Consider the following 71,547-nt stretch of genomic DNA (forward strand, 5'->3'; position numbering starts at 1 on the left):
GGCGGCCAGGATCAGCAGGTGGCAGCTGAGGAGCTGAGCTCCAAGGCCTTCCCTTGGTGGTTCTCTCTGTGCATGGGGAACACTTGGCCCTCTCTTTAGCTTGGTTCCTATCTCTCTGCCCTTCCCAGGTCACTCACAGTTCCCAGCCACTCTGTTCTCTTCACTGGCTTCAGGTGCTCTGTGAACACTGAGGCACAGCTACTTGGAGAGGGTCTGGTATCACCTCTTGTTGATCATTTTGGTGAGGGCCTCCTTGCCCTCATGAGTGTTTCTCAGCCAGCACTATAGTCCCACCCCCCAAATCTCCACTGAATCTCAGATTCTAGCATTTCGTTCCAATCTTCTTGGCCCGACTCTTAGCCATCCTTCTGGGAAATTTCACTATGACACCAAACTACCTAGGATGCCCACCAACCCCACTCACCCTGTGACTTCCAAAGACCTTCAGCATCACCCCATAACCTGCTACCTAAGGGTCAAGCTTCTTGCAAGAGCAATACTATGGTTTGGGTGTGAAATGTCTCCAACAGGCACAAGTGTTTAAACACTTAATCTTCGGCTTTCTTTGGAGGTGGCAGAATCTTTGGGAGGTGGAGCCTACCTGGAAGGGAAGTGGGGGGATTACACCAAAAGTTCCAGACATACTCCTTTCTCATCTCTCTGCTCCGTCCCTCCCTCCCTCTCAGGAGTGAGCAAGCCCCTTTAATATTCCTCCTCTCCTCCCCTGCCGCCCCCAACACACACACACACACACCTGAGTCTTGTGTTCAGTATTAGGATGACATTCTCCCCGAGGCCCTGGCCCCTTAAGGTCTTCCCAGAAGAGTCGTTAACCCACTAAAAAATCACAACAGGAGATCCGAGCTGAGGAAAAAGAAAACCCTTCCTTTTAGAACTCTTTAAGGCAGGAATTATGGGTGTTCTAGAGAGGACCCCAAAGCTTTATCTTTCTCCACAAAATGTTACTACACACCGAACATGTGCTGATACACTGCCAGCTCTCAGGAAAGCAGAAGCCGAGATCTGCAGAAACTACTAGTTTCTGTGGTGAACACAGACCTACTGGAGCAGATTGCAGAGGTCCAGCCTAATGTCTCTGCACAGGAAAAGATGCAGCGTGAGCACCGGTGAGCCAGGCCCAAGCACCGTAGTCACCTCAGGCTGGGATGGCCGTCCAGGAGATAAAGAGGTTCTGCACTGCATGTAACTTCCATAGCAACCTCCTCCACTGCCATCCTGGAGAATGGGGACTAAAGTGTGTCAATAAGAAAGTCCCTTATCTTGCCTTTTGGTGGTAGGGACTGAAGCCAGAATCTCCCGTGCGTGTTAGGCAAACACTCTGCCACTCAGCCTAACTTAGTCCCCTTTAAACATTAAAAATTATTTTAATTATTTCCCATTATGTGTATTACACCTAAGTGCCAAAATCAATGGAGGTCAGAAGCATTAGACTCCCTGAAGCTAGGGTTGTCAGTCACCCACAGTGTTGGGAACTGAACGCAGGTCCTCACCAAGAATAGGCACTTTAGCTGGCCTTGAGTTTGTCAGCTCCTGGCTCCTAGGTAGCTGGGATGACAGGCCTGGCTGTCTTTGCAGTCTGGGTTTCAGGGTCTTTGAGGGTAGGACATCTTTCACATCCGTCCTACAGCTCCAGCGTGGATTCTGTTATCAGCAGTTACTGCATATTTGCTGGCTCAGTTTATCCAGGCACGGAGAAGAATGGGTTGAACCCACTCCACCACACCCCGTATCAAAACGCACCAGCTACAAGCTTGCCATGAGGTAATTTTGAGGAGTTCAGAGTTGGCTGTGGGCAAAGACAGAAAGTTGCTACCCACGCATTTTGCCCAGCACCTTTGCCCACCTGGCACCTGTGTCCACGGCTGGACCCCAGGCTCAGCCTCCATTCTAACGTTATACCTTTCGTAGGGACTCAGCAGTCATACTGACCTTGACTCTGTGGGCAGCGTCCAGGGTTCTCAAAGCAAACATTTTCCTTTCAGGCTTCTTCGCTTGCTCCTCTTGGGAAAGTTCCACTCTCTGGCTTTGGCTGTGGTTTGGGAGTGTGGACTCTGGCCAATTGGGGCTTTTTCTGAAAGAGGTTCCCAGCTGACTCTCCACGGAGGTATACGCAGAGAAAAGTCACAGTCCTCCAGGTGTTCAACGTAAGCAAGAGGGGCTGGAGAGATGGCTGGGCAGTTAGGAGGGAGCACTGACTATTCTTCAAGAGGACTCAGGTTCAGCTCCCAGCACCCACATGGCAACTCACAATTGTCTAAAACTCAAGTTCCAGGGCACTCAACACCCTCAAACAAACATATGTGCAGGCAAAACACCAATGCACATAAATTTAAAAAAAAAAAAGGGAAAAAGAATAAAGGCAGACCTCCAGCTAATGTGATCTATGTACAGGAGAACCCTCTGTTATGGTGATGTACAGGGGCGCCCTCTGCTGACAAGGTGGTGATCTGCAGTCCATTGGGCTAGTTCCCTGTCTAGCAGTCTCCTCTACGACCACTCTCCCGCCCCTGTGTTCACAAAGAGTCCACGACGCTTTCCAGAACAATGCTTTATTTTCTCCAGCTCCAGTGTTACAACGGTAGCAGCACAGCAGACACCCCCACATGGGAACACACTGCAGCTCCCCGTGCTCAGAAGTCACAAGGCGAAAACAATCTTGACCACAGGCATTTTAAAGACATTCAGAGAATAACACTGGGCCACTCTTATCCCACAGTGTGGGACTGGCGGCGGCACATCTGTTCTTTACAGACACAATCACCCATAAATAAAGTTAAATAGAACCTTACTGGCATAGCAGTGTGTTGGGAGATACAGCCTTGGGGTGACATTCGGAGGAGGATGGCTGTAAGACATAGTGGGGGGGGGACACACACAAGCACACATAAAAGTAATTATAGTTATTCCAATTAAAAAAATAGTCATGAATTAAGAACATTCCCATTTTTAAAGATCAATGTTTTACTCTATAATAAATTAACACTCATCTATTAAGTGGCTGACTGTCATGAGGCCTGATCATGAGAACACACACACAGCTAAAGTGTTAACAGTGCACCAGGTCACATGGTCCATCCTTGGGAGTCACTCCAAAGATGCCGATAACTCTATTAACCTGGCCACCGGACAGGGGAAGCATTTTCCTATTTAGATCTTTGCGATGTCAAAAATCACAATACGCAGGCCATTAATGCGCCCGGAGGGCGGACAATGCCAACCCTGGAGCAAAGGGTGAGAGGGGACAACGTAACCCCTAGAGGAGTGAGAAACACGTTTGTTTAGGGTTTCACAACTTTTAACCACCTTTCACTTGCTCAACCTGTGATGGCTTGGGTGGGCAGGGCTGGTTAAAAAGCTGTCTCCCTGTAAATCCGCCCATCACCACAAGGAGGCGACAGTGAGGACTGGACCCCTGGACCTTAAGCCCACACAGAGTTGCTAAGTCCGGGTCTTACTTCTCCATCTTACATGGCCCTGGCCACAGAGGCTATTCCAGAAGAAGGTAGCTGTAAAGAAAACCCAACAGGAATATTGTTTTTGCAGCAGGATTCGTCACCAGATGGACCACAGGGTGTGGTAGGAATGTTTCAGACTTGACTTCAATTTTACTCTAGATTCCCCCTTCCATTTATATTTAACACCACTCAACACTAGCAGGGGGACAGCAGAAACATCATCAGTGATAAAAGGGCTCCAGTTAGCCTCAGACACCAGCAAGCACAGAAACCTATCACCCTGTGGTATGACAGCTCAGCAGCCAGCCACCAAGCCCTCATGGAGAACTTGTAAGTACTCGAGGTGGCTCTCTCCTCCTTCTGATCAGAAAAAAAGAAGACAGATGACCATCATCTAACTTCTCAGTTAGTGGACAAAATCAAAACCTGTGCCCAAGGGCACTGGGTGATGTGTGGCCCCAAGACGAAAAGTCTCCAAGTTCAAGCTGAATTTTTCCCAGGCAGTGGCACCTAGCCACAGGAACTTAAGGTCCATGCTTCCCCAGTGAGAAGGGGCATGCTAGCCATGGCTTCCAAACGAGACCAGGGCCAAGGAAGTAAAAACGCCAGTGTGTCCCCTGCTCATTCATAGACAAGCTGGAAGAGGGACATTGAGACCATTCTGTCCTCTCCTGAGAGTGACAGACTAGAAGACACAGGCTTGTGTGTTCTCTCAGAGATGATCGACCAGAGCAGAGAGGACATAGGCTCTCAAGTGACACAGGAGGAGCCAAGGCCGCTGAGCGGCTCTGGAGAGGCAGAGAGAGAGGGTCCTAGCAGGCTCCAGCAGTGCAGTCCAGGCTGGAAGGCCGGCCTCAGTGCTGTGAGAGGCTGTGATGGGCAAGACCCGAGGCTACAACAGGGCAGGGGACAGATGAGTGCCAGAAATAGTTCAGCTGGGATTTTCAAAAATCCCTAGACTGCAGGGGAACTGGGTTAAGAGGTGACTTTGATAAAAACACATGACGACCCAATTAGCTGAAGTGCCTGAGACTGAGGTCGCTACAGAAATCAGTCCTAAGACCAAGGCGGGAGTCGGCCCACTAATTTGCTAGGCAAATGATGGCGAATCCAATGCTAAGTGCTGATGGGGGGGGCACACGCTCACATCACTCTCGGGAAAGGTGAAGGCCAGACATTCTTATGCTCCTGGGCCCCCTACCCTACAGAGTGGACAACCAGCATGCTTAGTACTGTACGGCTGTGTCCACAGACGGAGGCAAATGCTCCAGGGCCATAGCTTCGGTCCTGGAACTTTCAGGAAAGACAGAAAGGCACACACAGGTGACTTTTTGTTGTCTGTTTAAAAAGAATTTTTAAAAAAAAGCTCCAAGTGATAGATCATTATTTTGACTTGTTTTCAACGTACCTTTTTCCCCCATGAAAAGAGAAAATTCAAAATATAAACTTTGTATTTATTATTTTTACATTCAAGTTAAACTCCCTTGGGAGGGGTGACGCACACAACTCCAGGCCACAGCAAGCCGTTTATTACTTTGGTGCCTTTTTTCCTGTTTTGTTTTGTTCTGTTTTACTTCCTATGATGGAAGAATTCAACCCTCTTATTAGAAAAAAAAAAAAACAAAAACAGGTATATCATCCCAACTCTAATACTATTTATGGACACACACACAAGCACACACAATTTCAAAAATCTCTATGTAGAAAAATAAAGGATAAACATTATCCACCTATTTTAGACTGGGTAATGGTCCTTTTTATGTATATGAACTCTTCTTACTGGGTCATTGCGCTCCTCTGCGGCGTGATCGAAAGATCTAGGGAGGAGGCCACAGGGATGCAGAAAGGCTACATTCCTCTCGAGGAGGGAGGAGAAAGAGCAACTTCTCACTCTCCTTCCCAAGTTTTCCCCACCTACCACCACCCGGGGTGTCCCCACAGCCAGCCTTCTGAGCAGTGGAGGCTGGTCCTTCCCTTCCTAGGGCACCAGGGAATGAAGGGCCCGGCGCAAGCACCCTGTAGGACAGGGCCTGGGTGTGAAGACAAGGGGATGAGGCAGGAACAAAAGATGCTGGAACCACTTCCCACTGCCCGTTCCTTTAGTACAGAGTTCGATTCTCCAGCTGCCGCTTCGTAAGGAAATACTTGAAGAACTCATAGACGGACCAGGAGATGGCGGTGGAAGGCATCTGGTAGATGACTCGCGCGTAGAGACCTTTGAAATAGCCAGTGAGGCCGTTGAGCTGGTATACCATCCTGAAGGCGTTGGCCATGCCCGACAGCCGGCCATTGACATTGGCCAGGGAGAGCGCCATGTTCTCTTGCGTGTTGAGGAGGGTCTTGCAGACATCCAGCGGGGTGGTGGCAGCTGCAGCCAGCGCACCGGCCAGGCCTCCTGAGATGATGTGAGACTGGGGGTTATAGTTCCGGAGAGGGTTGACCTGCTCCTGCAGGAACTCGTAGGTGATGAAGTGGATGGACTGGAAGGGGATGTTCATGGTCAGCTGGGTGGTATAACTCCTGTAGAAGGCCCCCAACCCCTCGGTCCGCCACACCGTCCGGATACAACTGAGGGCTGACCGGTGCTGCGAGTTGTACATCTGTAAACGCTGCTTCACCACTGTGTCCGGGCCGGGAGGAGCAACCGACAGGCAGGTGGTTGGTTTGGCCCTCCAGTCCCAGATGGGAGTGGAATGGGAAACCGACCAATAAAGAGAAACAGCATGTTAGAACGCACACTGGTGACAGGGACCAAGACAGCACACATACAGCCCCAGCCAAGAAGCCGTGGAGGGCCAGCTCCAGGCAACCTGCCTCAACTTCATTTCATTGCTACCACCGGGACCCTGTGCCAGGAAGTGCATACATCTAAATAATTTCCTGTCTGACGTTCGAATGAGAGGTTACCCCCAAATCAGGCATTCACTTGAGGTTCAATCAGACAACCTGATCCCCAGGTCCTAGCCGCCTACACATTGGCCACGAATATCTCCATCTCCCTGACCTGTCTTTGGCCCATCTATTAAGAGTGTCCCTGAGCTGAGCCTGCTGGCACATGCCTTTAATTCCAGCACTTAGGGGGAACAAAACAGGTGGCTCTCTATGAGCTCAAGGCCAGCCTGGTCTACACAGGGTGTCCCAGGCCAGCCAGGACTACATAGTGAGATCTTGTCTCAAAACAAAAGTATCCCTGACTTCTCTGATTCTAATCTGTATCAGAGTTCACCTGGGACAACACTAGAATTACATCTGTCCAAGCTGAATGGCATCCCCTAGTGCAGATCCTGGCTTTAAGACAAAATAAGCAAATGGTTCATAGGACCAGAGAAAATGAAGTGCGTTCCCTAAAGTCTGGACGGCACCTGCACACGGCCTAGAGCATCCTCATGATGCGGTCCATCTTTAAACAGGGACCCAACTGAGTCAAGAGTAAAGCCAAGTGGGCAAGGGAGATGAGCCTCGTGCGCTCGAGCACGCGCATGCGTGCGTGCGTGTGTGTGCGTGTAGAGATGGTTCAAGTTAAGAGCACTTGCTGCTCTTCCAGAGGACTCACATTTGATCCCTAGCACCAACAAAGAGGCTCCCAACTGTCTGTAACTTCAGTTCCAGGGGATACCATACCCTTTTCTGGGTACCAGGCACACATAAATACATGCAAACAAAACACCCACAGACATAATTATTTCTTTAAAAAATACAAACATCCAGGTGTAGTAGCATTTACTTAGAATGAATCCCAGAAACCTGGAGGCTGGGATAGGGGGATAGAGATTTCAAGACCGGCCTGGGTTACAAAAACAAACAAAAGTACTGTTTAAGTAAACTCTGCTTACTTAACCTTGACCATGTAACTGTCGTTGTCGGGTCCCTGTGTGAGCAGCTTTTTAAAAAAAGAACAAATCCCAAGATATATACAGCTAGTCAATCTCTCTACACCATGATTCTGTATCCACAGATTCAAGTAACTGTACATCAAAAGAAGCAGGAAAGAAAAGTCTGCAGCAAACACATGAAGACCTTTTCCTTGGCATTATGCCCTAGGGGACATCATACAGCATCTCCTTACATAGTACTGAAACCTAGGAATCAGTCAGAGATGACGGAAGTATGTGTAAGGACAACAAGTGGGTTATAAGTACTGCCCTATTTTATGAGGACCCCCCAAATAAAAGAGTAAGAAAAGGTAGCCCCCCTCAAAATGGCCACATGTTAATTTTAGAGGTACATAGGGGGAATAATTCTATATTATTCACTTTTTCTTAAAATGTTCTATAATCATTACAAATCAAAGGTGTGGTGATGTATATATGCCAATAATCCCAGTGCTCAAAAGGCTAAGGCAGGAAGGTTTGGAGTTTGGGCAAGCCTGGGTTTCAGGGGAGTTCCGGGGCATCCTGGGTTGTACGATTAGATTCTGTATTGAAGTGGGTGGGTGATACAACCCACAGTGAATGAGATAGAAACAATTCCCCTACATCTGTGATTGGAAAGAACGAACAGTGTCTGATGTGTATATGTGCTTATTGATCACGCCCTTAAACATGCAAAGTGTCCGACGCGTATATGTGTTTGCTGAGCACGCCCTTGAACACATAGGTTGTGCTGTACTGAAAACCATGCAAAGCATCCCCAAGGATTCTGCCCCAGTGGGCCTGGGGCAGGGCCTGAAGAGTAGTTTCTAACTTCTCCGAGGATGCTGCCAAGTAGGCAAACAGCTCTGCTTAGCTGTTTCCATGGCAGGAAGCGCTTAGAACCCCAGGGCTCCCTGGCTTTCCTGAGACCTCCCAGTAATGTATAAAGAATGCAATCTTCCTGCAGGCCAATGAAGTGAGCCCCTGCCCACCTTCCTGCCCCCAGCTCCTCCGGCCTCTCCACCTGTCCCCCACTGTCCCTCCCTGGAGCCGTGGAACATTACCTTCTGCTGGATTCATTACTGCATCGTGGAGTAGGGTGGCCATACTCCCAGCTATCCCTGCAAAACAAACTCCAGAAAATCAACTGCTGACTCCAGGTGCCCCGGAAAGTTCCTTGAACTTACGGTCAGATGAACTTAGCTTTCTAAGGCTCAAAACTGATTAGCGAGAGGCTCAGCCCAAGGTGAGCAAACTTTAAAACCCCAAAGCGGAGGTAGGAATGCTGAGTTACACCAAGGACCAGGGCGTCTGTTCTACACATCTCGAAGACCTTTCCTTTCCTTGTAAGTCAACCGTGGGAAAGGTTGGAGCCCAGAAACCACACTTTGCCTAGACTTTGATTCTCTTGTCTTGAGCCTTTCGGTACAGAGAAATCTCTGAGGCTACTGATGGGGATAGCATCACGCATATGACTGGCTGCCTTAACTGAAGTCCAAGCACGCTTAGGACTGGACCTGTGAGTGATCTTCATCTAAGGTCTCTCCCGGCCTGGCTTTGAAAGCCTGAACCGGCCCTGCAATTTCTGCTTCTGGCTTCCTAGTGCCTCCCGCTGCTGCGCAGCTGCCTGCCAGTTACAATGACCAGGAAGGCACCTAGCGGCTCCTGCCAGCTGCACACACAGACCCCAGAAAGGGGCCAGTGACCATAGGATCTGGCACACTGCTACAGGGATAGCACTGGGCAGACAGTCTCCTTCAAAGAGCTGAGCCATTACGGAAGGCGGTTTGGGCCTGTAAGTACCGCCTCAGAGACGCACGAGGGCGTGGCGCTTGGTCATGATCAGCAGCTGAAAAGCCAAGTCACCAAAGTAGCCAAGGAAGCTTGTTTCTAAGGGTGGCTGATGGAAGGGATGCTATTCTGTTCTGGCGAGCTTTACTGATGGTCACATCCATTCCTCCAATGCCTCAAAATGGATGATGTCAAAGTAAACATACCTTATGTTGCCTGCTATCCACAGTCCTGTCTCACCCACTGAAAAGCCCATTAAAGTCCCGCCCCACGTACCACCCGACCTGGTTCCTGACTCACATGAGTTACCCTCAGACGCCCAGTTCCCAGCCACCCCCTCCCCTCTCCCAGATCAACCACAGGAAACTAGTTCGGCCCTGGCTTGCAGAAAGATGCGACTCAGACACACGGAGGAGGCTGGGGGGGTCAAAGGCCCGAATCTCCTGCAGCTTAAAGCGGGGAAGGCCTTCTGCTGTGGACAAGTCCTCTGTCGGCATAAACCGTCTTGACCTTTCCAAACTTAGTTAGATCCTGGGGCTGGAGAGACCTGTTGGACCAGTTCTTAAATAGTCTCAAAGAAGCTGTCCTTTTCTGTGTTTTGTTTGGTTTGCAATCCAGCATTCAAAAGATTTTTTTTCCTATGACTGATCATTAATTGTTTTGAGTGGTTTTTGTAAGAAAAAAAAAAAGCCCACACAACAATAAATACCAAAACACCTCTACCACCAGCTTCCCCCAGAGAAAGAGGGAATGAATAAAACATGTTTACGAGTGCGTGTGTATGTGTGTGCGCGTGTGCAATCACGTGACCCTAGAGTTCTCTGTTCCTGAGCAAGCTGCCGAAGAGACGAAGGCTGCTGGGTCCTGGGGAGGAAGAAGACCCAGGGAGCAAACATTGAAGAGAAGAGAGCTTCCTAGCTGCACACAAACGCTTTCAAAATACCATTAGCGAGGTGGCTGTTTCCTTGGTGGCTGAAAACGTCATTTAATGTCCTTTTCATGTTTTCGTAGCAGGCAAAATACATGGCATGTGCAGGCCCTGCGCCTGTCATCATCACGTTCAGGCCCCGCAGGGGCCTCCAGAAGCCTTCCGTTTGTATGATCTTCTTGAGGGCGCCATAGATGCTTGTATACTGGGCTCTGGGATCTGGATGCAAACTCTGCATTCGTGTCTGCGGGAGACAGAAAGTCGGTATGAATAGGAGAGCTAATATGGACAGACGCTTACCCCCAGTCTCTGTGGGGGACTTGACCCTGGAGTCCCCCACTAAGGACACCAACATTCATGAATGTTTAACCTTGTGTAAAATGCTACGGTGCTTTCGGCCTACGCGCCTGTCCCCAGATGATAGATAATGTAATAAAGATGCTATATGAAGGCTGTGGGATGTGACTCCACTGGGAGAACGCTTGCCTGTCGTGCACAAGGCCATATGGGTTGAGTCCCAGCACCATAAATATAAACCATGCACGGTGGGCATGCCTGCAATCTTAGCACCCCGGAGACAGGAGAAGAATCAGGAGTTCAAGGTCATACTCGTCTACAGCAAGGCCAAGGCCAGCTTCGGTTACACTTGTCTCCACGAAACCGAACAACCAACCAACAGTTAAAAAACCCACTGACAAAGTTGCCGCCACCACCAAAAGAAGTGCTATAGGAAGTTATCAGAGTGCCCTGTTCAGGCACTAAAGACACGATCTAACGGTCTGCATGTGTTTAATACGGGGGTGCACCTTTTTCTGACTTAGGATGCACAGTCTGGAGAAAACCAACTGAGTTATCTGCATCCTTCTGATCTACTTTGGTTCCCAGCATCCTCTATTCTACTCTGCTTCCCCACATCCTCTGGTCTACTCTGGTTCCCAAGTCTTGTGTACCCTTCTACCCCCGAACCTCTGTGTCCTGTCCATTTTTCCTCAGGCCCTACCAGGAAATCTCCCCAGACCCCCTGGGCCTCACTCACACTGTCACCTCTAAGTATCTTTTACACTGTGTTTTTATGAAGCAACCCTCAGTAAGTTAGGCTTCGCTCTGACCACTTCCTAAGCACAGAAAGGGCTCCCCCAGCTCTGTTGGCCTCAACACTCTCACAGGTATGAAAGGCATGTGAGGAGAGAGGGGTTAATTTCATTATTTCAACCTGGAGAGGCCGAGATGCACAAATTACCTGATCAAACATCAGCGTGCTCTAAACGGTTCTCTAAGATTTGTTTTGCTTTGTTTAGATAAGGCTAACAAAGTCAGTTGTTCCTGACTTTGTGTGACTTTGGTAGCTGTCTACCCTGCTGACCTGCAGGGTGCAGCCCCGACGACGGTGCTGTGAGCCAGTTCCTTAAAACAAATCCCTCAAGCCTCATTATCTCTCTATTTGAAAAGATCTGAAATCACTCAAAGTTTCAAGCAAAGGAGGTCTTGTCTTTCACCAGGCTGTGTCTCCTGTGGCTGTCAGAACGCCAAAATCTCAGCCTGACAGATGGCGCGATGCCTTGTTTGCGGCCCTGGGCCTTGGCAGCGTGGGGCTGGAGCGGATTCAGATCTTATGTATGGCTCTTGTTGCAACCCTGGTCAGCCAGTTCATCTCTCTAAGCGTGAGTTCATTCTCTGGGAGGATGTCGGGGAGGTGGAGGGGGGGATGATATGGCACTGTGTCTACTTCCATTTCTGTAGTTGGTGATAAAGGAGTCATGGGTGTGAGGGTCTCAGTAACTCTGTCTATTAAATGTAAACAAGAGAGCTGAAAGTCTCCGTCTCATGGGTCAGAAGTGGAGAAAAAGGTGGGTAAAAGGAACCCAAAAGAACGAGGGTTTACTCGACTGAAGAATGGATAAGGAAAATGTGGTACATTTACACAACGGAGTACTACACAACAAGGAAAAATAACAACATCTTGAAATTTGCAGGCAAAAGGACGGAACTAGAAAACATCATATTGAGTGAGGAAACCCAGACCCAGAAAGACAATTATCACATGGACTCACCCATAAGTGGCTTTTAGGAATAAAGCAAAGAAAAATCAGCCTATAAATCATAATCCCAGAGATCCTAGACAACCAAGAGGACCCTAAGAAAGATATACATGAATCTAATCTACATGGGAAGCAGAAAAAGCCAAGATCTCCTGAGTAAATTGGGAGCATGGGGATCATGGGAGAGGGTTGAAGGGGAGGGGAGAGGCAGGGAGGGGAGCAGAGAAAAATATATAGCTCAATAAAAACATTTTTTTTTAAAAAAAAGCACTTTAACAAGAGAAAACTTATTTTTTTACTATGTATTTTACTAGAATTCATTAAATGGCATACTGTATGTTATGTATTGCACTGGATGTAAAATAACTCTTACCAACAATGTATAAACAATAGTGAACTCCAGTTTCAATAATAAGTCTGATGACATACAGAAAGGTAAATATGTCGATATCTACAACATTGAAATGAGACAAAAGCAAAATGAGTTTCTGGGTTTGAAGGCACATGGGGAAAAGATACTATTTCATGGTTGGTTTATCACAAAACCAGTATTTGTCAGAAGTTGAAGCACATTAATAATCAATGTGTTGTTCACTGTTGATAAAGACAAGACATACCGATATTTAAAATATTAACATTGAAAAAAGAATGAGGGTTAGCAAAAATGTAGCTATCCACTTCCCAGAGTACTGCACTGACCGGCGGGACCCACCACAGTCAGATCCACACAGCCACAGCTGGGGGGTGGGGCAGGGGCTGAGGGTGGATGATGGAGACATGTCTAGTGGGCACAGGAGTCTGACTCTGCAATAGGAAGAGTTCTGTAGGTTGACAGGGGCGATGGCTACAGTACAACATGAATCTGGGAGATGATGCTGAGCTGTGTAGGTACTTAACAATGGTGAGATGGCAACATGTATGAAAGGTGCGTGTGTACATATGTGTGCGTGTGTACGTGTGTGCATGTGTGTGTGCGCGTGTGTACAAGTGTGTGTGTGTGTGTGTCTGAAATGTCACCTACTGTTCTCCACCTATTCCTCTGAGACAGGGTCTCTTCCTGAACCTGGGACGTATTTGCTCAGTTAGGCTGGAAGTCTTCGAGCCCCAGTCATCTCCAGTTCCCTGGGAGCAGGGGTCATAGACCTGCATAGGATGACTGCCTTGCTATGTGGATGCTGGAATCCAAATTCTAGACATGCTTGCAAGGCAAGTACTAGCTCTCTGGCCCCAGCTTGAAAATGGCATATATGTGTGCATATATATAATATGCATATTACATGTGCATTATGGTATATCATATATACAATCTATATATTATATATAACTACAATTTTTAAAAATAAAAAGACATGAGAAAAGTGAAGGAAATTAAAAAAAATGTGGCTACGCAAAGATGCAGAAAACACACGCTCGCACGCACAGGCACCAGAGAAAGGATCTGACGGAGTTTCATCTTCATCATTTTACATTCATTTGTGTGTATGTGTGTACGTATGTGAGCACGCATGTGCCACGGTGCACATGTGAAGGTAAGAGCAAACCTTTAGGGATGAAGTCTGTCCTTCCACCACATGGGTAAGGGGGCTCAAACTCAGGCCACAAGGCTCCGCAGCAAGTGCCTTTCTCCAGCAAAGCTCACCAGCCCATCGGGATTTCAGGTTCTGTGTTGGATCTAGCTGCCTTTCCTTACACTCAGTTTCCATGTTTGGGCTGTAACTCCTACCTCTTAGAAATCTATTCCACACATCAGCATGCGGTAGGCTCTGGGAAACCCTTCAGGAAAGAAACCTGTTTAGCTCGTTTTAACCAGGCACTTCCTAAACATGTGTCTTTGGCAGCACAAGCGGCTTTTCTCATTTAATAAGCAGTCACACTTGGCCAAGCACACTTGTGAAAACACAGCTGGAGCCAACAGACAAACCTCTGAGGCAGGAAATACAGGGAGTTTGTATGTGTCAAGAGACCCTGGGGCAGCCCCTCTAAAGGAAGGACAGAGGACAGGATGGTCAGCAGGGAGCAGTCAGGAGTAGCCAACAGCAGGTGCGCAGCCTCTTCTGCTTCTGAGCTTCCCCCGGCCTTCTTCTGCGCTACCGCCACTCACTCTCAAGGGGGCAGCAAAGAGCAAAGTGCTCTGGGGCTCAGCCTAGCTGTGTCACTCATGAGTGTGGCACTCATTCAGGCCCCCTTGGGCACTAGGCACTTGCGTTATAGGAGGGATTTCAGGCAATGACACATGCATAGGCCAGGCTCCTTCTATAAGCATCCAGAGAGACTAGGAGAGGGGTCATCTCTTTCTCATACCCTCCCCAGGACAAGACAGGTAGCCTGTTCTCTTACCTAGGGGAGGCGGGAGAGGGGAGGAGGGAGAGTGGAAAATGTGTGTGCTGTCCCAGGTGAGCTCGTGGATCATATAACCAGAGGCAACGAGCCCGTGGAGCTCAGCCCTGTCTTTAGATAGAAAACATAGGACCCCAGAAGCACCTTCCCCACCACCTGATACAAGGGGGGTATGGAAGCTGGGTCCAGCCCAAAAGAACAAAAGAAAACCTGGAAGGGAGGCCCCGGAGCTGCCAAAAGCGCTTGCTCAGGACGCTGCCCAGCCCAGGCTCCAGTGTGTCTTCACCAAAGCACTCCCTGCCCGAGAGCCGCTGGCGACTTTCAATCTCCCGTCTCACGTTTCTCAAAAGAGGGTGGAGAGCGGACCTTCCCGGGTTCAAAGTACATGTGGCATTTATTTCCAGGGTCAGAAGATAACGTGAAAGCCAAGAGCCACGGGGATCCAGCCAGGGTACGGGCTCCAAGGCCCTGGTGTGAATATGCACGTGCACATACACGCACACACACACACACACACACACACAAACACACGCTCAGCTCATGCGCTCCACTGAGTTCCCGCCACACTGGGAGCTGCGGCTGCCTTGCAGACACACAAGGCCATCTTCCACCAACAGCTACCCACAACATAGAGGATGGGGCCTAGGAGTTCATTCCCAAGTAGAGACCTCCCCATGATTCACCCCACCGTGGATCACAGCCCAAGGCCAGCAGGAAGAGGCTCCTCTGGCCAACTGTTCTATGGGAAGCAATGTCTTTTGGAATGAAGCTATAAATTCACCCAGGCCTTGTAGAGCCATGTCAGTTCTTCCGGAATCCTTGGGATGTCTACAAATAGTGGAATACTACAAATGTGGAACCCCAAAACACTAGAAGCAGCATGAGCAGTGAAGCCCTCAATACTCAATTTACCTATGCCCCTAACCCACCAACCCACAAGCACCCCTAATTCATCAGTACCCCAACCCAAAATCACTGCTAATTCGCCAGTACCCCTAACATACCAACACCCCTAATTCACCAGTACCCCTAACTCACCAGCATTGCTCAATTAGAACCTACACCCCTTTTCATTTTGCTCTACAGAAGACAGACTCACAATGGTCCCATCCTGGTCCTTTGAAATCCTGTATTAACAGCCAGCAGCCAGCATCATTCCCATACCCACTAACCAAGAATGACGCAATGGGCTAAGTCCTGGAGGAGAAACCACGACGTCAATGATGCGCTACACATACCTCAGCTCACCCATAAGCTCTGAATTCCAGCTCACGCTTTGCTTTTCGTAAAAAGTTAATCTTTAAAATTAGCATATAAAGTAAAGAATTTTATCACACTGCTTTCATAGGAGTGGATACGCTTTGCTCTAACTCACCCGCCGTGCTTTGAATTTACACCATCCGATTTAGAAACCACACCCAAGACATACTTCCCCATCCAGATGTATGAAAATAAAGACAGGCCTATGTGTCTATTTAATCAGGGGGAAATCCGCGTCCTGTGATGTTTAGAGAGCAGCAAGAGAAGATGACCACCCTAGTGGTCGCTGCTGTCTTCTGAAACGGTGGCGAAGCAGGAGTCCACACAGCACACACAGGGGGCGCTCCAGAACGTGTATTCTGATCAGAGACCTCTCATGCTGGCTGGACCGCCTCTGCTGAGAACTTCTAATTGGGAGCAAGCAGAAAGGCTGGTCCAGCTGCAATACCAGCTAGGAGGACGGAGTTAGAACAGAAGCGGGCCTGGAGGAGCCTGATACCACGCCGAAGTTCTGGAATTTCTTCAGGTGGCCCCAGTGTGAGGAGGCGGCCAAGAGAAAGTGTGTTCAGATGCAAATAGCAAAGTTCTGCCCTCCCTTCACTCCCGACCCTCGGGGATCCCCATCCTCTGAATGGCATTATGTCCATGTCCCGCAGTCCTGCCTTCCTGGCTACCTATGACAAGGAAGGATCCTCACACCTGCCACTCCCCGTGTCGGGACAGCACTGAAACCCGCAGGGTCCAGTAGGGTGTGCTTTCGGTGGTAATGCTAGTTTTGCTTGCTGTGCTAGCCATTAAACCAGGTCCTTGTGCATGTCAGGCAAACACTCTGCTGACTAAACTAGGCTCCAGCCAAGACACTTGCTGTTTCTGGGGGACAAACTGCATTGTGTGTTGAATGGAATTCCACCTTGGCCAGAGTAACAAAGTTCCTCAGGCTGTGTGAAGGAGTCATAGAACCAAGCCTGCTTCTCCCCCTATGGCCACACAGGGGCGCACCAGGGCACAAAGACTCTCACCTTCAAGGTGGCCAGGGAGGGGCCACTCAAGCTTCAGCTAGGAAAAGGGACAGAGCATCGAGCTGTCAGAACTTGTCACTACAGCTCTTTCTAGGCTATTTAATTTTCTAGACTCTCCGAGAAAAATATAAAGCAAGCCCATTCACAGAGGGTATGGAGACAATGAACCAGCTGGAGGAGCGCACAGGCATGGGGGAGGGTATTTGAGGAAAGAGGACCATGTGGACAAGCAGAGTTAACCGGCAGACAAGATCGTGTGACTGGGATATGATGTGCAGAAATATCCCTCAGGAAGGTATGGGGATAGGAGGAGCACTGACCAAGACTCAGAGGAAGAGCTGGAACATTACATGGGCATCTGAAGATGGCTCCAGGAAAGGCAGGTTAGGACCAGACAACGGAAAGGAGGGCCAGAATTGAGCCCGTGAATCAGCTGACTTCCCAGGCATGGCTATATGCTACTTAAAACAGCCAGCAGGAAATCTCAGACATTCGGCTCGACAGACAGAAACCCTCCCTTCGGGGTCTCCAGACAGACTGGCTGCCCTCTCCAAAGCTGTGGCCACTGTCACATACACCACTTGGGTGTCCCCTCTACCTAGGGCAGCAGATCATAGCATGCCTATGGCTCCAAGGATACGAGGCTATGGCTCCCGGGAGCTGGACTTGGGTTTAATCCTTTCTCCAGAAGGCCCGACAGCCAGCAGGGAGGGACAAAAGAATCCATGCCTGGCCAGTTTACTCAAGACACTCTTAGAACACCCCAAGTGAGACACACCCCAAGGATTAACTGATCTCTACCCTTCAGGTGGGGCAAATTCCCAGGATACCAGATAGCAGGCCTGGGATCTCCTGGGGGCAACTGTGACCTCATTAGGAGACAGAAGGGAAACCTGAGACACGGGTCACTCCTGCCCACTCAGAACAGAGCCTCTAGTCCTGTTTCTGTCATTGACAGACTGGCAGACTCTATGCCCTTATCCCTATTTACCGAAAATACTACAAGAGAAACAAGAAAAGAACGGCAAGCCATCCTCATTTTATAAATGAGGAAATCGTGGTAGAGAACCAAGTGACGCAACTCCGGGGATGCTCTAAGCCAAATTCCTGCCTGTCCCCAGCATGCACCGCTTCTATGATCACACAGAACAATCTCCTTTGTCTAAGTTCCCCCAGCTCCCCCAAGTTCAAGTCCAGGCAGCTCTTAGTGGGCTCTGTCTACGCATGGCCTACACCAGCGTCCTCACAGGCTAAGTCCTGAGCCACTTCCCCCAAAGACCTCATGGCCACTGTCTCCAGTCGAACTAGATATAGTGCTGAATCAACATATCACCATTTGGTCTCCGGAAAAGGAATCTGGGCCAGATACCCCCTGAGGTCATGGGCAGGAAGGGTATCTAGAGGGATAGAAACATAGAGCTGAACCAGTAATTGTCTCAGGCCATCTTCTGCTATAACAGAACATTTTTAACTAGCTGTAACAGCAGCCATGTTTGGGGATCACAGCCCGGGAAGTCCAAACGCAAATGCCAATATTTGGGGAGGGTCCCTGCACTTTGGAAGGCCAAAGGGCAAAGGCAAGCAACACAGTAAATCTAGCCAAACACTCTCATCAGGCCCTCCCCCACTCCCATGGTAACTGACCTCTTCCTGTATCAGGGCATCAATCCATTCAGTAGGTCAGAGCCCTGTCTCAGCCTCCCCCTTGAAGGACCTGTTTCTCAACTGTGCTATAATAGCAGTTCGTTTGTTTTTATTTTCAGAAAATGTAAATTTACTATTGTGTTTCCATTGTCAAAACGCATGCTCTCTCGGTGTTTCCTTCTTGCCTTTGAACAGGGTCAAAAGAGACACACTGGCTCCTTTAACAGCCTTAGAAAGTACTCTGGGAACATCACCTACGGCGTGACCATTTGGACCAAATCCAGCAACAAAAACTTCACGGTTTTCCTCAGTGAAGGTCAAGCAGCCATCACTGGGCACAGACGCTGTAATCTCCCTGCCATTCTAGATGAGGGCACCCTGACACACCTCCCGGCCGCAGAATTTAGCCGCTTGACTTCAACCCCTGCTTTTTCCAGCACAATTCCCTTGGCATGAGAAGTAGGTCTAAAAAGATTGGCATTCGGGGCTGTGCCCACGTGGGCTTTCTTATATTGTTCATCATGCCGCTCTGGACTCCGCTGAGGACTGCAGAACTTCCTGGCCGTCCAGAGACCACGACACTTGCCCGTCTTGCCAGGTGCCATGATCCAAACAGCAGCAGCTCAATTCCAACACTGTGTTTTAAACAGGATGTTCGAAACGTACCAGTATCCGAAGGCTAATGCGTCCAAGAGACACAGTTCAACTCCCTGCTAATAAAGCGCACTTCTGAGGCCTCCCACTGACTCAGCCAGTCTTGAGGACTTGAATGGCTTGTAAACACTCCATTCACAAGTAAGGACAAGATGTCAGGACAAACTGGAGAAACAGCATGTTATTTTCACAAAGCATAGGTAAGCTTGGCAGGTCACAAAAGAACAAATGTAACACAAGAGTCCCCATGCAGGCACCACAGAAGCCTATTGGCCTGTACTGGGGCAGGTTCACTCTGCGTGCCTGAGAGAACAAGGATCCAGGAAGATAAGCAAGGTCAGGCTGAGGCTCTGCCAGCAATGGTTGTCTGGCATGGTAGGGCTACCTTCAAAGTTTTCATTTGCCTTCTAAGTGTTACCCCCTCTACCCCCCCCCCCCCACCATGGACCTCCCACTTTGTTCTGCTCCAAAGGAAAAGTAAAACAGAGCTAGCTGGTCAGGGACCGCGCCCTCTGCCTGTCCTCCAACTATATTTTGCTGAAAAACCCAGTCTCGGGGTCCGGTGGAAGCCCACGTCAACCATCCACACAAGACGTCACAGAGACAGGGCTTTTACTCTCTGTCCAGGGACGCTAATTGATAGCTCAGTGCGATAAAGATGGAAAGGGATGGGATAAGACAGGATGGGACAGGATGGAATAGAGAGACGGGGTCAGAGGGTCAGAGACAGGTGAGAGGCCTCACGCCCGAGGATGGCCACTCTGGGGCAATGGGCAAAAGTCTGGGGACAGTGGGGCATGGAGAAGAACTGGCAGTTTATTACCCGAGTTAGGGTCAGTCCCAGCAACCTAAACTCAGGCACCTGTCTTAAATGGGTCAACTAAATACACAAGTCATTGTGGAAAGCAGAGGAAAGGGGATTTATTCAAGGTGCCCACACTGGGAAGAGAAACAGAGGCCCAGTGGCGCCCCCATTCCATTGTCAGGGTCCTGCTGTGAGGTTTTGGCTTACACAGAAGGAAGAGGAATGTAGAGTTAGTTAGGCAGTTTTAGGCCAAGTGCCAATCACTGCCTCAGCTCTGGTCTCTCCTACAAGGTGATCTGAAATGTTAACAACTGTTGTGAACTCCTCCCTGGAGATAAGCTCCCTCCGCTGCCACCTGGCTCCAGTCTCTTCCTTTCTCCAAGCGGGAAACTCCTGGGGGAAATCCCAATACCTCGGGCTGCGTTGTCTCAACAGTCTGATAGTCAAAGGAAGGGACAGCTCCTTAGGATATCTCCATGCTTGGCAGGGACAGTTACCAGTTACAAGTTCATCCTCCACCAAAGCATGCCTCCATCCATCAGGTGCACAGCGAAAGCTGATCTGAAGCCGGGTCACAAAGATGGCCCAATCCTCTACCACCTAGTCACTGAAGTCCTGATTCAACTTTGTAGCTTGGCAACTTACTTGACCTCTCTGACCTTCGGCTGCCTCACCTGCAGAGACCTCTTACCTTGTACGCTTCCCCCTGATGAAGGAATGAGGAAACGGAAGCACGTTGGTCAGCTAGTCCAGGGACCAAGGGATCGATAAGGGTTTGTCTCTGCTACAGTGATTTGTAGAAAGTCTGCAGTGTGTTCCCAACTTAGGAGGAGGAAGCCACCAGTGTGTTCCCTACGCGGGAGAGGGAAACCATCTCTATGAATATAGATGCCTGGACTCTCCCCAAGATCCACCTTGCAGACTAGCTTCACCCAGCCTGGAGGAGTGTTCTCCTAGCTGGCTGCTAAAGAACTAGATGTTTGGCACCCAGGACTTCAGGACAGGTATAAAAAGAATCCCATTAGACTACAAAATAGGATGACAATAAACCACACAACAGGCTCTGGGCTCCCGAGGGGAAGTTCCTAGCCACAGGGCCCTGGGTGGGGACTCCAGGCCACAGCATTAATTTCCTATCCTCTCTGACCAAAGGAGCTTGAGGCTAGGCCACCTCCACTTCCTGACGAGCACAGGGTAGACTCTGGAGAGGCATCTCAAGTGAAGGCTTCTTCCTCCACCAACCATGGTCTCAGACAATGATGTGTCTCCTCTTCTGGAAGGCATCATCTTCCAGAAAGGGTGTGAAGACAAAAGTCCTTCACTTTGGGTCTGGCAAGCAGTTACCTAATCCTGGTTTGGTTTTTGTTTTTGTTTTTGGTTTTTCGAGACAGGGTTTCTTTGTGGCTTTGGAGCCTGTCCTGGAACTAGCTCTGTAGACCAGGCTGGTCTCGAACTCACAGAGATCCGCCTGCCTCTGCCTCCCGAGTGCTGGGATTAAAGGCATGCGCCACCATCGCCCGGCTTTTGGTTTTGGTTTTTGGAGAAAAAAAACCCCAGAGTCCCAGGAACTGTTGTTTGTGCTAATTCCTTCCTTCAACACTCCTTGCTTGGAGAAGGACGCTCTTGAGATCTATCTGCCCCAGGTGGGAGCGAAACCACCCATCAAACACTGCCTATAGACTCCAGCACACCTGACGTACCCTTCCATTCTGCCATCCCACTCGACAGAATGAAAACAAAGACCCAGGAGGAAGGGAAGTTGCCTAGGATGTCCCACTGGGACACCAAGACTCCCACAGTCATTCCTCTTCCCTGCCATTTCTGAATGAAGGGATAGAGCTGCTTAAACTAATCCTGGTTATATAACAAAGGCAACTTGGACAGCTACCTAGTGTGGGGGATGGGGAGCTGCCACTAATATCAGTTTACATGGGCTAAAAGGGTGGCAAACAAAGTGCTCCAGGAAGCTTGCTCACCTGGCCTCCTGGCTCACCTTTACTGGGTACTAAAGTTCCAGCCCAGGGCTGGAGAGGGTCCTTGTGCAACAAGATACACTGAGACCACTGTGTGGTATGTGATGGCCAAGCTCCCCTCAAGGGCAAGCCTTTGGCCTCGTTGGATGCCTTCTGGAGTGCAGGGAAGTGTGGCTGCCGCGGGATGGCAGACAAGTGAGGGTCGAGATCAGCTGCAGGTCTGCACATAGGAGAGCCTCCCTCCCCTGCCCATGACCCCCACCCCCGTTGCGCTGGAGCACTTCAACCTCCCAACAGCCCAGAGATGGGATGCAGATGTTCTGGCCTGAGATTCTCTAGGAATGCACACCTGGTACAAATGCTGACATGGTGGTGAGACTCACTTTGCCAAACAGATGGTCCCTCAAAATGTTCTGGAAGTTAGGAGACCCAACTTCCTGTGCAGCTTGGCCACTACAGAGACACTGAGCGGTCGCGTCACCTCTCCGGGAGCCCACTGGCATGGAGGCTTGACAGGCAGACTCCTGGTGCTTTTGTTCACCATTGTGTACAACTGCAAACACAGGCTGAAGGAAGAAACGGAGCTAACTGTCTGTAAGGACACAGTCAGAATGTCAAGCCTCAGAATCTGCTTAACTGGCGGTACCATCGGTAAACAAAGGTGCGTCAGTGTGTAGGAATGTTTGGTTGAAGGAGGTAAGCCTCCAACATTAATGTACAGTAATTAATGTACAATGGACTTATCTGCAGCTTTAAAACACCTGTATTTAAAAATACGTTTTAAAACACACCTAGAAAGGCACGGTGGTGCACACCTAAAATCCCGGCACTTGGGAAGTGAAGGCAGGAAGCATATAAGCTCAAGCTCAGCCAAGGGCTGTACAGGGAGACGCTGTCAGAAAAAGAACCAAGGGTGTAGAGGCTGAAAACCAGGGAAAACGCGAACCCTCGTGCACTTGTCCTAGCTACTGTTCCATTGCTGTGAAGAGACAACATGACCAAGGAACTCATACAAAGAAGCATTTAACTGGGGGCTTGCTTACAGCTTCCGAGGGTAGATGGTCATGGTGGGGAGCAGGGCAGCACACAGGTAAGGATGCAGCTGGAGCACTAGCTGAAACCCTACATCTTAGCCTCAAGATAGAGGCAGGGAGGGAGGGAGGCAGGCAGGGAGGGAGGGAGGGAGGGAGGGAGGGAGGGAGGGAGGGAGGGAGGGAGAGAATCTGATAAGGGCCTTTGACACCTCAAATCCCACCCCTAGTGACACACCTCTTCTACAACAGGATCATACTTCCTGATCCTTATCCTTCCCAAACAGTTCCACCAACTGGAGACCTAGCATCCAAATACAGAAGCCTTTGGGAGCCATCCTCCTTCAGACACACTATTTACTACTGTAGGGATGTTTAAAGGACAGCCAGGCAGTTCTTCTAAAAGTTAAAAGCAGAGTTTCCAAGGATCCAGCAATTCCACTTGCGGGGATACACCAAGGAGAAATGAAAGCAGGATCTCGGGGTATTTGGATGGGCAGAAAGAGTCCGGCTGTCCATCACAGACCAAGATCAATGTGATCTGAGTCGTACAATGAAATACTGTCTAGCCTTAGAAAGGGTGAAAATTCTGACATGTTCCATTATGGGTGAACCTGGAAGACATGCTGACTGAAATAAGCAATTGCAAAAGGGCAGATTCTGGTTACATGGGCGCTAAAGAAACGACATTCAAAGAGAAGCAGAATGGAGACTGCTAGGGTCTGAAGGGCGGGGAAATAGGAGTTCGTTATTTTAAGAGTTGGGGTTTAGTTTTGCAAGATGAAAAGATGTCTCTGGCCACATCACAAAGAAAAAGCATTAAACACCAGTGACGGGTATGTGTGGAAAAGGCAAGAGATGGCTCTGTCAGTAATGTGTGCTTGCCAAACGAGCCCGAGGACCCAAACTCAATCCCCAGAACTATGCAGAAGCCAGGCACAGAAAGAGGCACTGGTGACGGAGGTAAGGATCCCTGGAGCTCTCTGGCCTGCCAGCCTAGCAGTTTTGGGTAAAAAGAGACCCTCTCTCAAAAGACATGATCAGGGGCTAGAGAGATGGCTCAGCAGTTAAGAGCACTTGCTGTTCTTATAGAAGACCTGAGCTCAGTTCCCAGTATCTGCATCATGGCTTACATCTATCTGTCATTCCAGTTCTAGGATAGCCAATGCCCTCTTCTGAACTCTGTGGGTACCAAGCACACATGTGGTACATAGACATACATATAGACAAAGCACATACACATGTGTGTGTGTGTGTGTGTGTGTGTGTGAATGTAATTTAAAAATTTACAAAAACATGGGCAGCTCCTGAGGAATAACATTCCAGGTTATCTCTGGCCTTCCCACACGTGAACATACCCACACATACACACAGAGTTTTAAAAAGGGCAAAACAACATATTTTATGTATATGTATATTTAGTCTCAATTTCAAAAAGATTTAATCTACAGTTTGCTCCAAGCATGTGTCTCAAGAGTCTGGACTCAGAATTCCCTGAGGTCTCCTGCAGGCCAGCCCTCCAGGAGCTAGCCTTTGTCTATCTGTCTGCCCAGGCTGTCTGTGGGGTCAGCCCTCCCCGCACTCCCCCCCCCCCCCACACACACACACAGCACTGTCCCTAGCCCAGAAGTGTATGGAGAAAGCATCTGAAAAGAAAGACAAAATGCTTAGGCCACAAAACCCGAGCCCTGCTCCTCCCGTAGGCCAACCTGCCTGGATGACACAGCACTTCTTCCCCAGCCTGTGCCAGCCGCTTGCCTCCCTAGGAGACACCCTCCCAGGACACATCCCAGCTGTTCAGGAGCAAGGGGATGGACGAAAACCAGCAATGTGTCTGTGTGAGAGACCAGGCGGGTGACAAGGCCGGTGGCCCTGAGACACAGCCCTTGGCATTGATACCAAGGAAGGGAGGAGGGCCGGGATTCAGGGGGTGCAGCTCAGCAGAAACCCACACCCCATCGGGAGACGGGCACCCTGAGCATGCCTCCAAACTGGGTGCGGCCCTGCCAGCTTCTACAAGGCCGGCTTCCACACCCTTCACAGAGCCACCACACCTTCTACGGTGTGCCCAGTGATTAGCCCAATAAACAGAGGAAGAAAGCAGCATTCAGGGCGGTCCTGTCGCCAGCCTTCGCTTGCTCATTCCTCTGCGTGTAATTATATCAGGCGAGGCATCTGTGCGGCTGCTTCTTGTAAGAATCATCCACTGTTGGTCACTGTGCCTCACCGAGACATTTTAACAATGGCCAAGGAGTCGGGGGCCAACAAGGTTTCACCCACATGCACACAGCAGGGTCTGAAGTGCTCCCCAGACTGACTACCATGTGTGCCTCCAGAGTCTGAGGCACAACACACAGGGAAACGGCCAAGGCCATGAACACCAGCAAAGCTAAGTCCCAGGGTCCAGGGGGTCCCAGAGGTCCAAGGTTTGGAGATAAGTTCCCGGGTTCATAACTGGCACAAACTCTACTATTAATCTCGACAGCACAAGGGGATACATGTGCGGTCAGGCCAGCCATGCTACCTGGACCAGTGTCCTTCCTTCACGGACCTTCTACCTCGTCTCCAGAAGGATGATACCAGGTAGGAAACCCTAAGCATCACACGCACAGGCCTCGGGAAAGGACACCCCAAAGGATCAATCACAAGATCCAGGCTTCAGTCTCTGGGGCCCGCTCGTTAAACCGACATTATGTGGCATGCACAATGTATTCCTGACACTTTGGAGTTAAGTTTTCTCTGGACACAAAGAAGGCAGAAAGCTTCCATTACGGGTGAGAGCCAAGGCGAACTAAAATCTTCTCCCTAGGAAGAAGGAACGAGGAGGGTGTGTGATTTAAACCAAAGCTGCCTAAGAGAAGAGCTCCCAGGGGTGACAGAAAGATGAGGGACTAGGGTGAGGGTGAGCCCAGGTTGCAGAATTCCCAGGAGGGAAAAATGGCTGTCCTGCCAGAGATCTTCCCACAGGCTACCCACTAGTATGCTCCTGGGGGCAAAGCCCAGCAAGGTGGGTGGGGTTCCGGCCTTTGAGGTATTTATGATCTAGCAGGGGAGAAATAGGAAACCCCAAACCCCAAACTCCGTCTTAAATAGGCAGTGCTATAAGATGAGGTGCAGGGGACCTAATTTAGATTAGGGAGTGATGGCAAGGTGGACACCAAGGCTGAGGATGGGAAAGTTGGGGATGTGTAGGACAAAGAGAAAGTTGCCTGTGGTTGGGAGATAGCTCAGTCATTGGTAAAGTACTTGCAAAAGGCCAGAGTCAGATGTCCAGAATCCACATTAAAAAAAAAAAAAAAAAGCCAGGCACATTGGCTCACTCTTGCGGGAAAGGAAGGTTAAACCTGGGGCTAGCTTGCCAAATAGCCTAGCCTGTCTCACAAAGGCAAGGTAATGCTAGGCATGGTAGCATCAGCCTTTAAATCCCAGCACTCGTGATGAAGAGACAAGCAGAGCTCTGTGAGTTCTAGGCCAGCCTGGGCTACGTAGGAGACCCTGACTCAAAGCAGTAACAATGCCAAGGCTGGGGAAGGTGAAGCTGGTGTGTATGAAACACACACAGGGTGAACAGTACCTGAGGAGTAATGACTAAGCATTGTCCTTTGGCCTCTATAAACACAGACGCGTGCACACACATACACACACAGGAAAGAAAAGAAAGGGACTCGGGCACGTGGGATTGTGGAACGGGAATGTGGATGAGTGACTTAGGGGACTGCTGGCCCCTAAACCTGGTCAGGGTGGGGAGATGAGCCTGGGAGCTGAACCCAAACATGAAACATAAGGAAGGCATTTTATCCTCTGCACTGTGTTTCTGTCTGGTTCTGACCTCGGCCTTGGATTCAGAGAAGGAAAGAATCTGAGCGAATGGAAGGAGATGGCTCTTTGCTGTTTACCCCAGGATGTGCAGCTGCCACCCCAATCCTCATCCCGAGAGAGGGGATGCTGTGGGAGGAGGAGCTTGAGCTCATCCACTTGGCCACTCCTACACGGCTCCCCCAAGTGCCCAGCCAACGCTATCTGTGCTGCTGGCAGCACTGGATGACTTTTGATCATGCCAGCTGACCCCTGGATGACTCAGCTTCCTGGTGATGAACTTGTGAAAGGTCGCCGGCGGGCAAGAGTCAGAGTGCTATAAACAGAGCCCTCCAGAAACATCTGGGACATTCTCCCCTAGGTTCCAGGGCGGGGCTGGAGTCAGTCAACATTCTGGAGCTGCCCGAATGAAGGGCCTGTGTTCTTGCTGGCGATTTTAAATCAACAAAATAAACTATAATTTTGAGGCGGGCACTTTGGAATTCTGGGACAAGGCAGGCCCAAAAAAAAAAAAAAAAGAACATGAGCAGTTGGCTCTTCTCCCAGAATGCACTGCAAACAATCCTCCATCCCAGAGTTCTTCTCAAGGCAGAATTGCTCTGGCTGAGAGTCTACATCAATATCCAAGTCTAAATAGAGCACCTAGAAGTCACACTGCCCCAAGGAACAGAGGCCATGAGTTCGAGTCACACTTGCTGTGCAGTCAATATACCCCTTGAACTGCAAGTAAAGATGAGCCTAACCTCTCTCCCTTGGAGTCCTGCCTCTGGGATGAAAAAAAAAAATCACTCCCCTATACTTCCTGGTCCCTTCTCTCTGGCTACTCTGAGATTAGACATCTACTCTCAATTGTGCAGAGGCTTCTGGGGACAGCCCATCTTTACAGTCACTTTGGATTTCCAAGGTCTGAAAGAGACTTTCAGGAACTTTCTTAGGATGTCATTGTCATAAAACACAAGGAGCAAGGTCTGGGACGTGTCGCCATACTGATGGAGGACCGCTCCCAAGCCTGACAGGAGAACCCTACATTTGAGGGTCCACAGAGCCCACTGCTATCTGTAGTCCTGGCGCTATGCACCCCGTGACAGCACATTGCATTTTCAACTTCTCCTGCTCCAATCCAAAACTTGAAAGGGTCTGTCAGAAGTAAACAAATAGCTGAGGGCTAAAGCAACTCGCAGACTGTGAGGGCTGCTCTGTTTATAATTAAAGGCCATTTCTGAGCTGACATCCTTAAACCTCTAACACACATTTGTCAATCTTCAATAATTCTGGAAGTGAGTTCCTTGAACCCTCTCCCTTCCCAGCAAGCCCAAGTGCTTAGAAACTTAGATGTTGAGCGCCGGCGGCCAGACGCACAGAGGCGGAGCGCCGGCGGCCAGACGCGGCGGAGCGCCGGCGGCCAGACGCGGCGGAGCGCCGGCGGCCAGACGCGGCGGAGCGCCGGCGGCCAGACGCGGCGGAGCGCCGGCGGCCAGACGCGGCGGAGCGCCGGCGGCCAGACGCGGCGGAGCGCCGGCGGCCAGACGCGGCGGAGCGCCGGCGGCCAGACGCGGCGGAGCGCCGGCGGCCAGACGCGGCGGAGCGCCGGCGGCCAGACGCGGCGGAGCGCCGGCGGCCAGACGCGGCGGAGCGCCGGCGGCCAGACGCGGCGGAGCGCCGGCGGCCAGACGCGGCGGAGCGCCGGCGGCCAGACGCGGCGGAGCGCCGGCGGCCAGACGCGGCGGAGCGCCGGCGGCCAGACGCGGCGGAGCGCCGGCGGCCAGACGCGGCGGAGCGCCGGCGGCCAGACGCGGCGGAGCGCCGGCGGCCAGACGCGGCGGAGCGCCGGCGGCCAGACGCGGCGGAGCGCCGGCGGCCAGACGCGGCGGAGCGCCGGCGGCCAGACGCGGCGGAGCGCCGGCGGCCAGACGCGGCGGAGCGCCGGCGGCCAGACGCGGCGGAGCGCCGGCGGCCAGACGCGGCGGAGCGCCGGCGGCCAGACGCGGCGGAGCGACACTGCATTCAGGACGAGGCTTTAAGAGACCAGCTCGGCAGCAGACGCAAGCAGCAGAGTCAGGCGGGCAATAAGGAGAACAGATCGCCCTACTACAATCAAATCAAAGAGGTAGGCCTTTGTTTGGCCAGGTCACTGGCAAACGGGGAGCCTGGTCCTGTCCGGAAGACACTTCGGAGGGGTGAGAGGGTTCTTGGCCTGCGGCAGAAACCAGGAAACAGAGCAAGGGCATCTTGTAAGCGGAGCCCTGGGCCAGCAGGGAAACCTGATCCGGTTTTTAAAAGACCTATTAGATAGGATTAATAGGAGGAGATGGGCAGACGCCAAGGCAAGAACTCACCCAATAATCTGAAAAACAACATGAAAACACCAGAACCCAAGGATCTTACAACAGAGGTATTTGAACAATCTAACACAGAAGAAGTGGAAAAAATTGACTTTATGAACGCAATAGAGTCCCTTAAACAACATGTAAAAAATGCCCTTATAGAAATGGATGAGAAGTATAACAAAAAGTTTGAAGAAATGAGTAAATATGTACATGATACCCTGGGAAACCAAGATAAAACGATCAAACAGGTAATGGAAACAGTTCAAGAATTGAAAACTGAAATGAAGGCAAGGAAGAAAATACAAACTGAGGACCAGCCGGATATGGAAAATCTAGGTCAACGAGCAGAGTCTACAGAAACAAGCATAATCAATAGAATACAAGAGATAGAAGAAAGAATCTCAGATGCTGAAGACACCATAGAGAAAATAAACGAACAGATCAAAGAAAACAGCAAAACCAACAAATTCTCAACACAAAACATTCAGGAAATATGGGACACAATAAAAAAACCAAACTTAAGAATAATAGGTATAGATGAAGGAGAAGAGTCACAGCTCAAAGGCCCAGAAAATATATTCAACAAAATTATGGAAGAAAACTTTCCCAACTTAAAGAAAGATATTCACTTAAATATTCAAGAAGCATACAGAACACCAAACAGACTGGATCAAAGAAAAACATCTCCTCGCCATATAATAATCAAAACACAAAATATACAGGTTAAAGAAAGAATGAATATTAAGAGCTGCAAAGGAAAAAGGGCAAGTAACTTATAAAGGTAAACCGATCAGACTTACACCTGACTTCTCTATGGAAACTATGAAAGCCAGAAGGTCCTGGATAGATGTTCTGCAGAAGCTAAGAGACCATGGATGCAAGCCCAGACTACTATACCCAGCCAAGCTTTCGTTCACTATAAATGGAGAAATCAAGACATTCCAGGATAAGAATAAATTTAAACAATACGTAGCCACAAATCCAGCCCTACAGAAAGTAATAGAAGGAAAATCACAACCCAAGGAATCCAACACTGCCAACACTGCCTACAATAACCCGGGCATCTAGTGACCCTTCACTAGCACATCTCAAAGAAGGGAGACACACAATCTCTACAACCAAAAGCAATAAGAATAACCGGAGTAAACAACCACTGGTCATTAATATCACTTAATATTAATGGGCTCAATTCACCTATAAAAAGGCACAGGCTAAAAGATTGGATACGAAAACAGGATCCAACATTCTGCTGTTTGCAAGAAACACATCTCAACCACAAAGACAGGCACCTACTCAGAGTAAAGGGTTGGGAAAAGGTGTTTCAAGCAAATGGCCCTAAGAAAAAAGCAGGTGTGGCCATATTAATTTCTAACAAAACTGACTTCAAACTAAAATCAATCAGAAGAGACCGAGATGGTCACTTTATACTCATAACAGGAACAATTTGTCAGGATGAAGTCTCAATTCTGAATATCTACGCCCCCAATATAAAAGCACCCACTTATGTAAAAGAAATATTACTAGAACTCAAAGCAGACATCAAACCACACACACTAGTAGTAGGAGACTTCAACACACCTCTCTCTACAAGGGACAGGTCAATCAGACAGAAACCTAATAGAGAATTAAGAGAATTATTGGAGGTAATGAAGCAAATGGACTTAACAGACATCTATAGAACATTCCACCCAAATAGGAAAGAATATACCTTCTTCTCTGCAGCTCATGGAACCTTCTCAAAAATTGACCACATACTTGGAAACAAAGGAAACCTCCACAGATACAAAAAAATATCAGTGTCCACCTGTGTCCTATCTGATCACCATGGATTAAAGTTAGAAGGCAACAACAATGCTACCGACAGAAAGCCGACAAACTCATGGAAACTGAACGGTCAACTACTGAACCACACCTGGGTCAAGGAAGAAATTAAGAAAGAAATTAAAGTCTTCCTTGAATTTAATGAAAATAAAGAGACAACATACTCAAACCTATGGGACACAATGAAAGCAGTGCTAAGAGGAAAGTTCATAGCACTAAGTGCCCACTTAAAGAAAACGGAAAATGCATACATTGGGGACTTAACAACACACCTGAAAGCTCTAGAAAAAAAAGAAGCAGACGCGCCCAGGAGAAGTAGAAGATTGGAAATAATAAAACTGAGGGCCGAAATCAACAAAATAGAAACACAGAAAACAGTCCAAAGAATCAATGAAACAAAAAGCTGGTTCTTGGAGAAAGTCAACAAGATCGACAAACCCCTATCCAAACTAATTAAACGACAGAGAGAGAACACACAAATAAATAAGATCAGAAATGAAAAGGGGGACATAACCACAGACACAGAGGAAATTCAGAGAATCATTAGATCTTACTACAAAAGCCTGTATAACACAAAACTGGAAAATATAAAAGAAATGGACACTTTTTTAGATAAATACCATATACCAAAGTTAAACCAGGACCAGGTGAACAATCTAAACAGACCTGTTAGTCGCGAAGAATTAGAAGAGGTTATCAAAAACCTCCCTACCAAAAAAAGCCCAGGACCAGATGGTTTCAATGCGGAATTCTACCAGAACTTCCAAGAAGAGTTAATACCTATACTCCTTAATGTATTCCACAATATAGAAACAGAAGGGTCATTACCAAACTCCTTCTATGAAGCTACAGTTACTTTGATACCAAAACCACACAAAGACTCAACCAGGAAGGAGAATTACAGGCCAATCTCACTCATGAACATCGACGCAAAAATCCTCAACAAAATACTGGCAAACCGAATCCAAGAACACATTAGAAAAATTATCCATTATGATCAAGTAGGCTTCATCCCAGAGATGCAGGGCTGGTTCAACATACGAAAATCTATCAATGTAATCCACCATATAAATAAACTGAAAGAAAAAAATCATATGATCATTTCATTAGATGCTGAAAAAGCATTCGACAAAGTTCAACACCCCTTCATGATAAAGGTCTTGGAGAGAATAGGGATACAAGGATCCTACCTAAATATAATAAAAGCTATTTACAGCAAGCCAACAGCTAACATTAAATTGAACGGAGAAAAACTCAAAGCCATCCCACTAAAATCAGGAACACGACAAGGATGTCCACTCTCTCCATACCTCTTCAATATAGTGCTTGAAGTTCTAGCAATAGCAATAAGACAACATAAGGAGATCAAGGGGATTTGTATTGGAAAGGAAGAAGTTAAGCTTTCATTATTTGCAGATGATATGATAGTATACATAAGTGACCCCAAAAATTCTACCAAAGAACTCCTACAGCTGATAAACACCTTTAGTAATGTGTCAGGATACAAGATCAACTCCAAAAAATCAGTTGCCTTCCTTTACACTAAGGATAAGGAAACAGAGAGGGAAATCAGAGAAGCATCACCTTTCACGATAGCCACAAATAGCATAAAATATCTAGGGGTAACCCTGACCAAGGAAGTGAAAGACCTATTCGACAAGAACTATAAGTCTTTGAAGAAAGAAATTGAAGAAGACACCAGAAAATGGAAGGACCTCCCTTGCTCTTGGATTGGGAGGATCAACATAGTAAAAATGGCAATTCTACCTAAGGCAATTTATAGATTCAATGCAATCCCCATCAAAATCCCATCAAAATTCTTCACAGATCTGGAGAAGACAATAATCAACTTTATATGGAGGAACAAAAAACCCAGGATAGCCAGAACAATCTTATACAATAAAGGATTGTCTGGAGGCATTACCATCCCTGACTTCAAACTCTATTATAGAGCTACAGTATTGAAAACAGCATGGTACTGGCATAAAAACAGAGAAGTCGACCAATGGAATCGAATAGAAGACCCTGACTTTAACCCACAAACCTATGAGCACCTGATTTTCGATAAAGGAGCTAAAAGTATACAATGGAAAAAAGACAGCATTTTCAACAAATTGTGCTGGCAAAACTGGATGTCAATCTGTAAAAGAATGAAAATAGATCCATATCTATCACCATGCACAAAACTCAAGTCCAAATGGATTAAAGACCTCAATATCAGTCCGAACACACTGAACCTGATAGAAGAGGAAGTGGGAAGTACTCTACAACACATGGGCACAGGAGACCACTTCCTGTGTATAACCCCAGCAGCACAGACACTAAGGGCATCATTGAATAAATGGGACCTCCTGAGGCTGAGAAGCTTCTGTAAAGCAAAGGACACTGTCACTAAGACAAAAAGGCAACCCACTTACTGGGAGAAGATTTTCACCAACCCCGCAACTGACAAAGGTCTGATCTCCAAAATATATAAAGAAATCAAGAAACTAGACCGTAAAAGGCTAATCAATCCAATTATAAAATGGGGTACTGAGTTGAACAGAGAATTCTCAACAGAAGAACTTCAAATGGCCAAAAGACACTTAAGGTCATGCTCAACTTCCCTAGCGATCAGGGAAATGCAAATCAAGACAACTTTAAGATACCATCTTACACCTGTCAGAATGGCTAAAATAAAAAACACCAATGATAGCCTTTGCTGGAGAGGTTGTGGAGAAAGGGGGACACTCACCCATTGCTGGTGGGAATGCAAACTTGGGCAACCACTCTGGAAAGCAGTGTTTCGGTTTCTCAGGAAATTCGGAATCAACCTACCCCTGGATCCAGCAATACCACTCTTGGGAATATACCCAAGAGAGGCCCTATCATACAACAAAAGTATATGCTCAACTATGTTCATGGCAGCATTGTTTGTAATAGCCAGAACCTGGAAACAACCTAGATGCCCTTCAACGGAAGAATGGATGAAGAAAGTATGGAATATATACATATTAGAGTATTACTCAGCAGTAAAAAACAAGGACTTCTTGAATTTTGCATACAAATGGATGGAAATAGAAAACACTATCCTGAGTGAGGTAAGCCAGACCCAAAAAGAGGAACATGGGATGTACTCACTCATATTTGGTTTCTAGCCATAACTAAAGGACATTAGGCTTATAATGCATGTTCCTAGAGAAGCGAAATAAGAAGGTGAACCCAAAGACAAACACATAGGCATCCTCATAAATATTAACCTTCATCAGGCGAAGAAAGGAGACAGAGACAGAGGAGCACGGGACAGAAATCTCAAGGTCCAAATCAGGAGCAGAAGGAGACGGAGCACGAGCAAGGAACTCAGGACCGCGAGGGGTGCACCCACACACTGAGACAATGGGGATGTCCTATCGGGAACTCACCAAGGCCAGCTGGCCTGGGTCTGAAAAAGCATGGGATAAATCCGGACTGGCTGAATATAGAGGACAATGAGGAATACTGAGAACTCAAGAACAATCGCAGAGGGTTTTTGATCCTACTGCACGTACTGGCTTTGGGGGAGCCTAGGCAGTTTGGATGCTCACCTTAGGAGACCTGGATAGAGGTGGGCAGTCCTTGGGCTTCCCACAGGTCAGGGAACCCTGATTGCTCTTCGAGCAGATTAGGGAGGGTGACTTGATCGGGGGAGGGGGAGGGAAATGGGAGGCGGTTGCGGGGAGGAGGCAGAAATCCTTAATAAATAAATAAATAAAAATAAAAAAAAATTAAAAAAAAAAAAAAAAAAAGATCTTTCACCTTGAAAAAAAAAAAAAAAAAAAAAAAGAAACTTAGATGTTTCTGGAAAAGCTATGAGACTAAAGGGGGAAAAATAGTTTGATGTACGGCTTCATTAAGGAGGGAACTCCAGGCGCCAAGGGAAATGGCTCCACAGGCAAACTGCTTGCTGTACAAGTTCGAGGACCAGAGTCCAGACCCCAGAACCTGATGTAGATACTGGACAGATACGGTGGCCCACCTATAACCTCAGCACATGGGAGGTGAGGGCAGCTGTCCCGCAACAAACTGGTGGTGGGGGGCAACTGAGAGACCCTGCCTCCATATACATGGAGAAAGACACCTGGCATCAAGCTCAAGCCTCCCTAAAAACACACTTGGATCTGTCCACATGTGTCCATACATGCGCAAACACACATACGTACGCACACATGCATACCACATACATGCACAAGAAGGGGTGAGGGGGAGAGAGACTCCCTTCTTACACTTTGGTGCTTTCTTGGGCTCGACTTCAATCAGACTAAATCTCTTCTTCTATTGTGTCTTCTGTGGAACTACCCAGCACTGGCTAGACACAGAAAAGGGTCCACCCCCAACCAGAGCGACCAGAAAACAAACTGAGTCACCAAGGCCTCTTCTTGGGCCAGGGACCGCCACAGTCGCATGGTGGTGTGGTCAGGAGGTCCGTGCACGTGGTGCTGGATTTGCCCCCAGGAGAAATGGGACTCCATCAAGTGCGTGTTTCAGGTGCCCCTCTCTCACCTGGGATTGGCCAGCAGGAGCAGAGGGTCCTCTTGCACTGCGTCAGTGCAGCTATGGGCACTAAACCGAAGGAAAGCTAACAAGGAAAGCATGCCCAGCCACACCCTCACCTTCCCCGGGAACAAGTAACCACTTATGAGTTTCCACCTCCAAAACAAGCTCCGGTGTCCTTGGCATCTCTGGAAAACACCCTGTATCTTTGCTGTGCCTGTTCGAGTTTCTCCCTTCCCGCTACCTGGGGCAGTAAGGGTTACTTAGGCAAACCCGAAACTTCATGGCCACTCCTGCTTTCATTAATTCTGGCCCCGGTCTGAAAAGCAATACCTCTGGCCCAGCTGTGTTTCCCTTTTCCTACCTTTGCTTCCACCTTCCCCTGCTCAGACAGTCAATGTTCTCACCCCTAGGACAGGCTGGTCTCTGCAAGTCACCACGAAGTTCCCAAAAGGGAACTGAGGGAGAATGCTGAGCTTGAGCTTCAGGAACCCCAAAACAACAAAGCGTTCTCACCAGGGATCAGGACCTAGTCCACAAAGCAGATCATCAGGAGATCCCTAAGATGAGCTGGTGTCTAGGGGACCTGCTGTGATGTAGCAGAATGAGCCGCATTCATCTCTGTTCTAACACCCATAGCTTCAGGCCTAGACACAAGCTGAGATACAACTGAATCAGCACAAGGCCTCATAGACCCTTTCCTTCCCTCTGATGTGCAGAGTCCCTGAGAATGGTCTATCTCCCTTCAAGGAATTGATGTAATAAGCACCTGTCCTCTTGGTTATCAGACCCCATGGGTGAGGCATCCATCTTACAATGAGGGTAGCCAGATATTACCATGAATTAGGGAGGTAACAGATTGGAGGCTACTGGAGCAACCAAACCCAGAGATGGTGACTATGGAAATCCACCTCTCACTTCTTCATTGAGATGCACCCAGCTCACTTGCACACCCATGCACAGGGCAGATCACGCACACCACCACCACCACCACCACCACCACCACCACCACCACCACCACCACCACCACCACCACCACCACCACCACCAGAAACATCCTTTTGGGTCCAATTCCTTGAAACTAATCACCTACCAGCTACCCGGCACTTTTAATCCAGGTACCAGAGAGCCTGGGGGCACCCCTAACCACCTTGCCATGTCCCAACAGAGAGCACCCTGCACTCAGGCCATAGCTGAGTCAGAGGCTGTGAGGGCAAGACCTGTGACCCACAAGCCAGCACTCATCCCCACCTTTGATTCCTGATGCCAAGTACCAGCAAAAAACCATGAAGAAAGGGAGGCCAGGGGACCCCAAGACAATGACAGCTGTTTCTACACAGATCAGCTAGCACAGAAACCAGGACAATACAGTTCAGAGCCAGCTGATCCCAGGGTCTCCCTCCCCAAGACATCCCTAGACCCATTTGTCCGGTGCTCCAGAGGACATTCTCAAAATGAGCATGAGGGTGTGCAATGCTAGTCCATAGAGGACCCCCAAGCAACAGCCCTGTGCCTTCTAGTGGTCACCTCCTCTTCCCTTGTGTCCCAGGTAAAGACAGCAGCAGGCAGCTGAGGGCTCAACGGGGTAAGAGGTCAAAGCCACAGGGAATCCCACTGTCCTACATGAATTTACCCTTTTCCCTAAAAACCCAGTTTAACAATAAATAAAATATGCGGAGCAGCCTGCATAGGGCTTTAATCCCAGGCGCAGGAGGTGGCTCAGTGAAAAGCCACTTGTCACACAAGTGAGAACCGGAGTTTTCATCCCCAGATCCTACATAAAGGCAGGCATAGTGCTGTCTATAATCTCATTGTTCTATCCCAAGATGAGGGGTGGAGGCAGGACAGTCTCTGGAAGCTGCCGGGCCAGCTAGCCTGGCCTGTGCGGTGGTGAACAAGAGACACTGTCCCAATAAGAGGGAGGTAACGGTCAGCACCCAAAGCTGACCTCTGACGCCATGACACCAACACCCACACTTAGAGAGGAGGGAGGAATGAAGGACGAGGGAGAAGAGAGGATAGAGGGAGGGAGGGAGAAACAGAAAACAAAGCAAAAAAAAAAAACCTATGTTCTCTGTATGTAGGGAATATATAATCTCAGAACTTTGGGGAGCTGAAACTGGAAGATTAGAAGTCAGAGGCCAGCATGGGCTACAATGGCAAAAGTCCGTTTCAAACAAGAAAAAAACAAACCAACAACAACACCAAAAAAGAAAAAAGAAAAAAAAACCACTTTGGATGGAGGAGTGGTGGCGAACGCCTTTAATCCCAGCACTCGGGAGGCAGAGGCAGGCGGATCTCTGTGGATTCGAGGCCAACCTGGTTTACAAGAGCTACTTCCAGGACAGGCTCCAAAGCTACAGAAAAACCCTGCCTCAAAAAACAAAGCAAACCAAAAACAAAAAAACACTTTGGGCTCCTGACAAAACTGGCTGCATCATCTCTAAGATGCAAATGGAGCAAATGGAAGACAAGCCAAGCATGGCCACTCTTTCCACCTTCAGATGAGAAGCCTACAGCCCTCGTGGACAACAGAACTCTAACACAGCTCAGAGAGATGATTTCCTCAACACTGAAACTGCTCAAAGGCAGGACCAGGAATTAAATACAGAAGGCTGTCTGTCCCCTAGCTTAAAATGGCTTCAATGCCAGCATAAACAGAACATATGCGCACCTCTTCTGAGCCCCAGCCTACAGGTACATCTCAGAAGTACCCTTCCCAGCTATCCTGGGGGTAAAAACTCTGGGCACACTGAAATACAGGAGCAGGGACTTCCTTCAGCCACAGCATGCACTATCTACTATGTGGACAGTCGGAACCTCCGGGTTCTGGAATTAGCCTCTGCCCAGCCATGTCTGATGGACGCAGGAGCTCGTCAGACACAGGAAGTGCCATGGGCGACCCAGGCTAAGCTCGACCATCAGAGGACAGACATTTCCTAAACCTGTTATGCAACTGTTGCCCCAAGCCGGCTGGGATTTCTCCCAATTACAACACATTTTATTTTCTCTGCAAAAAAAAAAAAAGACACGGGTTTAAGGCTGTGGCCCCTGGGTGACTAAGCTGCAGTATCCTGGGCTGTCTGGGAGACAGCACGGCAGGGGGATGTTTTCAAAGGCGCCTCTGTGAGCCAGTGTCAATTTGTAGAATGACTGGCAGGGTGGGGGCAGTCAGGACCCACCATCACTGTCTTTACTCAACAGTGTCCCCAAAGGAGGCCAGGCCACAGTGCACTAAACTCCAGACCTTCAAGAAAGCAGCAGTCTGGCTACCCCAGAACCCGACAACTCCCACCTCATCCTTCTAGCCCAAGTCACTGGACCCTGAGGTCCAGTGAAGGAAGGCAAAGCTGCTTCTCCCTCCCCGCCCCCCCCCCCCCAGGGCCTGGCACCATGCAAGCCAGCTTGAAGACCCTTACAGCAGGATCTCGGTTTGACTCTCATAAATGCTGTAGGCAGTCCAGGCCTAGGACCTTCCCTATTGAAAACTGTGGTGCCCAGAATCCTGGTCACGGTGTCTCAGCAGATGTGACTCGCAACTGGTGCTGCCGCACTTCGGATTTCAGAGGAATCAACCTAGAGGGCTCCGAGGTCTGGTGCCCAGGAGCAGCTGTGAAGGGCGATCTCTGCAGAATGGAGAATGGTCTCAGCAGAAACTGATTCGCCAAATGCTTCCTGGCACCTATTGGGTTTCAGGTCACGGAAAGGCAGAGATTTACAGAACACAAGCCCCGCCTCCCGGAAGTGGATAGTCTAAAGAGGAGAAGTCCACAAATAATTATAAAGAATGCCGTAACCGCAAATAAACTCTAAACACTATAAACAAGCAAATGGTGATGTGTGTTAGAAGGAAAAGACACCGTAGAGAAAAATCAAGAGAGGAGAGAGGGGGCATCCCGGAAGCCAAGACCCATCGGCAAATCCGAAGACCCTAAAGCATGGCAGCGGGGTGGAGAAGCGCGGTAGAGAGACCTTGGACCCGGAGATACACAAGCAGGAGCCAGGAAGAAGCTGAAGACGTCACATCAAAGAGTTGGGAATACGCACTCAGAAGGGCACCACTGAGGTGAGGAAAAGGGAAGCCTAAACCAATAAATAGGTTATGCTGTCCAGACATGCTGAGTCCAGGAGTGGCTGGAGAGGGCACCGAAAAGAGACAAATGATGTCTTCGAGACCACTGGTGCTTCAGTTCCTGAGCGCCTGGACTGGAGATGAAGAGATCGAATGGGATGGCGGAGTTATCAGCCCGGATGGAAACTAAGACCGGAACACTCTAAGACCGGAACACTCCCTGTGAGCTCGGGAGAAGAAGGTGTGCCGGGCAAGTACCCAAGGACCAGGACGGAGTCAGTTGCAAAACCCAAGAAGATCACTAGCAGAATACAGAGAGTGGTGAGTGCAGAAGCCGGCGGATCCATGCAGGGCGTCTGTGATCCCAGCCCTAAGGAGGAAGAGGCAGGAGAATCAGAAGTACAAGGGTCATCCTTAGCTACAAAGTGAGTTCAAAGCCACCCTGGACGACAAGAGACACGGTCTCAAAACACAAGCCAGGACACAAGCCAGGTGCGGAAACTGGGACGTGAGGAAGGGGAGATCACATGACAACAATCCTCTTACAATGCCAGTATAAAGTTTAGAATGGACTTGTTTATCTGAGACAACAAAGCTGCCCCGGGTCTGCAGAAATGCTCTGGAGGAGCCATTGGATGGAGGAGGGGCTGAAGACCCTGGACTGGGTCACCCAAGGGAGGCGAAATAGATGACTGTCTCATGCACCATTTACTGAGAGCCTCACCACGCAGGGGACGGGGCAGACATTGTCACATTTTTTTCTTTCAGTAACCTCGCAAGGTACGTCTGGGGTTAATAATGTCCCCCAGTCTGCAAGGAAGGGACCTGAGGTGATAGAGGTTAGGTCACATGCCCCAGGTGTAAAGTCAGGACTCGGTCCTGTGGTATCTGGGTGGTTCATGAACATCACACCTCCCTGTCACTGTCAATGTCCCCTGGAGCAGCAGTTCTCAACCTGTGGGCTGCGACCCTTTGGGACAGAAAGACCCTTTCCCAATGTCGCATATCAGATGTCCTGCATATCAGATATTTACATTATGATTCATGACACCGGCAAAATTACAGTTATGAAGTAGTAACGAAATAATTTTATGGCTGGCTCACCAGGACATGAGGACCTGTATTAAAGGGTTGCAGCATTGGGAAGGTTGAGAACCGCCGGCCTATGCTCCCTTACAGTGAGGGTTGGAAAACGAAAGAGCCTGAAGGACACTGACAGGAAGATGGGCCCGTCTGGGGTCCCGGTTTCTCTGTAAGCTAGGAAGAGATGTATCTTGTAGCAGTGAAGAAAGCAGAGGCAGTTAGGTGGTCAGAAGCAGTTGGTGGGGCGTAGGAGGGCAGACCCAGAGCTCAGGGCCCAAAGGGTGCCAGTGGGGGCAGTGCCAAACCACCCAAGGCCTCAATTCCAGAACTAAGTGTAAAGAAGCAAAGGTGAGGAAGCTGAAGGCCTGGCAGCAGCTGCCGTAATGGACCAAGGAAGGCGACAGACGATGAGGCAGGGAGGTTCTGGGTCAGAACTAGGACCCATGGAGGTGAACGTCAGTGATCTCCAGGGTGGAAGAATGGGAGAGTGGGAATGGGGAGACAGCTTAGCTGGCAAAGCATTTGCCTTGCAAACAGAAGAATCTGAATTTGATCCCCAGAACCCACACTGGGATTTAATCCCAGCACTCAGGAGGCAGAGGTGGCTGAGCTCTGTAAATTAGAGGCTGGCTTGGTCTACATGTGAGTTCCAGGACTATATACTGAGACCCTGTCTAGATAGATAGATAGATAGATAGATAGATAGATAGATAGATAGATAGATAGATAGATAGATAGACAGACAGACAGAAGAGGAGAAGGAGAGAGAAAAGAAAGAGAACACTTACAAGCAGACAAGCTAGCGCTGTGGGGTATGTTTATAATCCAAGCACTGCGAAGGCAGGGGCAGGCAGATCCCTGGGGCCTAGCTGAATCAGCAAGTTCCAGGCCAACGAAATCCACACGCACATGCATGTACTTTGCACGTGTGTGCGCACACACACACGCACTGGGTCCAGGGGCCTGCACTGTCAGGCCCATCCATACCTATCCATAGAGATCTGGAGAGAAGCAGATTGCCAAGGGTCCAAATCCTTGGAGGAGGGACCGTGACTGCAGTCACATTACCTGAGGGGAGGAGGAAGAAGCAGGCTCGTTCTTGGAGAACACCTTTCTATCAATTGCTGTTCTAGGCATGGTAAGGATCTCACCTTCTCTGACCACCCAAGAGAACAATGACTTCTTTCCACAAGTGGGAAACAGGCCCAGAGAGGCTAAGAAACTATTTCAAGATCACACAGGTGAGAACCGGGGTCCACTGCCAGCAAGATAGGTCAAAGGTCCCCATACTTCCCCACCATTAGGAAGAGAGACGAACTTCTATGAGAACAAGAGGCAGCAGCATTGGGTGACAGGGGAAGATGTCAACCAGACATTTCCATAGGCCCAGTGAAAAGACGAGGGGCGAAGCAATCAATGGGAAGTGAGGCTGGGAAAGAGAAAGCAAGATGGAAATTAGGGTTCTCCCTCTATAGATAAGTGTTGCAATAAGAAATATTTCCACACTAGCCCAGAATGGAGTATAATACAGGTTTATTTATAAGGGAATCAAGTCACAGAATTGGTAGCGGTCCAGAGTCCTCTGCCTGTGCTGGGAACAGAAACTGAATCCAGCAGCCCAGGGGCTCCTGCATGCCCCTACATCTGCATATAAAGTACACGAGACCACGCCCAAAGTGGGCTAGCATCCCAAAGGAGTTCCCATTGCACCTCTCCCTTTTGTCCAAATAAGAGAGTTTCAAGCCCAATACAAAACTATATACAACAAGAACAAATATCAAGTATAAAAGTTAGAATTACAAGCGGCATGAACTACATCAAGCAAGAAATATATGCTAAATATTTCGATAGTAAGCCTATCCTAAGGAGTCTAAGTCTTATGTTAGAAATGGCTTGGCTAAGTCATAAGAGGAAAGTAACTATGACTATCTAGTTTTCAACCCCATCAAGGCCCTGAGAAGGGAAATAATAGGACTTGAGTAAACAGGATATGCAATGAAGCAATTTTCAAATTGTACAGTAAATGACAGAGACAACTGGCTACCTGGGCAATCAGCCAAAGTCTCATTTGCAACATTGGGGCAACCAACATTGGGCACCACCTGTAATCTGAGGCTGCTCGTTCGTTTCCTGGCTGCCCAGACCCAAATAATCACTCAGAAGCTATAGTAATTACAACACTGCTTGGTCTATTAGCTCAGGCTTCTTATTAACTAACTCTTACATCTTAAATTAACCCATTTCTATTAATCTGTGTATTGCCACAAGACTGTGGTTTTTTGGGTAAGGTTCTGTTTTGACTTCTTTCTCCTTTGGCAGCTACATGGCATCTCCCTGACTCTGCCTTCTCTCTATATATATCTCTGTTCGAATTCCCCCACCTGGCTTTATTCTACTAAGCCATTGGCCAAAACAGCTTCTTTATTAACCAATGGTAATAAGACATATTCACAGCATACAGAGGGGAACCCCACATCGGATAAGGAACTACTCAGGAGAGCTATGAGCTTTGCCTCAATCATGTAAGCCAAACCCTGGGATGTGAACTCCAAGGACAGAAAAAGTCAGTGTAAGGTAAGCCTTGGGAGTTCAACCAAGACAGAGCACGAAATAGCAAGGCCAAACCACAGGACTGCAATGCCATGTCCCTGGGCAGCACCGATGGGGCCTGACTGCTTCAGATTACAAACACCAATGCCCCAAAAAGGAAAGAGTGAGTACTAAAGGAGATGGGAAAAAGGGAAACACTGGGGTTCCAGAGAGCCCCCCCAATGGCTTAATGAGAAGAGTGAAGGGAGGGGAGAGGAGGGAAGAAGAAAGAGGGGTAAGGAGGGGAGGGAAGGGTAACTCAGACAATGATTGGGAAAAGGCAGGCATCTGCAACCAAAAGGCAAAAGTCCAGTAGGCCTGCTGTCTCCCACCTGCAATCCCAGCACTCAAAGGTGGGACTGACATGAGTCTGAGACTAGCCCAGGCTACCTAGTAAATTTCACGCCTCAAAAGAAAAGGCGAGGGGGGGGGGGTCTGGAGACACCTGCAGAGGACAAGAGTCTGGTTCCCAGCACCTATGTCAGGTGGCCCACAACCACCTGTAATTCCAATTCCAGGGGATCTGATACCCCTAGTGGGCCCTTGCACTCATGTGCACATACCTACACAGGAATACACACGTACAAATAATTACGGAAGTCTTTAAACACATACATACATATATACATACACACATACAAAAGCCCAAGACAAAACAAAGTGAGTGGAAATAGGGGCCTGAGGTAGGTCACTGCAAAAGAGGACAAAAAGGGTCTTCCAAAAGGAGGTGATCAATGTGGCAAAGACTTGGCCAATAAAAAGTTTGGAGAGCACACACCCAAGCCCTGAACACTTGCCCGTGTGACTTAAGAAACACAGCCAATTCTCTCTCTCTCTCTCTCTCTCTCTCTCTCTCTCTCTCTCTCTCTCTCTCTCTCTCACACACACACACACACACACACACACACACACACACACACACACACCATTAAACTCTAAGTACGCAGTAGTCAAGATGACTCAGCAGTAAAGTGCTTGATGATGCAAGTACCATCCCCTGAACCCACATAGAGGGAGAGAACTGACTCCCCAAGTTGTCCCCTGACCACCACATGTGCACCCTATCATGATCACGCCCCCAATCACATATCATACCCATACACAATAATAATAATAATAATTAAACCTCAAATACCGCTCCATATTGAAAAGCTGGCCAGGTGTGCTGGCTAATCTTGTCAGTTTGACACAAGCTAGCTATCTGAAGGGAAGGAACCTCAACTGAGAAAAGGCCTCCTTAAGATCCAGCTGTAAGGCATTTTCTTAACTAGTGATTAATGGGGGAGGGTCCAGCCCATAGTGGGCAGTACCATCCCTGGGCTGGTGGTCCTAGGTTCTATAAGAAAGCAGGTTGAGAAAGCCGTGGGAAGCAAGCCAGTAAGCAGCACCCCTCCATGGCCTCTGCATCAGCTCCTGCCTCCAGGTTCCCGCCCTGTTTGAGTTCCTGCCCTGACGTCCCTCCAGTGATGAGCAGTGCTGTGGAAATGTAAGTCAAATAAACCTTTTCCTCCCCAGATTTCTTTGGTCATGGCGTTCGATCACAGCAAGAGTAACCCTAACGAGGAGATAAATCTTCCCATCACCTCATTTTTCCAGCATCCCTGGTGGGGCCTACCGATGCACACCTTTGATCCGAGCACTCAGAAGGCAGAGTCAGGTTAATCTCTGCCGGTTTTAGGCCAGCCTGATCTATACAGTGAGTCCCAGGCCAGGCAGGGTTACATAGAGAGAGACTCCATCTAAATAAATAAAGTTTATATATCAGTTTTGGAAATCAATTTAAACATAGGTAATTTATTTTCTTTCTAATGCTGAGTCCCCTCCACTACTCACTATTGTTCTGGGTACTATCCTCCAATCTTTGGGCCCCAGTCAGCCTAAGCAGGGGTCAAGTAGCAACTTTGCAGTGGGCTGCAGGCAGCAGATACGGTCAACCGCATGCACTGGGGTGTCATGAAAGAAGGAAAGCACTGTGGTTGAAGAGAACCCTTTTTTTTTTGATTCCATGACTGCTTATCACCCACCTATCCAAACATGCTTCTCAGGGAAAGGCAGGGAAGAGAAGACACAGAGGTAGAGAGGGAAAGCACCGTCATTTTGCTCCAGGAAATCGGGACTCCATGGCCTTTAAACTACACTGGTATCACCTGTCCTACACTTTGTTCTAAAGCATGAGGAAGTGGTGGTGAAGGGGGCGCTCTGGCAGCTGCTAGCACTCTCTGTCAGTCAACCAGAAAAACTCAAGGGCTGTGGGGTGTCCCAGAGGCATGCCTAGGCCATCCCCCATGAGATACCCATGAGGACCGCCTGAGGAGCCGTTCTGGGCATGGAAGACAGAGGGCTCACCCAGGAAGAGTCTGAGCAGTGCTTTCTTGACAAGCCACTCAAGAAGGGCTGTGAAAGGGTCAGCGGAAGTTCCCCACTTCAAATCTTTCCTGTTTCCTTTCTTCCCTGTGCTTACCACGCTGACTTGCCTGGTCTCTGCCTAATCTGGATGGAATTTCCTCCTCCACCCACCTGGCATGCACCCTACAGTCTTAAGCACTTCTGACCATGGGCTCTTGCGTCCACCTCACAGGCCAGTCTAAACCACCATATCACTTGCCCACCAGTTAAAGGCTTCTGGGAAAATCCTGCCAAACCCAGTTTAGAGAGACACTATGGCTGAACAAGAGCCTGCAGACACCCAGACATCCTAGATCCCTGACTTGGTTTCCCTCTGCTGGTTGCTACAACCAAGGGCACTCAGAGGTCTCACCAATCTGGCTCTCTTTAAATGAGGCATTTGTATCTACCACAAACTGTGAAGACTAAGGGAAAAAGAAAGAGGTTAGAAAAATTGATGCAAGTCTTCCCAATGGGGACTTAAACAACCCAAGGCTATTGCTGCTGGGGAATCAGAGAAATAATGGACCATCTAAGATGCCCATACTTTGTTTGGAAATGGAGTCTTGCTAGGTGGTAGCTCAGGCTGGCCTTGAACTATGACTTCAGGCTGACCTCAAATTCTCCACTGTCCTGTCCCAGCTTCCAAGTGCTAGGATTCAATGCGTGCACTATCTGGCCTGGCCAGAAGTGTTTTTTCAGTCTCTGGGAAACATGTCCCAAACAAAACTTCGACAGTGTCTCTTCCTTCCAACGCCATAACTGCTTATATACCATGCTGTCACCAATCTGTCTTTCAAATGCTCAGCCCACGAGTGGGTCAAAGCCCACAGTTTGAAAATCACTGGGCATGAACGTGGCATTGGAAGGTGACAGAGCCTCATGAAAAAACAGCTTCAGTATTAGAACAGTAAACATCCATAAGTCCTCTTACTATACAAAACCAAGGAGCTCCACAGGCTCAGAGCTGCAAAGAACCTGCCCTGGGTTCCACAGCTCACACATCCTAGGATAGCAAATCTGAAAAAAGCAGACTGACTCAACACTCACATTTAACAACAACAACAAGCTCAAAGTGGGCGGGGGCGGGAGGAGAACACGACAATGATCATAGATACCTTTTCAAAAAAAAAAATCAAAGAAAACATTTTTTTCTTTCCAAGACATGATTTACATACATTTGGTTTCTGTTGTAATAATTAACACGAAAGGACAATAGGTGTGCCAGAGAAGGGGGGTGGGTTAAAGGTGAACGGAGTACCCATTTTCCCCACAGCAAAACAAAGGCACACATCAGTGCCTGAGGCAGAGAGCAAGGGTGCTGAAGGGCTGCCAGCCCAACCAACGCCTCCTGACTCAGTTACTCAGTCTTCATCATCCAAAAATATTTAAGAGGGACGCAGCTGTGGTCTTCCCCACGTGGAATGTTTTCAGGACTGGGCTGTAGATGTGTCCCTGCCCCCTCAGGCTAGGCACAGACAACCATGCAGATGTGGGTAGACACTGGCTCAAAAGCCTGTGTCATGTAATTATCTCTGTGCTTTTTTGTCTTTGCTGAAAACAAGGAAGGAAGGAAGGAAGGAAGGAAGGAAGGAAGGAAGGAAGGAAGGAAAGAAAGAGGAAGGAAAGAAAGAGGAAGGAAAGAGAGGAAGAAAGAAAGAAAGAAAGAAAGAAAGAAAGAAAGAAAGAAAGAAAGAAAGAAAGAAAGAGTCCTTGCTACCCAAAGAAAGTTACAGGGGAACACAAAGGAACTTCACACCCAGGCTGAGAACTGCAGAGCCCAAGGGTGTCTACCCACAGCCAGGATCAAAATGGCAGACCTAGGAGAACTTGCTGACTGGCAAAGAAAAACGTCATTTTGTAACCAAGCCCCCTAAGGTGAATACTGACAACAGTGAAGATAGACACACACACACTCACACACATGCTCACAACTCACACTCACAAAACACATTCTCTCACACACACAGCTCATATACATTCACATGGTCTCTCTTACACACTCACACACGTTCACTCGCACAGCACACACATGCTCACAACTCACAAACACACACGCTCTCTCTCTCTCTCTCACACACACACACACCACAAAAAGTTCCACAGATGGGAACTTTTTGGAAAAGACCAAGCACACAGATGAAGTCTGAATCAAAACCGGCAGGGAACAGTATGGGGGAATGAAACACACAGCACATGACTTACACAGAGGAGACAAATGCCTTGACTGGCAAATAAATGAAATAGTAATAACTGCTACTAACCTTCAAAGTAAGCTAAATCCCTGAACCAGAATTCATGACAAAGAGGCACCAGGCCTCACCGGTTCCTTTGCTGGAATGTCATCTCCCAAGTCTATGGTCTATTCAAATGAACAGCTCCTAACTTTCCCCTGGCTCTAACCCAAGATAATGACTGTAAAAATGTCATTTCATTTGATCTGTTCTATACTAATGCCATCTAGTGTATGCCCCAGGTCTTTCTGGGGTAATTTAAAAATCTAAGACCTTTCCCCAACTCATTCCTCAACAGTGGCAGGCAAGGAGCACTACAAGACTCCCCACTAGGACAGTAGAGAGACAGAAAAGATGACTCGGGTCTGGCAGCGAGCTGGAAGACAGGCCTTGCCGTACGCCCAGTGTCTGTTCTCCCTGGACTTGGCCTGTCCAGTCATTGACTGCCAGCTCTGAGAAAACCCCAATATTCACACCTGCTCAGGTGGACCCCGCATCAGCAATAAGGTACTGTTATGTTGTGTACAGACCTGGCCCCCTGCCTTACAAAACAACTGCCACTTAGCGAGGCCACTAAGTTCCCCAAACCATACTAGAATTAAGTGGCTAAGACTCCGAGCAAGCTCCTGTGCTCCCCTCCCTTGCACCTCGGTTTATTCATATGTTAATTCCCAGAGATGCCCCCACCCAACTCCTGTTAGATGAGTTCCACCCCTAAAAGTTGTACAGGTATTACTTCCTGGAACTCTCGCAGTGCCTCTCCAGGTCCAGCACAGGCAGCTCACCTGTTCAAGTTGCCCCTTGACAGAAGCACAAGCGAAACTACCCAGAAGGAAGTGACCAGGTCAAACTGGAAGCCTATTACACAACTCATAGACAACCCGTATACAAGTTTGCAGGTTCTCCTCACAGCAAACAAAAGACAGCAAATGACCCAGTAGGTCCCATTACCTCCCAGCAGAATTGGGTGGGATGGGAGGCGTCACGGGTATGTCACCGATCCAGTACCCACCCCCCAAAGGAGCTGTCCCGAGCCTGGGGATCTGGCGTTCATGACTCGTCCCCAGCCCCTAACCCACACCAGAGCAGCAGGCACGCCGGAGCCAGCGGCGCACGCCTGGGGGGAGGGGGGACGGGGGGGGGGGGGGAGTTGTTAGAATTCTCCGCAGAGCGAGCAGAGCAGCGAGCGAGCGCTTCCCGGCTGCCAGCTCCCTCAGAAGCCGCACACGTGCTACACCCGCGCACGGTCGGAAGGCTCAAAGCCACAGCCTCCGCTGTGCAAGAGTGCTCACCACTTTATCCCCTGCTACAGAGGCGGGGACCAAAGTGCGGGGCTCCCAAGCAGGATCTGGGAACACTCCCCCAGGGCATCCTGGAAGGAGCAGAGCAACTAGGCTGGCTTCCCGGAGCCTGAGATGCACACGCCCAGTCCGGGAGAGACCCCTGGCCTGTGGCCGCGCCCCGAGGGACCAGCAGCGTGGCTTCTCGGTGCTGCCCTAGAGCTAGCGCTGCAGGGGATGCAAAAAAAAAAAAAACGCGCACAGCTACTGCTGCCCCCCCCCCCCGCCCCCGGCTCCTTTCCCCCCACAGTCTACGCGCGTACACGCCGCCGCACCTTCACGGAGTCCAACGGGTACATGAGGGAGTGCTCCAGAATCCCGGCCATCGCTCCCGCTGTCATGTGGGTAGACACCGAGGCACTGGTCGGTAGGTTCTCGTAGTCCTCCGACCCTGCGTCCCTGCTGCCGCAGCCGCCATCTCGGCAGTCCCCATCCATCCTCCGGCCCGCAGCCTGGCTCCCCACGCCACCGCGGTGGAGCTCCATCCGCAGCCCCGCGGGGCGCGGGAGGCAGCAGGAGGTGGGCAGAAGGGGGAGGGGGAAGAAAACTTCACTTCTTAAAGTGGGAACCTCCTCCCCCGAGTTGCGGCGGCTGACGCCATGGCGGGCTGGGGTGGAGCCGAGCGGCCTGAAGCACCAATGGCTGGAGAAGAAGAGGCCGGCCACGGCAGCGCTATTGGTGCGCCGGGCAGCGGGCACCCGCCTCCCTGTGTGACGTCGCAGCCTACTGCACATTTCCAAGCAACCGGATGGGGGCGAGAACAGACGTTGGGGTGTCCCGGGAAGTTGTGTTACCTAGGGAGTGGTGACCATCTGAAAGGGACTCAGGCTCCTGGGGAGAGTCAGCAGAAGAGATACCCGCGGAGCTGCAAAATAAGGAGCAGGAGCTGTCCTCAGAACCGGTGGTTTTGCAGACCCTGGTCATCCAGCTTTAACGTTCCTAAGGCTGGGGATCGAGTGGGAAAGGAAGACAGTTACTGGGAATGTGAGTTATGAAGCATGGTGGGTGGACAGACATTCGAGTCGAGGGAAAGGTGTGTTCTAGAATCAAGGGCACACCGGATATCAACAGGTGCACCTTTTGTGTTTCACTAGGGCACATTCCAGGGAGTGAACAGTTATCACTCACGGTCCCTCTTCTAGTAAGCTTTGCTTGGAGACAGCCTCATTGATTGGGAAGTGTTTCCCTTCTGAAAATAACAAAGGGCTAAGTGTGTTCCTCTTGTTCTCTTAAAGATCCAAGTCCACCCTGTCCTGGATTGACCAAGGCAATAGTAGCAGGAACAGAACCCTTCACTAAACAACTGGGCATTTTCTTTGGGTTTGTAAAGTCCTTAGCTGCTGTTACAGCAAGTAACTGAATAAAGCTTTACAACAAAGTCTGCCTGTCTTTTAAGATGTTCTTTTAAAGTCATCCCCTCTGGCTCCTTCAATGAATTGGAGCCCAGGATGCTTTATTTTAACTTAATATTGCCTGAGGTTAAGCGTAGAAATCAAAAAGCAGAGGTCTGTCTGCTTATGGAAGGCTCCTTCCTTACATGCCTTAGGACATATTCCAGGGTGGAGGGCTGATCTGCAGAGCCTGGGCCTCTCTCACTTATCAAGAGCAGCAAGCCTGGGCAATGAGATATGCAAGGGTTGGGGGACCCTAGAGATACTGTGCCTGCCAAGCTGCAGGTCAGTACATTGCAAGCAGCTCTCAGGGATCTGAGATTCAGTGATGGGCACATCAAACAAGAACAACAAAGGCGTCAAAGCCAAGGGAACCATTTTCCAGTCTTGGGTAGCTGTCCTAGTGGCTTCCAGGTGAGTCCTAAGATTATGAAAGTAGATACCAGAGTGTTGTTTAACAAAAGTGACGGAAAACATGGCTCAACTTTTGACAAGAGTAGTGTTTAAGAACTGTTGATCAGGAGTTGTTGACACTCACAGAATGTAGCCCAGCAATCAAGAGGGTGAGGCAAAGGGATCGCCACTAGTTTGAGGTCACTTTGTCTTATATGGTGAGTCCCAGACCAGCCTGAGTTCAGTGTGAGAGCCTGTCACACACACAAATGGTTTCCTCAGCCAACACATTTGAACCCCCATTCCACTTCTGAAGGTCTGAGACGCATAGAAAGCTTTTGAAAGTGTCATTTGTAGAAGCTATCTAAATATTCAGTAAGAGGGGAAATGAAGAAATGATGACGTGTATTAGTGAAATATTACACAGCCCCTAAAAACGGCAGTTCTGTTAGGCAATCACAAAGGAAATGATTCATGCACTGTTGGGTAAAAAAAAAAAAAGGCAAAGCGCAATTCTGTGACCATTACACTCACAAAATGTCTGTGCATGGACATAAAAATGAATTGACTCGTAACTCGTAACTGCTGTTTTTCAGATTTCAGTTAATATATTATTTCTGTGATTTAAAAATAAAAGGATTTGTATTCTACCTCCTAATGGATGGGAAATGGGAAACTGAAATTTGCAACGGCAGCCTGGGTGGAAGGAATTCAACTTACCAGTGACTAAGAATATTCTTGGGGGGGGCGGAGAGATGGCTCAGTGGTTAAGAGCATTGCCTGCTCTTCCAAAGGTCATGAGTTCAATTCCCGGCAACCACATGGTGGCTCACAACCATCTGTAAAAAGAGCTGCTGCCCTCTTCTGGTCTGCAGACACACACAGACAGAATATTGTATACATAATAAATAAACAAATAAATATTAAAAAAAAAAAAAAGAATATTCTTGGGGACTTTTTTTTAATTAAAAGAGATTCCTGCAAATGTGGATGTGACTATAATTTTCAGAGTCAGAAGATTTTTAAATTTTTTTAAAAAGAATTCATTCCAGAGTATCTCTCACCTCTCATCAAAGAAGTTTTTCTTTGAACCAGGTAAATACCATTACAAAAAGCCAGAGTTTGCCAAATTTCAAAGAATAACTGATCATGGGGTGCCCAACCCCAACTGATAGATATACAACAAAGCCCCTATATGTAAGGTTCACAAAACATGGAGGTAGATCACAGAACATGAAGGTGGAGCAGACAGAATGATTCTAAGAACCAGGGGACCAGGACATCTGCTGAGGAAGAGTGGTTTTCTGTTTGAGGGTTATGGACCCCCAGACCCTGAATTTCTTTTTTTTCTTTTTCTTTCTTTCTTTCTTTCTTTCTTTCTTTCTTTCTTTTTTTTTTTTTTTTTTTTGTTGTTGTTGTTGGTTTGGTTTGGTTTTTCGAGACAGGGTTTCTCTGTGGCTTTGGAGCCTGTCCTGGAACTAGCTCTGTAGACCAGGCTGGTCTCAAAGTCACAGAAATCCGCCTGCCTCTGCCTCCTGAGTGCTGGAATTAAAGGCGTGCGCCACCATCGCCCGGCTTTTTTTTTTCCTGAATTTCTTGTAAATAACTCGTTTTCCCCTGCTCTGAGCATGAGACCTTGATGGTAGGAGAGTGGTCTCTGGTGGGCCCGCAACTGAAAAATCACAAGAGCTGGGGCATGGCCAGAGCCCTAGCTGCCCCTGAGCACAATAAAGTTGGCATCCTAGTATCAAGTCTCTGTGTCTCTGTCTCTGTGTGCGTGTACTTTTAAGTCCCCAGCTTCCTTTCTGGCTCGCATACTGTCCTGTAGTGGCATGGGCACTACAGTTTTCTTTTTTATGTTTTGTTTGGTTTGGTTTGGTTGGTTGGTTGGTTTTGGTTTTTCAAGACAGGATTTCTTTTGTGTAACTCTGGCTGTCCTCAAATTTACTCTGTAGACCAGGCTGACCTTGAACTCGGAGTTCCTGCCTCTTCCTCTGCCTCCCAAATTCTGGGATTAAAGGTGTGCACCACCACCTCCATTCAACAATGTCTTCTATAAGACAGGAAGCAACACCAAGGAAACTGTAACAATATGTTTGCTTAAACAAGACCTGAAAAATGACACCACCTATTGACATGACAACATAGGTGTGGGAATTCTCCCAAGACTCCACCCCCAGATGAAGAACTTCAAGCAATTAATGGTTGCTAAGAGAGGGAGACACAGGATTCTCCAGGGATGAGCCCTGGACAGACTATCCAGTCCCAAAGAGGTTAGCCCTAAATACACATGAGCCACACTAAATGAACTCAGCAGGTTGTATTTATAAATGTATATGTATATAGGTAACAATAATAAAGAATAAGAAGCTGGGGCTGGAGCAATGGCTCAACTATTAGGGGCACTGGTTGCTCTTCCAGAGATTCTGAGTTCAATTCCCAGTACCCATATGGCAGCTCACAACGGCCTATAATGGGATCTAAAACCCTCTTCCAGTGTGCAGATGTGCATGAAGACAAAGCACCCACATACATAATCCTTTTTGTTGTGGTGGTGTTTTGTTTTGTTTTGAGACAAGGTTTCTCTGTAGCTTTGGAGCCTGTCCTGGAACTAGCTCTTGTAGACCAGGCTGGCCTGGAACTCACAGAGATCCCCCTGCCTCTGCCTCCTGAGTGCTGGGATTAAAGGCGTGTGCCACCACTGCCCGGTCATATTCTTTTTTAAAAAAAGAATAAAGGCCATGACTTTGAGAAAGGGTGTGGGGCATGAGAAAAGTTGGAGGAGTTGGAGGGGAAATTGTGTATAGTACTTATATATCAAATTTACACAAAAATAAATATTAAAAAATCAAAAAAAATATGAAAAGAGTGCAAATCTGTGAGGGGTTTACTGTAAGTGCTCATTACCTTTTTTCTACTTCTCTGTGTGATGGACTGTGTACCCATAGGTATCTCACACCCACTGCATTGCAGCAGCCACATTTCTAAAATGCCCTCGCAGCCAGGGGTCTAGATGAGCTGGTCCATGAACTGGAGAGATCTGGAAGGCAGAGGTGCAGCCAGAGTCATCTGCTGCTGCTCGCTGTTTCTTGCCCCCTGAGAAGGATGCCTGATGTGGGTGTCCTATATATGTGTTGCTTTTATTGGTGAATGAATAAAGCTGCTTTGGCCTATAGCAAGGCAGAATATAGCCAGGCTGGAAAAGAGAGAGAGAGAGAGAGAGAGAGAGAGAGAGAGAGAGAGAGAGAGGAGAGAGAGAGAGAGAGAGAGAAGAGAGGAGAGGGAAAGAGAGAGAGACAGAGAGAGAGAGAGAGAGAGAGAGAGAGAGAGAGAGAAAGAATAGGTGGAGTCAAAGAGATACCATGTAGTTGCCCAAGCAGAAAGATGCCACCAGAACCTTTCTGGTAAACCACAGCCTCGTGGCAATAAACAGATTAATATAAATAGGTTAATTTAAGATATAAGAGCTAGGTAGGAATACACCTAAGCTGTTGTTCAAACAGTGTTGTAATTGATACAGTTTTGTGTGATTATTTGGGTCCAGGCAGCAAGGAAACAAACAAGCAGTCTCCCTTTACAGATGCAGACACTTGGGGTCGGGGTGTCAGGGAGGATAGCACTACAGTGTCTGGCCACTAGACACATGGCTGTTGAGAGGCTTTGATAGCAAGATTGATGGCAGCCTCCCAAGCCCTTCATGATAGCTTCATATATGACCCCCTGATTCCTCCCCTTCAGGGACATGAGAGTTAGTTGTTACCTCAAGAAACCATCTTGGCTGTGTGCATCTGAGAGTTATCCTCAGAGACCTACCCTGGAGTCTGCTCTCCATATCTCCAACAATACCAGACATAGCAGTAGAAAGGCCCGGTGGTGGAGGGCTCACTGCTGGACATGGGAATCCAGCAGTCAGCCCTGCTCCTCCACTTCTGGAGGAAGGCCTATTGGGACAAGGTCCACATTCCAGCCCTAGAACCCTGTGTTTTGGGCACACCCACACAGAGGAAGGAGCCCAGGAACCCAGAATCAGATCTGCTGCTGAGTAGATAGATATTTTATCTACTATCCAGGGTCAGGTCAGGAGAGGAAGAGTAATGATTCTGCTGGAATCTTGCATAATAAAGTTCCTGACTGTTGAAGGCCTGAAGACGGCAGCACGCCTCCTGCCCCAGGCCAATCGAAAGCCAAGCTTAGCTTAGAAAGAGGAAGTTGCTGAGCGTGCAAGACGCACAGCCTCTAACTTTGGCTCAGAGACCTGTGCCAGCGCTGGTTCCACCATTTACTGACAATGAGGCTCTGGCCTCTGGAGTGACCTGCTTCCTCTGTAGGCCACAGCCACGGATACTTAACCACACACCAAGTGAAATACATTGGTACATTGAGAATGAAAGCATCCACAATGCTGACTAATTTTAACTCAAGTGTATACGTTAAGAAGACCACAAATTCCTCTGAACATATACAGTCCCTCACAACTGCACATATCCGCCCCCTATAATCCCAGAATGCCTTGCTTTTCCAAGGACAGTGCTATTTATAGCCTCTTGACCTGTGACTCATCCTCAGGGCTCTGTTTCCCCAGGACGAAGAAACAGAAACAAAATGAAGAGGTGGGGCAGAACTGTCCTCATTTTCCAGGCTTCCTTTGATGGCAGGTGGTGACGGGGAGAGGATAGAGTTGTGAATTCCAGCAGCAGATTGAGGGGACCTGTTAGCCTACTCCACCTCACGAGAGTCTGCCCCTTCTCCGGTCTCAGCCACTCAAGTCCACAAGTCCCCATGACACGTGACATCAGCCAAGCCCAAGTGCTGAGAGGTGATCTGGTTCCACTCGTGGGGATACCTGCCCCATGCGGCATGACCTGAAGACACCAGCTTGGACCAATGTTTCTGCACTGCTGTGGGCCTTGCTCTCACTCCACAGCCAAACCTCTAGAAGGCTAAAGGCCCAGAGTGGTCAAAGGGGAGGGCAAGGCAGTGCTGGTGGCATGGAAGGCAAAGAGGTAAACACACTATGTCTGAAACAAGGCCTACGTGCAACTCTGTATGGTGGACCATAGACAATCCACCAGCCGCCCACCATGTCAGCTGACCCATAATCTTTCCCCCTCTCAGCCCATTATCACAAGCATACCAATGTCTCCTATATCTAATAAAATCTCTCTTCCCAGCTTCACACGTTAAATTGCTGCCAATTCCCCTCCGCCATCCCAAAGTCCTTGAGTTACCTCCTCTACCTCAATCCTTTACGGCACACTTTTCAAAACCCTGCATGGTAATTTTTACCCCCTGCCATTTTCTTGTGGGTTCCCAGTCTTAGAAGGTTCACTGATGACTTCAATGCTAAGTGAACCCCTGAGCCCAGCTCCTGTCACTGCCCTGGCAGGAATAAAGGTGTTTCAAAGGACACTTAGACCTCTTCGTTTCGCTATCAGGCTGTTGAAAGGGTTCCTACGAAATTGGAATCTCTCCAGGAGTCTCACACCAGATGGAGGAGAGGCTGGGGCCCAGGTGCCTAGTTAGGAGCTTACCTTCCAGGAAGAGATGTCACACAGCTATGACAACATGTCAGAACACCTTGCAGAAGAGACCAAACTGGGACAATGATGACAGGTGGAACTGTACCATCAATAGGACTGCTTAGTTAAGCCCACCTCTTGCTTTCTATTTAAACCTAAAGCTCACATCAGGACCCTGAGCATAGACTTAGGGAATGAGGGGGCTACTCCATGGGCCTCTCTGTTCCACAGTGGCCACACTGGATAAGTCTTTTTATGCTTTTCACTATTAATTGTGATGATAATTGGCCTATTGAAGAGAGGTGGCCAAGTCTAATTTGTTAGGGCCGCCAGGGCCCTAGCTCTGCCCCCAACAACTCTGGTAACATCCCCAGCCTGAACTTCTAGATCCTTCCCCTGGAATTCCTCCCTCATTTCCCATTCTTTCTTCCCACCCACTTGACCTCTCATTCCTCTCCGGGTTATGTCCTCCCTTTTCCCCTCCCTTTTCGTGATCCTCTTGCCCATCCCAGTTACCAAGCCCATCTCAGTTTTGCATCCTACCCCATCCTCTACTGTCCATGCTTGGTTCATGTGCTCCCAGACAGCTCCAGAATATTCTACCACCCTACAGCTCAGTGTTGATTCATGTCTTGGGCCGGCTGTACCAAAATGCTTCTAGGGGACAGCTTGAGACAACATAGACTTATTAACTTATGAAGCCTAAAGCCTAAGATTGAGGGGACAACAGTGTCTTATACTCTCTCTGAAAGCTGTCAGAGGGGACCTTGCTGTCCCTTTCCAGCTTCTGGAAAGTCCCTGCCACCTTGATGTTCTTTGAGGTCAGAAAGCAAGAAAGACAAGGGAGCAAGCCACCTCCATGACAGCACAGACCTGGGGAACAGAGACCTCTAGTATAAGAAACTAGAGAGCCCACTCTCCACTTACAGACAGGGACATTGAAAATATTCCTTTTCTGGCCTCCACTCGGTCGTTGCTAGGAGTTGCTTAGGAACTAAGTTGAGTGGTAGACTAAAGACTCTCAGGTGATGGAGAACTAGCTCTCATGGCCACATCTCGGGGACGGAGTAGTGATAAGGCAGAAAGGGCTTGGGTCTGGAAAAGTAAGTAATGTTAGTTCTGGAGGCAAAATTACTTAGTTTCTGGAATTGTCATGGATACAAAACACTGTGGCAGTGACTAACACCCGACTTGGTTTCTATTAACTGGAAAGTAAGGAGGGCAATGCTGGTGCTCTCCCAACTTCTCCCTGGTACACAGGAGCGATGTCTTCATCTGGGGCATCTTGGGGCAGTCTTTTATAGTGGACATTTTGAATGATACTGTCCACATGCCTTTTGGTGGCATCTTGGACAAAGGAGCCAAGTCTCCGGGACACAAAACGGGTTAGGCAGTTAAGCAGACAAGACCCAAATGTCAACAGGAAGACAATGAAGAGGAGAGGTCCCAGGAAGGGAGTCAGCCATGACAGCCAGTATCCAGGATCGGGCCACTGTCCCCAAGAGTCAGAATGCTGGCCAAGTTCTGATGCTCGTTCTCGAAGTTTCCTTGCTGCATCTCGGACTATTCCAGACTGGTTTACATAGAAGCAGCACTCTTCTTGGAGAAAGAGACAGGTGCCCCCTTTCTCAGCCACGATGAGGTCCAGCGCCCGGCGGTTTTGAAGAACAACACCCGCCAGCGAGTCTATCTGGCTCTGGAGTGTAGTGACAGAGGCGGCCATTTCATCCAGGGTGTCCGAAAGAGCCTTAGAAAGCCTCTGGAAATAAAAAGTTGAGGAGGCCAAGCCAGCTATACCAGTACCAAGGGCAGAAGAGATGCCCAGGCCTGCAAGGAAGGGGAAGAGGTGAGGGGACCTCTTTGGGCGAGAAGCTGAGGCAAGAACTGAAGCAAAAAGGGGGACAGACACCGTTTGGTTATTGGGGAGAAGTTCGATGTCTGGGTATTGGAAGACAAGGGTACAGACCCCGGACCAATTGGCCGGGAGACACATGTAAGTTGATGTTCCACAGAGGAAGAAAACGCCTGAAGAGTTGAGACAGAAGGAGTATGAGAAAGTGAGGAGATGGGAGAATGTGTTTGAGGTGACACCCCAGTTTTCTTGAATAGTTACCTCATTTTCCCAGACAGAATATTGTCCAGACAGTGCAGCTCCTGTGAGGGGCTGGTAGTGGGAGAGTGGATAGGGGTCTCTGTGTCCCTGGAGTTTGAGCTTGAAGTAGGTAGGGTTCACTGACATAGTAACGGGGTGGGTTAAATTGTCTGATTCAAATAGAGTGAGATTATAGCAGGTGCCAGATGAGGAGAGAGGACAGCGCATCCAGGGAGTGGCTGGGGAGGTATGACAGTGTTTGATGTCGGCTGGGCACGGATAGTAAGAGGGCTCTGGGGAGACTAGGGAGGGAGGTCCCGAAAAGCGGAGCGGGTTTTTCCATTTGGCATCTGGTCTTTTCATTGCCTGTTTGAATAGATGGGTAGTGGACAGATCTAGGTTTACATGACTATTGGAAGGTGATATATGAAGAGTGTAGTTGCAGAGAGAGGTAGAGAGCGTGCCTACAAAAGTGGCGTAAGCCGGGACCTTGAAGGAGCGGGATATGCAGAGCGGAGCCTGTGACATGAGGAGCGTCTCAGTAAAGAGTGGTCCCCATAAAGGGCGCTGGGCAGACTCAAAGAAGCGGTCCTTATCAGGATAGATCACAGAGGTGAGTCGGGTGATGATCGGGAATATGCCTGTCGAACTGACTAGCTGAAGGAAAGCAATAGCCCGTCGGTCAGGATTGTGGAAAGAATAGGAGGCAGTCAACGGGTGGAAGAGTTGGAGGCGCCTCTCAATGTCAGTGATGGGATAAGAGCCAGAAAAGGGCTTGACTGAGTATGTGAGGTGAAGCTTCATGGGTGAGTCTGTCCAAGTGGACAAAGGAGCTGGGACCGCTAGGGAGCGCTGGGTACGGGTGGACAAGCAGACCCAGCAGTTGGGAAAAAAGGAAGAGTTGGTATCACGCAGGATATGGTGGGTTAGGTTTATGAGGGGCATCCAGCTCTCGGGATAGGACAAGGAGTAGGGGAAAAGGACGAAACAGAGGACCCAAAGGCAGATCATGGTGCTTTGGGAGTGGCCGGCAGTAGTGTGGGGCGCAGAGAATTTGGTCCTGTGGATTCTCGAGTCCTGGAACTTGTTCGGTTGGGGTGTTCAAAGGTGGCTGGTGAATCCAGGTGGCCCCAGGCAGTGCAGGTTATGCGTTGAGAGGTCAGACCTGTGAAAGAAGAGGCGGGGGAGGGTCACCGGAAGGATTAAGAGTTTTAAAGTTAGGATCTGGAGCCCTTTTGAGCTCAGAGTGGTGTAGCCAGCGAGAGATGGCCTCTACCTTTGCTACCTGGTGAAGTTCCCACCCAGAAGACTCAGGATGGATGTGAATTTAGGAAGGTATCTGTGAGCCAAATGACTGCAGAATGTGACTCATTAAATGTAAAGCAGTTCCTACATCCAGAAATGGGAAGGAGGTGGTGGGCCAGCAGTGCTTGAATTCTAAGGCGCCGGGGTTAAGGGGCATTTCTGGGGAGAAGCTGAAAATGAAGGCAAGCAATAGGGAGATAAGATAGCTGGGACAGATGGCATGAGCTAATGTGGTGTGAGAAGAACATTGACATGGTACACCTTTCCTGAGGACGGAGGTCTATAGAGGATGTGGAAAGCGTGTTTGGGCCTAAGGAGGCAGCCAAGTATTGTGTGACCATAGAAATAAAAACATGGCTGTATCGTCAAATGGCAGAGTTGAAGGCAGGCCAAAGCAAGGATCGATTTGAAGGGATAAGAGAAACTGCACGTTCCTCTTAGACCTAGTTGGGGAAGTTTCTGTCATGGAGAGGGTAGCATGTTGAGTGAAGCCTATCTGCTACTTCTGTTTCAGGAGATGACCTGGACCTTGGTGAGGGAGGGAGGGGTCCATGACAAGGTAGAGAGCAGAGATAAGTCTTGAGAAGGTGAGCAAAGGTTGATGTCCCACAGGGGAGTGACCATGGAGGGTGGAAAGGGGACAATGGGAGTCTCAAGAATCGTTAAGGGTAGCCTGACATCCCCAACACACACACACACACACACACACACACAAACACACACACACACGGTGGATAGGCTGAAAAGGGACAAGGGCTGGAAAGATAAAAGTGAACAAAGGAAAAGACAGGCTCTGGGTGAGCAGACTCCAGAGGACTGGGAGAACCTGAGGCCGAGACCAGTGGTACCTGTTTAATGAGGGTGTCATCTTCGAGAGTTGCCTCTGGCTATCTGGTCAGAACTGCCTTGGCGGCCAGTGTGGTGGATGACTGCTATTGCCAGAGGCAGAGGGCCAACCTGAAGGACTTTGTCGTGAGTGCCAGCGGTGCTCTGTTGACCTGTTGAAAGCCCCTCTCTCTGGCCAAATTGCAGCATGAGAATTAGAATATAGTGTGCCTCTTTGGAAGTGATGTAGACAAGTAGCCTTTGGCCTCCTGCTAACGTGAAGGCCGGGGAAGAGGAAAGAGTTCTGCTTGCTGTGAGGTGGTGGGAGGCAGAAGGGGAGGGAGAAGGGTTGCACTTTTTTTTGTAGTGTCATCTGTGACATTAAGTAGTATCATCTGTGACATTAAGCCTGAAGCTTAATGGGAATCTTTAAAAGAGCTCCTCCCATGGGGCTGGAGAGATGGCTCAGTGGCTAAGAACACTCGCTGCTCATCCAGAGCCCAGAGTTTGTTTCCCAGAACCCATGTCAAGTGCCTCACAACCATCTGTAATTCCATCTCTAGGGGAATCTAATGCCTCATGCCTCAAGGGGCACCTGTACTCACATGTATATACACTATACACATATGTGCACACACGCGCTCACACACACACACATTTGTAATTACAAGTTAATAAAGATGAATCCTTAAAAAAAAGCTCCCACCAGAGAGGTGTTTTCCTGCTTATTTGTGTTGTGCTGGTTTTAGTTGTTTTGGGGGGTTCTTTTTGGGGGGATGCTGCAGGGGTGAGGGAAGGATATGGAGGGACAGGGAGGTGAGTGGGATTAGGGTTCATCATCCCCAAAGAAGCAAATAAAAATTACACACACACACACACACACACACATATATATATATATACATATATATATATATATATATATATGTATATATATATATATGCTCCCACCAATGACCCAGTTAGAGGTCTCAGCAATGGGAATATTTGACAGGTTGACATGGAGCAAAGAATCAAGGAGATCAATACAAGAGTCGGAGTCCTTTGGAGAACTAAAAGTTTTAGGGACAAGGGTGGCTGGATTAAGAGTTTTGTACCTTTGAAAGGTGGCTGGGGGCAGTGGAGAGATAAAAAGAATGTGTCTATTTAATGTGACTGGGAAAGAAAATGGCACTGACTTATGATCCTAAGGAGATGGTTGCAGACAGAGACAGTAATGGATAATGAGTTAGAATGTGAGTTTAAGGGCTTGGATTATTAAGACAGGAGTCTCTGAGGGTCTCTAAGCAAAGGACCAAACCTATGCTCCTGAATCTTGCTTAGTCAGGTAGGCTACTACTTGCAGGTGTTTCTCCATAAAATTGACAGAAGACACCTAAGGCTAAGTTATAAGAGGAGTGAACAAACAGAACAAACGAAATGCAGAAGTCAGAGCCTCCTTAAGTTTGGAGAAGGTGGGTCAGAGAGGTTGGGAGAGGTCCAAAGGTTCTGAGAGGGTACTACAAGAAGTTTGATAAATTGGTTTGGCTGAGACCCCAAAACTGAAAATCCATATAAGAAAGTTACACATTAGGCTCAGAAAGGAGAGAAGATCCCACTTAGTTTTGTTGTTGTTGTTGTTTTGTTCTGTTTTGTTTTCTGATGGAGGGAGTATTTCCTGGATTATAGCTTTGAAGCTTTGAGGTATGCGACGGGAATGGGGAGTAGGGTGAAGCCAAAGTAGGTGACCTGGGAGAAGACTCTGGGCATTCCTGGTCAGCTAGGAAGTTAAGGAAGATGGAGATGCATTGTGGAGACAGGTCATGAGGGGCTGCAGAGGAGAAGATTGTCTGCACATTGGAGACAAGTGCGGGGGGGGGGGTGGAGACTTCCAGGCCCAAGAGATTAGGGACCTTATGGAATCCTCAGGGTTAGCTAGGTGGACATTTAGGTGACAGGGTCTTTCAAAGTCACCTCAGGAAGCTCTTGACAAAGACAGAGAGAGAGGAGAAGAGCAGCTGTGAAATCCAGGACTGAGAACTGACAGGTGGAAGATGGAATTACGGGATAGACAGGTATAAAGATTGAGGAGCACCAGGGGAAGAGACATTTACAATTTGGTTAATCAGGCAAGTCTTGGACTAGGTGATAAGAACCATCTGCTTCTAGTCTGCCAGAACAGGCTTGTTGTGGGGAGAGTTGGTAAGTTCTAAATTGGAGGCTTTAAGGACTCGGATAATTATAGGTTTAAGTTCCTTGAGGCCAGTGGGGGCAAGGGGATATTGGGCCCGGTGTACAACATAACAAAATAAAACAAAAACAAAGGGGGCCTAAAGTTTAATCAGTATGGAGGGTCGAAAGGCAGCAATACCGTGGTAAGCAGCATCCCAGACCAGAGGATACCTGGAGAATGAAGCCATGAAGGTGTCCTGGGCCCAGTAAGGTCTGGTGGCAAAGTAGGAGGAGAGGAGTTGCTTTGGATGGGCCTTGTGATGGACAGATGGGAGACACAGAACTTTTCCAGAATGTAATGTCCCAGGAGAGGGGTCGGACAGCGGGGAACAGGGAAAGAGATGACCCAAAAGGTTACACAGTCATTTAGGTTTGGTTGGAAAGACTTTACACCCCCATCACAGAGGAAGGGGTCCCCCTGGTAAAACGGAATAACTCATTCTTCTATTAGATAAAAAAGAAACAACCTTACCAGTTACAGGCAGCGTTTCCCTGGATCAAACAAGGGTGGCGGAAGCAGCACCTCCCCAGGCCCAGTCAGTCGGCAGCAGCTGTCAGTCCCAGGAACTGTCAATCCCAGCAAGCCCAGTTTGGGACTGGGTGATTGGGATTGTCAGGACTACGTGTCTAGCTGAGCACAGTTTGATTTCCAGCAACCTGTTCCCCCCTCAGGGAAGCAGGAGTGAGCAGCAGTTGTAGGCTGGGGCAGGTTCTTGCTCAGTTGCCCTAGGTGGGCTCGTCCTGAGTGCAAACAGCGGCACTCCCCTGTTTGAGTTACCCTGCAATAAATACTGGTGTGAGGCTGCTGCTAGCATTTGGTATTCTGCTTGATCTCCTCAGAGAGTCTGAGTTTAAGTTTTTTTCTCTGTGTGATGAAAGACCTTAAAGGCTGTTTTATAAAGTCTCTTTGAGAGGTATGGGGGGCATTCCTCTAATAGCTGGAGTTTTTTTCCCAATGCGGGTACTGACAGGGAGATACAATGAAAGTGGAGATATGATCTCCCATCACGGGTGTCAGGAGTCAGACTAGTGTATCTGGTCATGGTTTTGGGTAAGCAGGAGAAAAAGAAAAACGGACTTTGATCAGCTCGTTGAGTAATACCTTAGATTTTTGTCATAACTGACTGCCTTAAGGGCAGCCTTTTCCATGTAGCCATCTGGGAACTCATATGCGTTGTATGGCTACTCCAGTGGGTGCCTGAAACTATCACAGTACCAACTGGGTTGTGATTCCTGGCCTGGGCATGGAGAATGTTGGTGTGTGCATGAACTGCCATCCAGATATCCTCCCTGCCCTCATAACAAATGTCATGTAAGGTCAGGTCAAAGGGCCGGGTAAGGGATTGACATTCTTTGGGATAGGCTCTGGGTTGGAGTCAAAGGAGTTCAAACAAACATGTTTCTGTTGGAAGTAGATCGGTGACATAAAAGGGGATATGGACCAGCACGAGGCCTCACAGAGCAGAAAAATGGAGTGAGCTGAGTCAGGAGGAGCTGTGACATAGGAACAGGTGTGAGGCGGGAGATTAGCCAGTTAACCTGCAGGCCTGGCACTGAAGTAAAGGAACTTGTCTCAGAGTACAAAAGAAGTAGCAAACTTCAGGTATGGATTCCAGCTCCTTCGCACGCTCACTCTTTGTTTCATTTTGCGGTATTTTGATTTTGTTTCTTGTTTTGTTTTGCTTTAATCAAGATCTTAATGTATAGCCCAAGTTAGCCTTGAGCTTATGTAATCCGGGATGGCTTCGAAGTTGCTGTAATCCTCCTGCCTGAGTTTCCCAACTGCTGAAATTAGACATGAGCCACTCCCACCTGGTCAATATTCTCACCTCTGTAATGAACTCTGAGGCTGATAAGATACCTTGATTGCTGTCGTTAGTCATATCTCAGATATGCGCTCGAAGAAATCAGTAGTTACTTATAAGCTCGCCTGACGTTGGCTGACTTCCCCCAGATGAGTTACACAGAGGCTCCACACCACGGCTAAGATAATCAGTAATTATATCCGTCCAGGCAGCATGGGTACCCCATTTCCAATGCCTCAGACAGACAACTGAGCAAAGGTGTACTTTAGGAGAACAAAGAGGGGGTGGCAGGAAAGTCAGAAGACTTTCTGTGTTTAGAGACACACCAAGATTAAGTAAAGAAACACCTTTGCTTCCAAGGGTTGCCCTTGATCGGGAACACCAGCCCCTACAATTGTCCCTGTGAATTTCAGGCTGCTAGCCTCTGTTGGCAGCTTCTATTTATGTGGCGCGCGTCTCTCCCAAATTTCTGCTGCTGGTGGAGCACCGTGGCAGAGCAGTCGTGAATACACAGGGGAAGATCATGCAAAGGAACCCTGTGTCACCTCCTAGCAAAGCGGGATCAACACCAGAGACTCTCAGGTGATGGAGACGAAGGGTAACCATGGGTCACCCTATCTGTAGTTCCTTCAGAAACGGAGGACAGAAGAGAATAGTGGTGCATACCTATAGAGAGCTGCGTGGAGCCACACCTGATAATCAGCTCTTAATATTGGCTAAGACCTGACTCCTATTATGGCTAAGGCCTGATCACGCAATGAATGTCAGCTGCTTGCATATGCGTGGACCTATGAGCAGTGCCCACCTGGCAATCCGGGGTTGACGGCCCGTGCCTTTTTAAGGGCTGGGAGAGAGAGGGGGGAAGAGAGAGAGAGAGAGAGAGAGAGAGAGAGAGAGAGAGAGAGAGAGATACAATTGTTAAAAAAGGTCCTGAATAAACTGCTAGCAGGAAGAGTTCCGGTGTTGTGTCTTCCTTGCTAGTCGAGGTGGGCGTGACACATACCCGTAATCCCAGCACTCCGAAGGCTGAAGCAGGGGGCTTGCTACGAGTCTAAGGCTCATAAAAAAAAATATGAGTCAATATGGTGAAATAAATATAGTGAGTTCCATGCCAGCATGAATTACAGTGAGAGTCTATCTCAAAAAAAGAAAAAAGAAGAAAGAAAAGGAAGTTAAAGAAAAGAAAAAAGGGTGGTAGTGGAGAGATGGTTTGGGGGCAAAGAGTGTGAGGACCCTCAATTCCCAACACCTACACTCCAAGGGGTGGCACCTTTTTCTGCTCTCCATGTACACACACACACACACACACACACACACACACACACACACACCAAACACGAGAAAGAGAGAGAGAAAGCTAGCCTTAAAAAATAAATTTTCGTTCGAGACCAGCCTGGTCTACAAGAGCTAGTTCCAGGACAGGCTCCAAAACCACAGAGAAACCCTGTCTCGAAAAACCAAAAAAAAAAAAAATAAATAAATAAATTTTCCAAAACAAAAAGGGCAACCTCTTTTCACATTCCTTCCATGCTCCAAGTAGCTGTTCTTCTGATGCTCAGAAAACCTTGCTTACTTGCAAACACATAAAAGAAGAGAGAGATGGAAGTGGGTGAGAGGAACGTAAGGAGGGAGGAAGATTAGCCTAGCACAAGGAAGACTGTAAGGAGTCTTAGCCTCAGGCATCCTAAATGACCCACTGTGCTGGTGGGAGGATCTAATATCCGAGATTCCCAAGGGACTGTGCTTGAACCAACTGGATGGGACGTTTCCCCTTGGTTAAAGCTCCAGCTCCACCTAAACTGTCAAGCTCTAATTTGGCGTTGTCAATTACAGGGGTCCCCTTAATGTGATGCATACATTCTCCAAAATGTAGCCCAAATTCAGCCAGCTGGTCTAAGAAGCAGAACACGGCCACAGCTTTCCCCTGGGAATCTGCCTACAAAGGGGCCGTTTATCAAAAATCAGGGCAGGCCGTGAACACAGACAGCATTTTTAGCCTGTTTTAAAACTAATCAGCATTAATATACAGTCATTTCGGGAGGCAGTCTGGTAGTATCTGCTGAAGCTGACGTGTGTATGACCCACAACCGCTAATCTGAACGCATCAGAAATGCGCACTTGACTTATCAAAGGGCATGGACATATCACTCAAGACACGTGCACCTGTTTACGTGGAAGAACGCTATCTCTTGTCCGTTGAAACAGGTAGACGTGATGAAAAGTTCTTTCAGCATTGCACCTCCTTGTCCTTTAAGTCACTGTTTGTCCCAAGAAAGCAGCTTGCCCACTTAGTCCCCGGGTCTCTGGAGCTTTCAAGCCCTTTCCCATCGCTGATTGCCTTCCCTCTCAAGAGCTGTTATTAAAGAATAAGCTGGGGACATTCGAACCAAATAAATGGATTGGATCCATGTGTATCTGCACCCAATGGCGTTGGCTAAGGGTGACACTGTGAGCAGGAGAAGGGTGACACGGGACTCTCTCCTGGACCAGCTTCCGTTCTCTGATCCTAAGATTTGCTGAAGGATAATTGACTGAGGTTAGTCTTTGTATAAAAATACATCTTTTAATTACACATTTGCCTATGCATAAATCCAAGCTGTCATGTAATGGCTTAGCAGTCTAGCCATTTCACTAGACTGCGAACCACAAAGGGTCTATTGCTGGTCAGCCTGGCTGGCTGCCATTCCCAGCACCTGGGCCAATGCTCTGCCTGGGCAGTGAAATAGCACATTTATGAAAGGCCAAGCCCTCCTGTGTTTTCAGCACACCAGTTCATTTCATCTTCACAACAGCTCCATGAGATGGGTCAGATAAGGAGCCGGAAGCCCTGAGAAGTGAAGAAACCTGCAGAATGGTACATGGTTAAGGGTGTAACTTAGATCCTGACCCAGGAAATCTAGATCCAGAGGTCAAATTCCAAGATAGCACATTGATTACTTTTATTAGACACCCAATAAAAAATGTTTGATGACTGAAACAATGCTATATAGCCAAAAAAGGCATTTATTGCTATATATACACACGAGTGAAGCGATCAGATAAGAGACGGTTGTACCCATGGTACAGATCAACTCCACTTAGGTTGGTTTCTTCTCAGAAGGAGAAAAGTGGGTTGGCATAAGCCTAAACACTCAAGTGACAAAGACAAATCATCTGGAAACGCTCAGCGCAAATTCTGGCCTTTGGAATTCAGGCCCTCTCTTCAAATCCAGTGATTCCTTAGGGGAGTCGTCGGCTCTGAAGCTCTGGGGTCCCTAAGGCAGAGATGAGCACTGGATGTTAGTCATAGGAAGAAAGCTCAGCTCATGGTGCAGGGGAACCCAGGGCAGCATTCAAAACTGAGGGGTCCACCCAAGATAAATGGATAGATTGTGGACTGTGCTTCCCAAGGAGATGACTTAGCCTTACAAAGCAAGGACACTCTGACGCGTGTTACACCGTGGAAGAACCTTGAGGGCATCGTGATAAGTAAAATAAGGAATTCAAAAGAGATCAAATGGGGCTGGCAAGATGGACAAGCAGATAAAGGGGCCTGCTCCACAAGTTTGGCAACCTGAGTTCGGTTCCAGGCACCTACCTAAACGTGGAAAGAGAAGACTCAAGAGAAGGTCAGCTGTCCTCTGACCTTCGCGTGTTGGCCCTGGCACATGGACCCCCATATCCACATAATGCACACATACATACTAGTTATGAATAACATTAAGAAAAAAACAAATGCTATATGAGTATACTTATATGAGGTACCTAGAAGAGTCTGAGACATGGAAACAATTGTGGTGCTCAGAGCCTGAGAAGAGAGGGGAAACTGGTATCTGGTTTGGTTTTAGTTTGATGTGACAGAAATGTTCTGGAGATGGCAGAGGGAGTGGTTGCATCATAATGTGCACAGACTTAATGTCATTACTACACACTTAAAAATACAAAAGTGAGAGATTGCTTTATGTATTTTATCACCAAATATTACATCATATTAGACTAAGACAAGAAAGTTGGGAGTTCACAGTCACCCTAGGTTATATAGAAAGACCCTGTCAAAGAGTCATCAACACCGTGGTCATCACATTCTAGACTCTCATTTCTCTTGGTAAACTCAGAGCTGGTCTTGCCTTCTAGTCCCTTCTATAAGTCTGGAGCACAAACCAGGTCTGTAGAAACTGAAGTCTTCTAGTGCTCCCACCAGGCTTCTGAGGATTGAAGTCTGCAGCCCATTCTGTATGTGTGTGACCGGTCACCAAGGTTTCTGAACACTATCCAGAATGAAGTAGTCATCTTAGGCAATGCCCAAGAGTGGTTCATTCATTTAACAAATAGTATCTGAGCACTCTCAAAGTGTAGGGCCTGAGCTGGGTTAGGGTGAGGGTTACCAGGCCCCTACTTGTTGGGCATCAGCTTAGACAAATTTAAATAGCTGTTTCCAATCCTCCTAAACACCAAGGCTATCTTTAAAAATAATGAAGTAGGCCGGGCGGTGGTGGAGCACGCCTTTAATCCCAGCACTTGAAAGGCAGAGGCAGGCAGATCTCTGTGAGTTCGAGACCAGCCTGGTCTACAAGAGCTAGTCCAGGACAGGCTCCAAAACCACAGAGAAACCCTGTCTCGAAAAACCAAAATAATAATAATAATAATAATAATAATGAAGTAGGGGGTTGAAAAGATGGGTCAGAGGTTAAACGCATTGACTATTCTTCTAGAGGATCCAGGTTTGATTTCCAGACCCCACGTGGAAGCACACAACTGTCTGTAACTCTAGTTCCAGGGAATCCCATGCCCTCTTCTAGTCTCTGTGGGTACCAGACCCAGGCGCAGAAGTGATGCATAAACATACATGGAGGCAAACACCCATACATATGAGAGAGAATGAAACATGCTTTAAAAAGTAAATAGGTTGCTGCAGGCTGAAGGGAGCTTCAGCTGTGTGTACCAAACAGGAGTAGTTATGAGTGAGGGGCTCTCTTAATGAGGTCCAGCTCGGGTTTTTGTTGTGTACAGCTTGGATGGACCAAGAGAGCCACCAGGAACAGTACGGAAACCCAGCCTGGCTGCCCAGATCCTAGAGGCAGGTAGGGCATTCAGGTGCACTGGAACCCAGGGGACAAATCTCCCTAAGGCTCTGGGCAGTGAAGGGACAGGAGCCCAGCTGGGTTCAGAGGTTTCATCTTTCAGCTTAATTCTGGCTGGGAGTACCCAGCTCAGCCCACCACAGCTCTGAAAAGGGTCCTTCGTGGGCACAGTGAGGAAGCTGCTGGACTGTCCATCAAATGCTCACACACCAGAGTGAATAACCCAGGAGGCTGGTGCTCCTCTAGAGAGACCAGCCACAGTTATCTCCCATGAATTTGCTCATCCTTGCTGCTTGATTAGCAAGAGGGTGGGTTCTGCTCTCAGGCCAGAGATGCGGGTGTGAAGCAGGATAAGAAGGGAGGGGCTGGTCAGTGGGACACACCCATTGCAGAGCTGGGAGCAGAGCAGGCGGTGGGGAGGGGGGAGTAGCCTAGGAAGGGAAAAGGAAGATGGAAGGATTATTTCTTAGATGTGTTTTGATTCTTGTGAATGTTAACCCTGTGTCTTTGGCTTCAAGGACATCGAGCTAATTGCCTCTCACTGTGGCGAACTGAAGGCACTGAGTGGTGGCAACAGGACTTGCTCTTAATATGTCTCTGGGAGATGTGTTAGCTCCCTGCATCTAGTCCTCTAGAGCATCTCTAAGGAAACACAGTGGGGTGGAAATAAAGCAGCGCTGCCCCAGACTCATGGGATGCTCAAGCCTTGGACAAGTGCCTCCATCTCTCTAGACCACATTCCTGCCCTAGGTCTCCGGCCACACCTACAGTGTCTGCACCACCACCATCCAGCCACTGCCAAAGCTATGGATGTCTCAAGTCTACTACAGCACATAGCCCTAGACTGAACTGCAACCCAGAGGGTCAGTTGGGCCGATCAGATGCCCTCATCTAGGATCAGGCCTTTGGAAAGACACAAGGCTAACCTCCAATCCTGCACAAGCTGCCTCTTGTGCAGATAATGGCCAGGAACATCACTGATATTAACCTATGGTCAGATTGGACTCCAGGGACTCCAGAAGGACAAAGCATGACACCCTTGCCTAGTCCTGGAGTCTCCTTCCTCACCGTGTCTGAACTAACTTTTATTTTGTACTTAGTTCTAAGCCTATGTTGGCCAAACTCATGATAGGAGCAACTGCATAGGCCTGCACTCTTCCGAATGAGACTCTCCTTCCAGAGTGCATGTGGTGTTTGCATCATTTATGGTTTTTTAGTTCTACTCCACCCCCACCTGACACCATCCAGGGAGCTAGAACTTCCTGGACTCAGAGGCTTGGGATTCTTATGAATCGCCTTTCTCAGTGACTACTTGAGCAACATACAGGAAGAAGAGTCTTATTTACCTCATGCTCTGAATTCCTTGTCTTCTGATTTGGCTGACTGAGCAGCAGAGATCAGAGGCCCTGTGCAATCTCTCTGGGCCTTTGGTAGCTGTGAATATAGATACCCATCATGGCTTTAAGAAGACTGTTAATGGTTATTTATACATATTCTCGCCTGCAACCTCACAACCTCACAACAGATCCTGTCTGCTGCATCCTTGTAGGATCATCCCTTACAGACAGTTCATTCTGTGGCAAGATCCCTGCGCCAACAGGAAAGCTTCCCAGCTCACAAAAGGCACAGCTCAGCAAGAAAGGAGGCTGTTCGTTGCTTTCTACCTTTTAACTACTTGCTGGACTTGAAGCCAGAACTTCAGACATCCCTGAAAATCAGAAAGAGGCAGGAGAGGAAGAAAGGAAGGAAGGAGGAAGGGAAGGAGGAGAGGGGGGGGTAGGGAGGGGAGAGTAAGAGAAGAAAGGGGAGGGGAAAGAAAGAAAAAGGAACTGAAAAAGGAAACTGAAACAGCTACGTGAAAAGTGAGTTCTTTCATCTTGGGGATCCTGGCATGAATCCTTCCTCTGGCTATCTCATGAACAATTCCACAGGGTTACCTTTCGAGCCCACTCTGGTGTGGAG

The 71,547-nt window shown here is 48.5% G+C and overlaps 2 protein-coding genes and 1 pseudogene across 3 annotated transcripts; all 3 read right to left on the minus strand.

Annotated features, from left to right (window-relative positions):
• Positions 1-2,554: 2,554 nt before the first annotated feature.
• On the minus strand, positions 2,555-49,589 carry Slc25a37 (solute carrier family 25 member 37). 2 transcript variants are annotated; one of them, XM_075949030.1, is made up of 4 exons: positions 49,260-49,589; positions 10,062-10,290; positions 8,392-8,448; positions 2,555-6,096 (listed from the first exon to the last, which is right to left on the minus strand). In XM_075949030.1, exons 1-4 carry the CDS (start codon positions 49,467-49,469, stop codon positions 5,576-5,578), a joined length of 1,017 nt encoding a protein of 338 aa, XP_075805145.1. In that variant the 5' UTR covers positions 49,470-49,589; the 3' UTR covers positions 2,555-5,575. The 2 variants fall into 2 exon arrangements, with proteins under 2 accessions (XP_075805145.1, XP_075805144.1); XM_075949029.1 differs by having other exon boundaries at positions 9,528-10,290; positions 49,260-49,588.
• LOC142836081 (small ribosomal subunit protein uS12-like) lies at positions 18,496-18,950 on the minus strand (annotated as a pseudogene).
• Positions 49,590-57,466: 7,877 nt separating the features above from the next.
• Positions 57,467-59,390, minus strand: LOC142835623 (syncytin-B-like). Its single transcript, XM_075949232.1, is given in 2 exon segments — positions 57,467-57,565; positions 57,567-59,390. Coding segments are annotated over 2 exon segments (1,923 nt in total).
• Between the last annotated feature and the right edge of the window lie 12,157 nt (positions 59,391-71,547).

Source organism: Microtus pennsylvanicus, chromosome 15, assembly GCF_037038515.1.
Source record: "Microtus pennsylvanicus isolate mMicPen1 chromosome 15, mMicPen1.hap1, whole genome shotgun sequence".
NCBI lineage: Eukaryota > Metazoa > Chordata > Mammalia > Rodentia > Cricetidae > Microtus > Microtus pennsylvanicus.

What these genes read in the sequence shown, in the direction of transcription:
- Slc25a37 (XM_075949030.1), bottom strand. Translation starts at nt 49,469, where the DNA reads ATGGAGCTCCACCGCGGTGGCGTGGGGAGCCAGGCTGCGGGCCGGAGG. An exon ending in ACCCGTTGGACTCCGTGAAG is followed by an intron (nt 10,291 to 49,259) that starts GTGCGGCGGCGT and finishes TGTCTCCCGCAG; the next exon opens with ACACGAATGCAGAGTTTGCA. An exon ending in AGTAATGAATCCAGCAGAAG is followed by an intron (nt 6,097 to 8,391) that starts GTAATGTTCCAC and finishes GCCCGGACACAG; the next exon opens with TGGTGAAGCAGCGTTTACAG.